At 44.6% G+C, this 60664-nt stretch overlaps 2 protein-coding genes across 7 annotated transcripts in view; both read right to left on the bottom strand.

Moving 5' to 3' along the window:
• LOC133459522 (transcription factor COE1-A-like) overlaps positions 1-20264 on the bottom strand; it is a 106247-nt gene extending 85983 nt beyond the window's left edge. For 5 of the 6 annotated variants that reach the window (XM_061739543.1, XM_061739544.1, XM_061739545.1 and 2 more), the window contains exons 1-6: positions 19529-20264; positions 18754-18910; positions 17907-17970; positions 16721-16776; positions 9617-9690; positions 3601-3669 (exon numbers count right to left, since the gene is read on the bottom strand). In XM_061739543.1, the coding sequence (XP_061595527.1) occupies positions 3601-3669; positions 9617-9690; positions 16721-16776; positions 17907-17970; positions 18754-18910; positions 19529-19656 (548 nt within the window). In that variant the 5' untranslated portion in view covers positions 19657-20264. Of the gene's footprint in view, positions 1-3600; positions 3670-9616; positions 9691-16720; positions 16777-17906; positions 17971-18753; positions 18911-19472 lie in introns of all 6 variants that reach the window. The other variant, XM_061739546.1, reaches the window with a different exon arrangement.
• A 3154-nt stretch (positions 20265-23418) lies between these two features.
• LOC133459521 (RING finger protein 145-like) lies at positions 23419-42780 on the bottom strand. Its single transcript, XM_061739539.1, has 12 exons — positions 42626-42780; positions 38061-38312; positions 33356-33464; positions 32954-33045; positions 31422-31657; positions 31069-31244; positions 30528-30668; positions 30261-30443; positions 29352-29499; positions 28983-29105; positions 27499-27732; positions 23419-27409 (listed from the first exon to the last, which is right to left on the bottom strand). The coding sequence occupies exons 2-12, from the start codon at positions 38242-38244 to the stop codon at positions 26753-26755; spliced, it is 2283 nt and encodes a 760-aa protein (XP_061595523.1). The 5' UTR covers positions 38245-38312; positions 42626-42780; the 3' UTR covers positions 23419-26752.
• Positions 42781-60664: the final 17884 nt, after the last annotated feature.

Genomic DNA, 60664 nt, shown 5'->3' with positions numbered 1-60664 from the left:
GTGCACCAATTGCATTAGTTTGTAGGGTTGAGAGCTACTTAGCAGCTCAGCTGCTGCAAATAAAACAGCGTAAGAGCTCCTCAATTACTGGTACACTTTGATGGGCTCAGATGCTGGGATGTTATTCCATCCTGCTGCTGCTACTAACAGTTCAGTGTTTGCCTGATAGCCTTTAAGAGGTGCCAAGTTGGTATGGTCTGCACCTCCTCCACTTGTCTGCCCGGTGCTGTTAGCTATTCTGACACCAATAAGAGTCAGTGTTTAAAAAAGTGTGGAAATGTCTTCATCCATACATGCAAAGCTTTTATAATTTTCATTGTTGTTTTATTCTTCTTAGAATATTGTGATGTTTGAGATAATATTGCCTAGCTGGCGTAAATCTGTACCATATGACCAGCATTTTGATATTTGGCATTTTGAATACCTCTAACAAGCACTTTGAGTTGGTTTAGAGGGGGGTGGGGATAAAACGTCTGTTACATTTTCCCAAATACCTTTATTACTTCCTATTAATCTTAAAAAGAAAGAAAGGAAATGTCATTTTTGACTGCAAAGGGAGGCCTGCGATTTAGCTGGACTCCACTTGTGTTTACAATCAGTGACACACTTAAAGCTCTTATTCTGTGTCTCTTTCCTTCCACATGTTTGGGTCCGACTGCAGAGTTCCAGATGTTACACCAAGAGGTTGTGAACCACTGCAAAGTGGTGGGGGGGCTACAGGAAGTATCCCACGGTATCCACGGTAACCTTGACATTCCATCTTGACCAAGTTCCCTGAAATCTCTCAGAATTCACTCTGCTTCTCCCCTCCAGCAATAAAAAAGACACACACACACACACACACACACACACACACACGCACACGCGCACGCGCACGCGCACGCGCACGCGCACACGCACACGCACACGCACACGCACACACACACACACACACACACACACACACACACACACACACACAGATTCACACATGCATACATGTGCATTTATAGTCATCAAGCATCGGCTTTCTAAACACTCCACTTTCCTACACATTGTGAATATGTAGCTATTATTCTCTCAGTTAGTGTCTGATACAGAATATCAGCTACTTTTCAGGGCCCTCTCTCTCTCTGTGTGTCTCTCTCCCTCCCTCTCTCTCGCACACACACTGATCTACACATCCACACAAAGACCTGCAGGCAGATATAGAATGGGTTGTAAGCTGAGATGTCTGAGATACCCGACAAAAACATAAGAATGAGGCGATCGTGTAGAGACTCATACACAGACACACACACACACACACACACACACACGTAAATGTGTGTATCCCTCTGTCTTGAGTCAGAGTCAAATTTTATGTTCCAATGCTATACAGCCCTTATAGAGAAGTTTATGACCTGACAAGACAAAAGAAAGGTCCTTATGCTGTAGCAATGTTTCATAATTTCGTACAAAGTAAGAAATTATAAGAGAGTAAAAGGTGGATAGTTACACCGTACAATGATACAGATTTGGTTTGAAGTAAATGCAGTACAGTAGGAGAACTGAATACTTGAACTTGTCTGGCAGCCTCCAGATCCAAAACTATGCAAAACCAGCAAGGTAAATGGAAACTGTGGCTTTTGCCAAGGCCAGTCGTCTGTTGAGCAATTTTCACAAAAGTGATCCATGTCCATATAAAAAGCTAATAAGAGCTTCATTTGCTCACGCTTCGATTCACGGAAAATCAGTCGGGAGATTTTTGGAGCAATTTTGCTGACAAACAAATGGTCAATTGGACATAAAACAGCACGGGAACTGTATGTCCGGGTGGCACAACCCTCCACATCCCTTCTAAAACGTCCAAAAATCAGAAATTTGAAAAATAAAAATGCATTTTTGGTTCCAAATATTCTGACTTTACACTGGTTGTGTTAACCTAAGCGGCCGAGCAAGTGTACGATATCTGCTTGAATGCCCAAACCAAATATTTCTGCTTACCGCTCTGTAAAGTGCACCAATTATGTTCTTGGAAATGTGCTCATACTGGATAAATACAAGTGTGTGCTGGCAGGTGCATCATTTGTAAATACTTGAGGTACAGTAACAACCAGTCAGCGATGGCTCTGACACAAATTCAGCGCAGAAAGAGGTGCCAAACACTTCCATGAAACCATCCAAATCTGGTCACAGTGCAAGAAATCCAGAGATAGATGAAAAAATAAATAAATAAAAGACTCATTTCCAACCAAATCTACATGAATGCGAGAGGCTGCACAGTTTGTTTTTTTAGGTGTGTTTTTTCTCCAGCTGCTTTCAACAAGAAAAATGTGTTTGATAGAAATGTGGCAACAGTAACGAGGATCCTTCACTCCTCTCCCTGTGTATTACTCGCACACACACACACACACACACACACACACACACATGCGTGCAGTCAGAACTGCTCACACAGGGTTAAAACAACTGCCAAGACAAAATCAGATTAAAATGAGACTGGATCTCATTTCAGTTTTTCTCTTTTTTTTCTTCTTTCTGTTACTTTTTTCTTTGCTTGTGACCCATTTTTCTGTGCTCCTGTAGGAGAGACAGAAAGAGGGGTGGGGTGGTTGTTAAGGGAGGGATAACTTCAGTCCTCCAGTGTGACAGACAGGAATAGAGGCAGAGTCATACAGAAAGATGCAGGAGGAGGCCGACAGACAGCTCCTGCTCGTAAACAGCTTTTTGTTCCACATGACGCGGCGGCAACACATGCAAGGGAGCGCCGTGCGTTAGCTTGAGCTGCGACTAAACTGCTGATGTGCAACATATGTATCTCCCCCTCGCACACCCCTCCCAGCACAGATCAATAACATTGCCGGAGCACACTTGCACGTGTGTTGTAAGTACGTTAAAGAAATGTATGTGTGTGTAGTTCTGAATGCAGCTGCGTCTCGCTCGTTTCACTCTATCTCGCTCTAGAAGCCATCGATTCCACCGGAGAAGCTTCTATTTCAGGAGGGACAGCCGCTCGTCTAAACACAGAAACATTTCGTCCCACGCCACCATTCACACAGGTCAGCGCCGTCCCTCTTCCACCAGGCTCTGTGTGAGTGTGTGAGTGCGTGAGTGCGTGAGTGCGTGAGTGCGTGAGTGCGTGAGTGCGTCAGTGTGTGAGTGTGTGAGTGTGTGAGTGTGTGAGTGTGTGAGTGTGTGAGTGCGTGAGTGCGTGAGTGCGTGAGTGCGTGTGTGCGAGTGTGCGAGTGTGCGAGTGTGCGAGTGTGCGAGTGCGCGAGTGCGCGAGTGCGCGAGTGCGCGAGTGCGCGAGTGTGAGTGTGTGAGTGCTTGAGTGCGCGAGTGCGCGAGTGCGCGAGTGCGCGAGTGCGCGAGTGCGCGAGTGCGCGAGTGCGCGAGTGTGAGTGTGAGTGTGCGAGTGCGCGAGTGCGAGTGCGCGAAGTGCGCGAGTGTGAGTGCGTGAGTGCATGAGTGCGTGAGTGCGTGAGTGCGTGAGTGCGTGAGTGCGTGAGTGCGTGAGTGCGCGAGTGAGTGCGTCAGTGTGTGAGTGTGTGAGTGTGTGAGTGTGTGAGTGTGTGAGTGTGTGAGTGTGTAAGTGTGTGAGTGGGAGGGGGAAGAAAGAGCCAGAGTGAGAGTCAGTACCTGTCGATGATGACGGGGTCTGAGGGCGTCTCATTACGGTTTCCACAGCTCTTCTTGTCACAGCACCGGCTGAAAGAAGAGAAAGGCATTAGAGAAGAAGACTCGGGGCAAACTGAGTTGGACAGAGAGAACACTCAGTACACCACATAACCGCTCCACGCTGGACCTTTAAAGGAGACAATTACAGCACATCACCTGCTTTGGCAGCACCAAAAAAGAACTTTTTACCAAATTTATTTTTGATCAAATCTGTGATAAACAGGCCGACAGCGGTTTCACTGAGCGTCCACTGAGCGGATCTAAACTGAGAACGGGGCTAAAAATAGACTTCTGTGACACAGAAAGTGAGCGCACAGCAGGACCTGAAAGAGATGCGGCAGGTTTTAGAGGAATCAGCCAGCTGGAGAACCGGACTGGGAAATTCTACGGTGTATCCCACGTCACCATGAACTACGTCCATGACAACGTGGGCTGAGTGTTGCCGGCTGTTTCAGCAGCGGAGCAGCAGAAAGCAGCCAGCAGGCCCATGCTGACCCACGTCCACCAACTAAACCCCCAACGGCATCAGAAGCCGGACATAGAGCAGTGAGAGAAAGGGAATCACTGAAACATCATGTGGACTGCCAGGGGGAAAGGCTCCACCATGGGAAGAAAGAAGCAGACAGAGATGGTTCTGTACAATGTTGAACTAGTGCATTCGTGTGGTTGTTAATTCAAGACCTACATAAACACTGTTGCAGACCACGCAAATGCCTTCAGGTAAACCAACCCCCCCCCACTCCAGACTGCTTTAACTACATTGGTCCACAGTGGAAACCAATCACACCCCTCCAGACACTTTTTAAAAGTTGGACGTGTTTACACTTTCTCACTACATCCAACTGCCAATTGTAACATCCACAAAATGAGGAGGATGGTGGTGATCACTGGACTGTATACAAAGTTTGTCCGGTCTGACCCAGCGTTTTTTTAAACTTTTTAGTGAGTCAGGTCTGTAGTCTTATCTTCTGTCTCTCTATCTCCTGGTTGGCTATCATAAAGAATCCTTCTCAGTGCAAGCATCTCCAAAAAATAATCTCAGGATGTCTCTGTGATAACACCAGGATTAACTGAAAAATAAAGGTGCAAGTTGAAGGAAGCCTGGAGAGAAAATTGTCAAATTTAAAGCAGTAACTGGAGTGGTACGTGATTGTACAGATGAACAGGTGAGATGGGGGGTGGAGAGCACAAAAGCTCAAAGGAGGTGTGGGTGGGGTGCACGCTACACCACAAGCAAAATAATAAAAAAAACTTTAAACAAATGGCATTATTACAGGAATTCACACATGTGCACTACATGTGTGTCAGAGAGGCGTTCTTTGCATGCATGAATTATGAATGAAAGGTGTAAGCAGGAGGGAGGAGGGTAAAGCCTGGGGGGGGCACAGAGTGAAAGGATGAACGTGGGAGGGAAATTATTGAGAGGGAGGGGGACGGAAGAAAAATGAGGGGTGGGGTTTGGGTGGGAGGAAGAGGAAGGGGCGACATCTCAGGTTTCTCACTGTCACAGATGGCAGGAGTGGAGAGAAAGACACTGACATGCTACACCTTCCTCATTGTCTCAGCTATCTGCCGCTCCGCCGCTCCTTCTGCTATCACTGGCAACCGCCGCGCTCTCTGAACTGGGTCACTGCTCGGGAACCCGGGGAGAGCTTCTCACCTTTAGGAGGCCAGCTAAACCCTCAGTGATGCATCAGGGAGAGGTCGGAGGTGAATGGAAGCAAAGAGAAAAGGGAAAAGAGGGAATGGGGCAAGGAGGAAAGCTAAGAGCAGAGAGGATGGGAGAGAGGGAAGGATTGGTGAGGAGGGGTGAGGGTGCGAGGGGTGAAGGGGATGGGGCTGATGAGGAAAGGTGATTAAGAGAGGACAGACGAGGAAGAGGAGAGGGAGCAGAGTGGAGGATGTTATAAATGAAGGGGTGATGGGAAGGAAAATGATGACTGGAATGGGGGTAGTGGACCACTTATTGCTTTAGATCATGGTGATCTAATCGTCTTCCCTCCGGCACACGCACGCACGCACGCACGCACGCACGCACGCACGCACGCACGCACGCACGCACGCACGCACGCACGCACGCACGCACGCACGCACACACACACACACACACACACACACACACACACACACACGCACGCACACACACACACACACACACACACACACACACAGAGGGAAACTTTCAGAATCTTAGCAGATTCATTTCTCCACTTTTTCCGGTTTGCTGTATTTCTGTGTTTGGTTAAAAGTGGGGAAAAAAAAACAGCAATCGAATGGATTTAATAAACTAACATCATTACAGTTTTTATTCCCCAAAATGGGCAGTACTAAACTGTTTCCAAATAACTGTGTAATATGCAAAGAAAAACAAAATGCTAATCATACTGACTCTATATTTAACTGAGGCCAAAACAACATATCAAATGTGTTTCTTTCTTTCTTTCCAACTTATCCTCATTTTGAATTTGTTGTCAGGAACACATTTTCAAAGAACTGCAATCGCTGTTTTGAATCACCTCCTTTTTCACAACACTCTGTGACAGTTTGGAAACTGGAGAGGACTATTGCTGTCATCAATACAGCTGTAGTTTAGAAAGACAAATATTTTCCTCCCTTTGCTGACACAGAATTTCAGCAGCTCACTGGCTCCACTGGCACCCGGGCCACGGCAGCCATCAGCTCTCTACGAGGCCAAGCTGTTGCAACACGTGCACAGTGTGGTTTGGCATTGTCTTGCTGAAACAAGCAAGGCCCTGAAAAATCATTGGGACTGACTGCTCCAAAACATGACCATGAACAAATCACTTACGCCATGTGTGCTGATATACTTCCATTACAGATGTCTGTATTTCAATAAGAATAATTCAACAATAGGACAGTTAGACCAGATAGTGCATAGTGCTGGATCCAGCAGAACAGCCCAGACCATCACACTTCCTCATCCATGTTTGATTGTCAATGTAAAATTCTGAGACGCACGTTATTGGATTACTTTACCTTTTTTTTTTTACTTCTGGTAGTTCAGCACTTACCTTTGTACCATTTGAAGCTGTTCATTGGACTTAAACAGCTTGAATCTCTAATAAAAAGAACTGTAGAAATTGTATATATTATTTATTTATATATTGTTTATGTTGTAAATAATTGTATTTATTCATTTTTTAATAATTTATTTAATAATTTTTTATGTTGTATATATATATATATATATATATATATATATATATATATATATATATATATATATATTATTACATATATATATATATATTATTACTATATATATATATATATATATATATATATATATATATATATATATATATATATATATATTATTATTATTATTACAACATAAAAAAATCTACCGGATGATTTTCTCATATTTTTTTCCTCCTCTCGTTCTTATGTTCCGCCTTTTGTATATGTTTTATTAACCTCAGTATGCAAATTAGCATGCATACCTTCCCCAGTATGAGGAGGATTTGATATGATGTCTGTGCACCCGGTCTCATCATAAAACATGTAACATGTAGCTCGTCCTCTCCAAAATGTCAAAATCCATATTTCTATAAGTCTAACCATTTGTTTTGAATTCCTGACCCTGACCAATCACGAGCTGGAGTGAAGTAGAAATCTGAAATCTGTAGGAAGTCAAAGACTCTAGGTCTGTTGCTGGGGGGTCTAGGGGGTCTGGGGGGTCCGGGGGGTCTGGGGGGTCTAGGGGGTCTGGCGGGTCTGGGGGGTCTGGGGGGTCTAGGGCGTCTAGGGCAGTGGTTCCCAACCTTTTTTCCTTGTTCCCCCTACTTGTGTCTAAGACCAGCCGCCCCCCCCGACCCGTACGTACTAGCACCAAAATAGTCTTTAATTGAAAAAATGAACATTAATTATGTTTTTTTGATACATTTCTCTTTGGTTTACTCTGTATACATATGACTTTGTTTTTCTCCAATGTCACCAATGTATAAAATATGCACAAAAGACATAAAAGGACATCAAAATATTTCTGAAAAATGTCTCTTTTTATATGAGACCAACATTTTTTTACATTTTTCCTTTAACAACCTGTCGGAGTAGATTAAATGTTGAGTAATTATATATAATAAGGAATTAAATCCTTTCCTGTGTTTGTCACCAGTGTATAAAAAACACAAAAAATATTCAAGACATTCATAAATTATTCCTAACAATGTCTTATGAATGACTCATTCATAAATGTAATTTTTACAACTGCATCATTTCAAAGCAGACAAAGTTCCGTGCCCCCCCAGAGATCTCTGGCGCCCCCCCAGGGGGGCCCGGACACCAGGGGGGGAGACACTGGTCTAGGGGATCCAGGGGGTCTAGGGGGTCTAGGGGGTCTGGGGGGTCTAAGGGGTCTAGGGGGTCTAAGGGGTCTAAGGGGTCTAGGGGGTCTGGGGGGTCTGGGGGGTCTGGGGGGTCTAGGGGGTCTGGGGGGTCTAGGGGGTCCCCCCTTCGTCCTGTCTCCTTGGAAGGAGTAAGACATATAAAGACGTAGAACAAGGTCATTGTTTGGCATCCAGATGTGAGTTGTGTCTCTGTCCCTGACATTGAAATCACAGCATTTTGCATTAAGACCAATACAGCTATTGCAGTGAGATTACAGAACTATTTTCAATTGAATACAAGGATTAAAGGATAAATAATTTCGGTAACAGGTTTGTGCTTTTAGATATATTGTGTTTGTTACAGAGAAATGTCCTTTTACACAAAACCTTTCACATGTGCGTCCCAGTGCTTGGACCGGTTTAGTGCGCTGGCAGATTGCCTGAGAGCATATGGCTAATAGCACCGGCACGGCCATAAGCCGCGCTGATGAACAGACGCCCCGAGCTCCTCGCATGTGCGTACATTAAATATTGCGAGCTCAGCTCCCGAGGCAGAATCAGCACAGGAGAAAATAAGTTTGACCTTGGCTATTGTTAAAGAGATCATACTTTCTGCCCTCTCATACCCCTGGAGAAAAGTTAAAAATAAAAACGGCTGCAGGACAGACGGTGACCAGTGTAGGTGTATTGTATAATGTCCGTGTGTACTGTGCAGGTGATGCAAACTGTTTCCCTAATAGTCACATTTCATTCCGTTCATGATGAACAACAATCAATTAATGTAAATCTGTCATCAAATTAAGTTTTGTTCTGTTTTTTTGTTGTTGTTTTTTTTATGAATTCCTCGTAACTCACTGCAGAATTTCCATGGATTTTCACGAGTCTGCAGCCGAGTAGCCTCAGGAATATTCAGTGAGCTATAGAATAAAATATTAGTGTGCCTGATTTCGCCCCTCAAGTCCCTGCTTGCGCATATAGATGAACTCCAATTTATATTGTTAAAGTTAAAGTTGTTCAGTGACAAGGTCAAGGAATAAGAACAACTTAATTCATGTGCTAAATTTGAATTTTTATAACTGCCGTGTGCAGGTCTGGTGCGTGCATATGCATACTTCATATATGGGTGTGTGTATTTATGCAAGTCCCGGCCTATATTTTATAGTCAGATTGTGGCGGAAGGCCCATTTGTTAGCCATGAAACAACAGAAGGGTTTGGATTGACTAATGAGTTTCTCTGTGTCCTAATTAACCAGGCGTCACACACAAACCATGCATGTTGCCGCACTCACACATCTTCTATTGTATAGGGTAGGTTGGTAAAATGCTTCTATAAATAGAAGTCTTTCTTCTCAACCTACTTCTGAAGAAATTCATCTTTAGATTATAATTAAAGCAACAACTATGAGAGCCCAAACTCATCTTCCTCAACAGATGTGGAATGTGTCTGTGTGTGTATGAGACCTGGAAAGACGGGTTAATGAGGGTGACAGAATCAGAAGAGGAGGAAGTTGTGATCTGTGAGTTATTTTGCAGATTTAGAAAGTGTGTTGGAGACCTGAAGAAGTACAGAGATGAGAGAAAAAGGCACATTCTGGGATGACAATGAGATGTGAGGAGTCTTGTCTCACCTGCACATGATCTCATGTGTCAGCAGCACTCTACACATCTCTGGATTCTTGTCTTGTCCTTCATACACAATCGGCTGAAAAAACAGACACAGACGGAGAATAAAAGAGATGAACAGTGACTTTCAAGGTTTGAGAGTGCATCTTTATACCAGCCTGGAATCCAGTTGTGATCACAAAAGTAAGCACCCCATTTAAAAGGTTTGTTTTATGTGATTGGCTCAAAATTACGCATTTAACTGCAAATGTTATTTCCTATCTGATCGATCAGCACAGTCTGGATACAAATGTTTATCATAATTTGGTCTTTGTATGGGAGAAAAAAAATATAGAACATTAGCCAACTATATCCTAGATTTATAAAGAAACAGTGAGGAAAAAATAAACTGACATATTGTTCAGATGTTGAAACGTGCCTGCACCAGTGCATGCATGCATGTAGAAAAATGTCTTTGCATTTGTTTTCAGTACACTGCACTCTACGTCTACCACACTAGTGAGAAGAGATGATAACCATTTGCAGCACATCTCTCCGTGAAAGCACAGTGGCAGTGTGAAACTGTTCAGTGCTGCAGCCGCGCTGCTGCAGTTATACTGCTCCATTACTTCAGTCAGAACACTGGAGGAGAGTTGTCGAGGGTAACCGGTGAGTTCCCGCTTCACCTCAGAGAACACAGAGTTAAGCGGTTTCACCCATTCTTTTGACACCTGCCGGGTGTCACCCCCTTCCTTCACACACACGCACGCACGCACGCACGCACGCACGCACTCACTCACTCACACACACACACACACACGCACACACACACACACACACACACGCACGCACACACACACACACACACACACACACACACACACACACGCACACACGCACACACACATACACACACACTCACACACACGCACACACACACACACACACACGCACACACACACACACACACACACACGCACGCACACACACACACACACACACACACACACACACACACGCACGCACACACACACACACACACACACACACGCACACACACATACACACACACTCACACACACGCACACACACACACACACACACACACACACACACGCACACACACACACACGCACACACACATACACACACACTCACACACACGCACACACACACACACACACACACACACGCACACACACACACATACACACACACGCACACACACACACACACACACACACACACACACACACACACATACACACACACACACATCAGCTGACATGTGAAACATTCTAATCTCTGAAGACAGAAACATAAAAATGAGTTGAATATTTATAATAGTCACACGTTTTGTTTCTGGAAACGTGTTCCAGCTGAGGTATCACTGCTTCCCTTTTACACCGAAGCTCAGAATGATGTCACACACCGAGCTATCCATCAATCAGCGCTCGCGCTCTGTCTGTCTTTTGTCTATTCCATTCTGCAATGAGTTTCAGTGAATGACAAATTCACTTTCACAGGGGACAACAAGGAAGTTTCTCTGTCCTTTGTGCTAACGTCCAGCTCTGGTTCAGATGTCTGCTGCCATTAAGTGAACTTTGGTAGATTAAGCTCTTGCAGAGAAATCCCAACAGCGCTAAACAATGCAACTGTGTACATGTATGCCAATGCAACACCAGGAAAACTAACTTCATTCAAATGCAACATATATTATGCATACACACTAGTCATTAAGAAAGGTCACGCTATGTTTACCATATAATGAACTCCCCCAAAACTTGGCAAATTATAAATCACCTATTTTAACCCGGTGATCATCTCCTCTAGCATTTACCAAAGTGGAATAGTAGGGTGGAATAGTAGGTGTTGTTCTGCTGATACCAATTATTCTGGCTCCAGTGTTTACGATTTTGGATGTGGAGAACATACCAAAAGGGAGTGATATTAACGGTGCATGAAGTTTTGTGCAGGCACAGGAATCCACCTTCACACCATACAACTTTAAGCCCAATGTACAAGTTGTGGTGATCAACAAAAATCTTGGATCATAAGTAAATGGATGAGTGATGAGCGCTCATCAGCCGGCTCATCAAAAGTTGTGTAAAGCGTGGATAGTTCTAACAGAGAAACAGGGGCTTTGACGTTGGTTGGTGAGTTACAAAGCTCCATGCTGCTCGTCATTAAGGTACGAAACACCACTTTCACACTACCTGATTTCAGCCGGGTTTGCCTGTGATCAATCTCAGGACAATCAGTGAGCGGTTTGCAGAAATCCAGCATGCAAATATCTGCAGCCTTTGTGTGAATGCTCTTTAACTTGAGCTACAGCCAGTGAGAGAGTAGGGAAAAAGGGATGACATCCCATGAAGCAAGGGAAGATGCTATAAACCCTGAAGGAGTCACAACACATTTGACCATTCACAACTTGTTCAGGTATGGGCATGCATGTATGTACACCTCACCAAAAGAAGGGGTTTGACAAAAAGGACCTTGAACAAATACATGACCCCTCTCTAAAAGATGTGACTCCGTGATGACCCCTAACTAGATGGAAAACACTCAAAGATGCATCAGAGAGCCTTGCTGACTCATCGCTAGACCGTATCATCCCAGACAGACATCTAGCACGCTGAATACCTGGAGCTGTAGGAGGATAAATGTCCAAGCAGCAGAATATAGGAGTAGGGTGTGGGTTGAAGAAGAGAAGCCCACAGAAGTAATGGCAAGATGCCTGCACAATATTTGAGACTCAACAAAGAAGAAGCAGCGACCTGGCAGCAAGTCATCACACAAACAGCTCCTTTCTTTCCTTGATCCATTTCAGATGTCTTGATAAAAAAACATGGTTTGGACTACAGATAGACATGTTGGGTGACTGGGCCATGCTCACATGCTGCAGTCGCTCACTGGGAACATTACCCTGATTACAAAACAGCAAGTCGTGTAGTCTGAACAAAGCAGCATTCTGCCAAAGCTGAACGTCATGAAGTCTGGAAGCACCTTAAGGGAGAGGCGTTTCACAGGTATACTGCAGGAATGGTGAGTTACACTGGACTGTCCTCCCAGGGGCCCCAGGGCCAGCATGGTCCTTACTGGGGTCTTAGCATATGCAAAGTCTGTAGACAAAGCTCTTAATTTGCAGAAACTACACCAGTGTGGCCGTCAGAAAGAGCTCGGAGCGCTGCAGCAGAACTGGAGAGCTGCAACAGTGGCTGCACAGTTTGGGGGTATCATCATTGTAGCCCAAAGCATTTCATACTAATAGCTACTTCTCTCAATGACTAGTTCTCTCCTGTGTTTCGGCACCTAGGGCGCTTGTCGTCAATTTACCATGCATGTGCATATCATTCATTTGAAACTCCCTGATGAGATGTATTGACACATAAACCTGCAGCCTGGAGAGGTTTTTGGTGGTCCACTACCTCAGGGATGTGCACAGCTAGGTAATGCAAGCAACATACAGGCTGGGCTGATACTCAGATATCATATTATGTCCAGAAAACAAAAGAAACAGCAATCCAGACTGAAAAACTGAGAAGAGTTTAAGCTCCTGTTGACACTGGGTTAAATCCAACACTCAAGTCGTTAGAACTGTGCTTATAAACCTGCTTCGTCAACACTAAACCACTAAACTCAACCTGATTAGAGTTTAATGAAAGAAAATCTGAGTATGGGAAATGCAGAAATGTACCATGGGAAAAGTTCTTTTCGCAGCTTCTCACTTTTTTGCAACTCGGCGAGATGTTTCTCTCCAACAACAATATTCAAAAACGATTATCTGCAGGGGACAGGTAGCCAACACAAATAGGATACGAACTGAGTGAGCAAGCTGGGTTTTTTTGCAGATAAACTGCACATGATATCCAGCTGACTCCTTTATTTGCATTGTATTGAATCAACTTGGTCTCCATTCATTATGAGAGATGAGATATTCTCAGTCTAAAAAGGGAAATTGCACTAAATTGAAGTCTTAATTTTCTTTTAAACTCCACCTTGCGTGGCAACTGGTGGCTCCAGGAGGAGAAACTGTCAAGACTTAAATTAATCAGCGTATAATACTTTACCCGCCCTTCCCCAGTCATCTGTGGCCCTGTCTTCAATCACATTCTTCCTCTCAGTCGTTCTGCCTACTCTTCCCCTCCCTTTCATCTGATTCTTTCCTCCTCCCTCTCCTCCTTCTCTCCGCCTCACCGGGCCTTTCTCACAGCGCCTTTGCTGCTCTGTGCCTCACCTTTAGAAGTGGCATGACATGCGTGGCATGTAAACAAGGCTCTGTTAGGCGAGGGGACGCACGATTCCTCCTGCTTCAGTTTCAGGACGAGCAGCGAGCGAGTGATCCGGCAGGGCCGCTGACAGATGCTTTATTCTCTGGGACTGACTGCTGATCAATGAGCGCCAAGAGATCCCTCTGAAGACTGGGAGGTGCTCGCTTCCTTCATTTAACATAATCAGCGCAGGCACTCGGCACATACGCAAAACAGGTAGGCATACCAAAATAGAAGGGTAACAGAAATAGGCGCCAGCTTTAAGTGCCAAATGTTCGAGTCAGCTTTACTTCCTTGGCAGTAAAGTCAGAAGCGTGTATTAAATAGAATCAACTGTACACATTACAGAGCTGCTGATGAGCAGAGCTGGACCTGAACAGCACACATTTTAATACAAAACAGCTCCGATCAACAACCAAAACCTCCAAAAGCCTTCACTTTAAATCATCTCCCAGGATTTAGACAGATGGGTCCAAGTGTTTGACGTAGAGACAGAAATTTGATTGTTACCGAGATAATGACGTTCCCTCTGGACTACCTGCTGTTGCACTAGCCTCTTTGACTGGCTGCCATCTTTCACTGAGGATCCTCGTCTTTAGACTCTCTGAGTGAGTGAATAACGCTCGAAGAATTCACTCTCCATATTCTGAGAGAAATATTTCCATCCCTTGCCTCTAGCATTTAAATCCCTTGTGATCCATACAGTTTATCCAGAATGGCAGCGGCACATTATACCTCATTGCAACTGTTTCACCCTTATCCTCTCTTATCTTCTTCTATTTCTAGACTTTTAACAGTCTTTAAAATATGTAAGAGGTATGCTACCGCTGCAGCCGCGGCGAGACCAGGGAGATTAACAGGTCCGCTCATAGATACAGCAGATTTGACTGTGCTCAGTGTGGAGATGGTCACGTTTAAGTGCTGATGCTTCTCTGGGGAGGCTGTTTGTCCGGCTGATAAGACTCAAATATTCAATGGTTTGTTTTTTTTTTTATATCTTTTTTGTTTGTTGTTGTTTTTTATCACAAATGCAGTGAGTCAACTAACTTGTAGCGGATTCCCTGTCCCTGTCTTCCTGTCTCCCTCTACTGTGAGAGGAAATAGCAGGATCCGGGCTCTTAGTTCTCATTTTTGCTTTCATCTTCAGTGATAAAATAAGACTGATGGACATCAATATGACTCTGTGTGACTTCATTTTTCCTGTTTGGCAAGACAACAACGACCCAGAACAAGTGTGTTTAAAGCGCGGCCATGACATCACTGATAGGCTAAGCCAACCACACGGCTGTTTTGATTTGACCACCTGTTAATGTTCCATTCCTCTACTGCCGGGAATGACACTCGGCCTCACACACGCTCACCAGCCATATCCAGACATTACATTGACCCCCCTTTCAGCCTGAATTTACCCGTTACCGGCTCATGCCTGACCCTAGCCGCAAACTAAAACCAATTCCCACTGCATCCCAACAGGGCAGAGGAAATATGCATCTTTCCCTGTGGTCCTGTAAAGCTGGAATAAAACCTGTTACGTACACAAATAAATTATCTTGATTCTCCTCTGTGGCCTTATTGCATATTGCAAGAATGTGATTCTCTTCCCTGCAAGCTCACTGCAGCACAAAGACAGATCTGCACAGGCTCAGGACAAGCACACCTTTACCAAAAAACAACAAAAAAAGGATTGTTCCTTTTCAAATTTGAAATAATGTTCTTATGTCGCATTCACACGATAAGTGACCTGATTTCTCAGACGCTGCTAAGCATGAGAATGTGTGTTTGTGTGTTTGGGGGCTTAAACTTCCAGAGGGTGCAAGACCTAACTGTATGCAGTCGCCCCGCCAAGCACAAGCTAAACAGTGTTATTGTGAAGCAGTGTGGTCTAGTGGCTCTGCCAGACACACACACACACACACACACACACACACACACACACACACACACACACACACACACACACACACACACACACACACACACACACACACACACACACACACACACACACAGTATGCGGTGCAGTGTAGCACAGTAATGTGAGACTGTCGGAGCCTGGAGTCACATTAGCAAGTATTCAGTGCAGAGTGGCTTGTTTGGCTCCTCATACCTTGCCACGCTGTGTTACACTGGAAAGATAACTCACACTCCGAGTTTGCCCATGAGCAAAATGTATATGTTTCAAAATAAATTAAAAATCTGCCCTAATTCTGTTTACCTGAGAGGGTATGAAACAAAAACTGTGACTTGTATCTGTCGTTCAGTCTCCGTCTCAACTCCTGCTGCTCCATACGTATAAACAAAAACATTAACAGCAAATTTGGAAGCGATCAGAAAATGCTTGCCACTCAGCAGACCAAATCCCAAAGGTGTTGTTACATCTTTCCACTTCCCACTGTGAGCTGCAGAATTACGCTCCTGTTCTTCAACACCCCTGCGCTGCATGCCTCCCCGCTCTAATCACAACAAGTGAGGCACAGGCAGAGAAACGCCTGGAGCCACGGTGTGTGTGTGTGTGTGTGTGTGTGTGTGTACGTGCGTGTGTGTGCACATGTGCACGTGTGTGAATAACTGTCTCCTCCGCCCATATACACACTGGAATCACCCACCGCTGAATCAGATACACACCAACACTCGTTGCTGGTGCAGTAGCTGCAGGTCGGGCCGGGCGGCGGATCAGTGGAGCGGCTCATTGTCAGGGAGGTAACAGGAGAGGTGACAGACTGCTGTGAGCGTGTGTGTGTGTGTGTGTGTGTGTGTGTGTGTGTGTGTGTGTGTGTGTGTGTGTGTGTGTGTGTGTGTGTGTGTGTGTGTGTGTGTGTGTGTGTGTGTGTGTGTGTGTGTGTGTGTGTGTGTATTCACCTGTTTAGTCATGGAGTCTATGAGTCGAACATAAAAGTCCTGCTCTGTTCTGATGCCTGTTGGAGTCCAGAAGAAGAGAGAACCTCAGAAACTTCATGTGCACTTGACATCCAGAAAAATATATCAGGCTGCATTCAAAACATGTTGGATTTAGAAGATATATAAGTAAACACTGCAAAAATAAATGGGCTCGACTTTTCTAAAACACTCAACAAAAGGTTCATACAAATTTCAGCAGTTGCTAAAAGGTAAAGACAAAAACAACACATCATTTTGACATGCACATTTTTTTTAAGTACTCATTTTTTTAGATATTTTTTTCAAACAATAAATATTTCTGAAACTTTATATTTAGGTCTCAAAAGGGAATAACATATGACAATTTAATTTAAAAACAAACAACATTTTTTTGCTCAGCTTGCTCACATGTGCAATATGATGCAAAGCTTCACTCAGACTGTGACAAGTCAAAAAGTTTGTTTGGCCAAATGTAAACATTTATGCACAACTCAGTTTCGTATTTATGAACATTTTGAAAATAAACATTATGAAGTCCCTGTGTCTTTTTGTTTAGAGTAAAACAGAACCAGAGAAAAGTATGTTTGATTCAGCCCAAGAATCACTCATTTGTCTCAAACTGTCATTTTTCGACAGTTGACAGCAGCATCTGTGGCAAATTAAAAATCCCACCATCCCTGTTTACCTGCCATTAATACATGCTGCAACACACTTGCAAAGGCTTTTCTGCACTTATACTATCAACAAGTGCAGGCCACACACTCGGAGTGCTGTTCTCCTCCACCCATGGCTGCAGTTGCAGTTACCTGCTGATGCAGACTGCAGCTCCATCATCAAGCTCTTTTCAGAGCAGACAGCCTCATTTTGGGACAGTGACAGCGATTAAGCCACAAAGCTGCGACAAATCGCCTTCAACAGCTGCGCTGAAATTTGACTAATAGATCTCACGAAACTCTGCACTGCCGTTTTCTGTGACATAAACAAACTCTGGCAGCCTGTTGGTCCTCTGCAACATTTCACCCCACTGCCGAAGAAAGGGGTTCTTTTTCTCCCCCAAATTAAATTAAATCTATTTAGATAAAAATTGCATTTTCTATTTGGTCAGGTAATCCAGGTGATTTTGGTTAAAGTGGTCGTGAAAAACGCCCACGCGAGTCGGGCCGCTCACCATTACTGTAGAGAAGCTGCAGTCGGTAATGAATCCCGTTATTGGTCTTCTCTCCGCTGGTCTCCTGCACACACACACACACACACACACACACACACACACACACACACACACACACACACACACACACACACACACACACACACACACACACACACACACACACACATACACACACACACACACACATACACCACAAACACCGAGCTGTTTATTAAAATTAGGACACATTTAAAAAAAAGAAAAAAACAACTCTCTGCACGTGCAGTAAGTCAAGTCGCTGAATTATTCACAGCAGTCATATATTAAATAAAACCGTGATTTATGTTTGCGTCTAACTAAGTGCAGCCCTGTAATTTCTTTTAGTGCAATCATTGTGTTATTGTGGATTTTTAATTCCCCTGTAATTACTAGTTATGTTTGGAGCCAATAAAACCAACAGTGTCTCCCGCTGCGCGCGATGTCATCATTGATGAGGAGGACGTTGTTTTTAAACTGGGGGCTCAGTGGAATACAGCTGAAAAGTCAACTATGTATACGTAAAAATCCTGTTTTGGTATTTTCCAAGTGCACAAATAGGCCCAAATAAAGATACGACCTTAGTTAGGCCTATGGCATGTTTTAATTTTAACACCTCTTAATGGGTCAGTAATAATAATAATAATAATAATAATAATAATAATAATAATAATAATAATAATAATAATAATAATAATAACAAAGATGTGAAATGTGACATTTAACTTTGACAGCCCACATGCCAGACTGGATTATTTGGGCCTGCAGAAAATCGAACCGTTATATTTCCAGAAAGAATAATCGCACCAGCCTGAGTTTGTGCACCGACCTTCTCTTTCTCGATGAAGTCCACGAAGTTGGTCCTCTCGATCTCCACCGGCTGGCCCTGGCGGTCGTACAGAGCCAGGACGAAGTGGAAGAAGTTGGACTTCCGCAGGTTGGAGGGCGGCTGCTTCTCGAAGTGCGCGCGGGCCAGACCGACTCCACTGCGGACACACAGGCGCACACCACCGGGGTGAGAGGGGCCCCAGGAGCTTTAGAGAAATTACTGGAAACAAATAGGCTATGCTGTGGCCTGAAAGCAGGGGCAAGTCCAGTTTGTGCGCATTGTATCCACTTAATTTGACTAATAAATTGAAGCTATAGTCTAAGTTAGGATCCTGACGGAAGACCCGTAAAAGAAAAATAAATCTGAACCCACTGATCCTTTGATCAAAATTCTTTTTAAAATAGTGCTTTTTTCCTGTACTATAAATGAGGCTATTATTCATTTATACATCTTACAGTTAATTAATTAAAAAATTAAAAAACGTTTAATAATAGACAAGCTGCTCCTTTACGCGCTGAGCAGCATATGGCCACATTTATTCATTTACCCTTTTGAATGCATGCTTGTTAAACACAAACAAACTACAAAGTGCACTTCGTGCACAAAATTATACAGCACAAACAAGAGTTGCCACCATATGCTGTGAAATCACACTGAATAAGATGTTTTATTTCCAAGAGTGTCCCTGCAGCGGTTAAATCCAGAAGCGCTCCCCGGACCTGCAGCGGTCTATCTGGCCGGTGTGCAGGGCTCTGCTGGCGGGTGGAGGTCTCACCTTTGGGCGGCCGTGTTGGCGTCCAGCACGCCGCCCCCCTGCATCCAGCTCCGGACGTTCATGCCTCCCAGCGGCTCCTCTTTCAGGCTGTTGCCGCTCCTCTGGATGCTCTCCTGGATCCCAAACATGAGCAGACCTCCCGAGCCCGGTACAGGCTCCTCTGGGGGTGTTCGGGGGAGGTCGGTACTGACTCGGTACTGAGTCGGTACTGGGTCGGTACTGACTGGGCTGCGTGCACTTGTTTCTGCGGTGGATCCGGCTCCTGCGGAGCAGCGTGGGTGCGCTCCTGCTGCGCGCCCCGCTACAAATCAATCACTGCTATCTTTATTCCCGACCCTACTCCACGCGAGGGAGTGGATGCTAAGCCGACAGAGGAATCATGCCAGATTAACGGGGTCCAGAATGTCCAAACATTTAAAATATGTTGGTGAAGTCGCAGAAAGGACTGATCGATGCAGAGAGGTGTTCAGAAGTGGCTCCTGACGCGCCGAGGTCCCCGCTTGGAGCTGTCAGGCAGCAAACTAGCCGGATCAGATGTCAGCACTATCTGACAGCCTGTGTCCCCCTGGCTGTCTCTGTGTCCCCCTGGCTGTCTCTGTGTCCCCGGTCTGCCGTGCTCCGGGACGTGATGTCCCGTGTTGCGGATGAGTCTGGAGCTGCGCCGCTGCGTGCGTCTCGGAGGAAAGCGCTTTGTGACTCTTCCCAGAGGACCCTCTGAGAACTAAAGACGGGCTTCTCCCGCCCCGGGGTGGGGGTGGGGGGTGGGGGAGAGGGAGAGGCAGAAAGAGGGAGTGGGATGGGAATGGAAAAAAGGGAGGGGACCGCCGGAGAGGAGGGGAAGGGACAGGACGGGAGGAGAGGTGACGAGAAAGAGAAGACACCCCCAAACAAAGGAGAGTGATGCGGGTCTGCTCATGCAGCTGCCTGAGATCCTCCGTCTGCCCCGGCTCTCCCTCCCCTGATCCCGGTCCGGGTCCCCCCCCCCCCCCCCTTCCCTCCCGCCCTCCCATGTTGTTTTCAGGCTCCTTGATTAGGACATAACTGGGGAGGGAAAGTCTCTGTAAATAGGGAGCGGAACTTTTGCGCGCACCGCATCACCGGAGAGATCGCTGAAACTTCTCTCTGCCGGCGCGGATGGCGGAGATAAGAAGTTCAAAAAATCCTGGAATAAACTCTTTTTTTTTTCTTTTTTTTTAGGTGGTAATTCAGCAGAGTGGAAATCTCTGGGGCGACCCTAACATTAATATCGGAAACATTTTACGCATGATTAAGGCTTTCCATAAATAAATAAAAAGAAAAACAGTCGAACTTTTCCCGTATATGTGATGAGGAATTTTGGACTCCGAGAACATTTCATCAAAGCAAAAACTTCAATCACAGAAACCAAATAAATTGCTAACTTTACTGCATCCGTGACAAGGAGAAGAGAAAACTAAATCTCTTTCAAGTCCAGGTTTAAATCCCCCTAATTAGAGTTACACCTAAGACATGTTGGTGAATCTGATGTAAAAACGCCGCCTTTAGGCTGCATGAGCCTTATTTACACCAGCCTGTTAGACTAAATTATAAAAGCCATTTTTCATCATCACAACATATTCCTGCTCTCCATTGTCTTTCAAGGGCCTCCTTTTTGCAGCCAAGCGCCGCAAGACACACAAACAAAAGTGACAATAACAATAATTAGCTCAAAATAACAATGAACATAATTGAGGATAATTGCTACCAGATTTCCCTGCATTGTCTCTCCCTCTGGCACCATCTGTTATTTGAAACTATTTATTACGCTGTTAAGGGGAAGCCAAAACAAAATATTAATAGATGATGGATTGAAGGTTTGTCTTTCTTTTTTCTTTGTCCTTTTTTCTTTTTTAATATTGATCTGATGAAGTGCAAAAGGTCAACAACTTCAGTATAATATATGTGGCCCTGAGAATGATTGACAGGGCGATCTGGCGCTGTTCCAGGATTAAATTCCCAAAGGTTGTTGAAAAGCGCTCTTGACCTTGATTAAGGAAAATAAGAATCTTTTATCCTCCGTTTTTTTCTCTTTCTTTTTTTTTGCTTACAGGGGGAGACGGAACGGGTAACATATTTTCTGGCGTTGAATTTACAAATTGTATAGAGTTGTGAGAGGCTCATTGGACAGAGATAAAACAAGAGTATTGACTGCCTTATCTCAAAATATCAAAGAAAGTATTCGTCTTTGAGATTCGTAGCGTGCTGTTGTGGTTAAACGTCCCCAAATCTGATAAAATTCAAAGAAAATGTAGTTTAATTTAATACATTTTGTAAAATGAATTACACCAAACTCAAAACATCAGTTATGACTTGTAACTGTAGATGTTGATCTTTAAAAACCCTGATAACTGTAATAATTTCATACAGACCTTGCACAAAAATATTTCCGATGTTTATTTGACTTCTAGAAAGGAAAACATGTAGCAAAGAAAAGGAAATAAAAAGGAAATTGAATTTACTATTGCAGGTGGGTTAAGTTTTTAGTGTTGAGATGTCAAACGCTGGATTAAATGTCTTATAAATGTCTATGATTAAATGTGTCATAATGATTAACAGGAACTCTTAAAATCATCGGGATAGATATAAAGTCTCCATCTTGCTCTCCCAATGCGAGTGAGCCGTTGCGGTTGTTGTCGACGTCTCAGTGTAAAAGCAGCACAACAGCACCATCGTGTGTCCGACTGGTGTAACTGCACCCCAAATCCCGCTACGGTGAGCATCACTTAAAAAGGACGATTTTATGAATGGTGAGAAAATTCTCTCCATCAAAAGTAAAACACTAAATAATGTCTTCGGATTAGTACAAAAGTTTTAACATATATTTTATTCCAATTTCTTTCATGCAATTTGTAAAGTCAGCAGTTGGACATCCAAGATATTTTTTGTTGTTGGTGTGATCAGTATAATCTCAGTTTAAGTCAAAAATGTCAACATAAAAACGGATTTGGGGTGTAACTTTTTTTTTTTTTTAACTCAGTGGCCAACATTTTACAGGATGGCTATTCTAAACGTGTATAAAACCTAATTTCTAGGTTAATAATTCAAATTAAAATAAAACAATAGTGAGGCTTATTGGAAAAAAGCCTTGCATTTTCTAGAGAGAATAAATATTAGACTCTGGAGCAATGGATCCTCCATCCATCACGTGGTTTTTTGAGTCCAGACTGACTGTTCCATCATGCAGGAAGCATCAGGGTAGAGGAGAGGTGGATGAAGTGATGTACCCATAGTGGGGAGACTAATGGAGTCTGGGGTTCCTGCAGTTGGTCTGGTGTAGGGTCAGAAACGTTAGGTCAGCTGAATACTGAATATACTGAATGTCCAGGTTATTCCATGAATTGATTTTCTTCCCCCCAATGGCACGGGCAGGATTTATCGGGCTCAAGTTGTGGAAGAGTGGTTCAAGGATCATTAGACATCCTGTTCAAGCAAGGACTGGACACCAGAGTCCAGAAATGATCAATCAATAGACTTCGAGATCTCTCTCTCTCTCAAAAGAAAGTTGGTAAGACTAAAACTGGGTTTAGTATTTTTTTTTATTTAAATGACCCCTCACTCCAAACTTGAAATTAAATGGCAATGACTGACCCAGCACTCCATATTTCACCTCTTCAGAACAGCTTTTAATGTGTGATTTGTTTCTTATCCTTTATCTCTTATCTTTTTTATCCTGTTGTTTTTAATTTTGATTTTCTTGATCTCAATGTTTTATCTTTGTGTCTGTGTCTTTGAGATCTTTTAAAAGCGCTCTATAAATACGATTATTATTATTATTATTATATTCCACGATACTGATTGTGTTTTATACACGTCTATTCAACATAAATAACATACATTTGACATGCTGCACGTCCAAAAAGTAACAACAAAAATTAAAGTTTGCAGAGTGGATGGTTCATTTTATTTGACATTCAGTTTTTGTAACATAATCAAGGCAATGCCAGGCATCCAGTCCATAACCCACTGTGGAACAGTTTGATAGAATACAACTCAGTCAGGTTTCACAGAGCAGGTCCTAAATATTTGTGTGCAAAACTAACCTAACAAAAGAAAGAAAAGAACCTGTCAGGAGTCTCGGTGAAAGCAGCCCTGAACACGATGCTCTTTCTGAGGTAAATCTCAATGCATGTGGCGGCTGTAGTAAAAATGCATTCAGCAAATGAATTACATCTGTTAGAGTCATCAATGCAAGCTATAGATTCCCTTACCATTTCTTCTATTCTAATGGTTCAAATTGCAAAAATTAAGACTGAAACAACTGGATTTTAGATAAAAGAACTTTGCTATGAAAGGATATCGGTATTCTCATTAATCTGTTACTTAAATTCAATAGAAAGAATTTTAAAATGAAAACATCCCTCTACCAGTGTTAATATTCTCGTAGCATATTATACTATTATTCCAATGAGGCATGCTGGCTTTTGTCTCATGTTCATTTGCAAGTCAGCCTGCAACATTTTATGATATGCATGAATGATATGTATATTGCAAAGGGTAATGGAAAATGCTGAATTCTTCTGGAAACTAAAGCTCCTGACAAGACAACGTGAAATGTAATGTGAGAATGGTTCAATATGAGAAACAGCACAGAAAATGTAATATTTTATAATCTAGTAAGGCTGCAACTTCTCCAACATGGAGTAAAAACAGGTATAATCAACATCTAATAAGCATCTGCCCAAATTATCATTTAATACTGCAATGCAAATTTACATACAGCTGCCAATGACAATTATTACCTTCACATTTTTATCTCAAACGATCTTTCTCTGTGCAACATGGTGTAAGAGCTCCGAAACGGGAAGAAAATCAAGCGAATGCTTACAAAGTCAGTCAATTCTCTGTATTCATTTCAGGTGCTGCATTTCAAAATCAAAGATTAAGGAATGGAGTTGTGAAGAAAAAAAAAAATTACAGATAGTTCTAAAGTTCACCTTTCAGAACCAAAATGTGCAAAAATACTTAAAATCCTACATTTCTGAACAAAAAGAAAAACAAAGAAAAAAGTCCAATCAGCATTGTCCAGGTTTAATCCTACACTGAGCGTGTATTCATGTCCAGACCTGCAGAACAATGCGTTCCTAAATGAAGACTAAAGTCATTGGGAGTAACAAGACTTTCATCAAAGGAATAATTAGTAATACTGTTAAGTACATCAAGTACATCTCCTGTCTGTCAGTGCCACGCTGATCCCACTCCTAACAGTAGAGGGCACCGGAGTGATCACACCAGCCTGAAGGCGCGTCATACAGACAGCAGAAGAAGCGACACCGACTGGTCACACTGGTCAAAGGAACTGGTTTCTCCTCAGCTCCTCGGCCTACACACGGGGAAGCTCGGCAGAAACCAAACCAGGACCGTACAAATGTATCAACACTCCTCTGGTTCAATACAGAACAAAATTTCTATACAGATTACACACAAACAGGTCGGGCTGTTTCCTTGTACACAAATATCAGAGGGTATTTGGTTGCCGACAGCCACAGAACAGCTTTGGAACATTGCTAGTATAAATGACATTAGTGCAAGTACAACCAAAACAAAAAGAAAAAGTAGAAAAAATTGGTAGCAAGGTTAGAGAGCATTGACAAAAATAAATCCTGTAGGAAGAGTGTCAGCGTGCAAGCTCTACATAATAATGCGTGCATCGGAACTCCGTATCCTCAAGTTTTAGTCTTTCAGTTAAATAACTAAACACACATTTCTTGACCATCGTGCCCCATTTTCAAAGCAAGGAGCCAACTTCGGTGTGTGCGTGTGAAAGAGGAGTTATGTGGGGCTTTGGGGGAAAAAGAAAAAAGAAAGAAGCTTTTAAATGGCTCAATTTGCTGGTAGGAACGTCTCATGGAGTGAGAGATGAGGAAACACAGAGCTCTGATGTGGTTGGATGGAGAGGGGCGATTGGCTTCTGCAGTAACAAGTTCCAACACTCACCGACATGGCAGGTGGGTTTTTGCTCGTGCATCAACTAAGCTCAGGGGCCGAGTGTGGATGAGGACATGAATGAAATCTGTGGACTTCTTTACACTCCACATTCTCACAATGTTGAAGCTACAAAAACAAACTGTAGCCACCAACTTCCTTATTCTTCCAGTCCAGCTGCACTCTGCCATGTCTGATAAAGTGGTGTAAAAATTACCTTAAAAAATAACATTTCTGTAACAGTAATACAAAACTTTGGCGATGAGTAATAGAGCAGTTTTTGCTGGGACCAGCCAAACAAGTTTGATCCAAATACTGAATTAATAGAAGAGAAAAAGCTTGACATATGACATTATTTATTGCGTGTGAACAAACTAATTTGTCCACACAGCAATGAATGACCGACCACAGCATGTGTCCTCTGCTTAGCACCAGGCTTCAGGTCATCTGATGACCCCAAGAAACAACATTCAGTCTAGTAATGAACTTATACTCTCTTAGAATCAACTTATACACAGAACAACTACCATTCAAGAGTTAAAAACAAAAATGTCTGTCAAACTCAAGAATCTGCAGATTTTATGAAATGTTACTTCTCTGTCACAGTTTAAAATGCAACCATTAATCATCTCTCGACCATCAAAGCTGTCTTAACTTCTGATCCTCAGTATGCCACGGCACATACGGGACAGCGGAGAAACTCAAAATGTACAGCGGGTAAAGTAAGGCTGCACAAACGAAGGCAGGAGGCTCCAACATTAAAAACCTGTCAGTCTTATGAGAAGGACAAACCAATGATTCTGGAAATGCTACTATCGTTGTAAAATTCAATGTAGAAAACTAGAAAACATCAACATTGAGTCATATTTTAAGATCGTGTATTTGTTTGACGTGTTGAACTCCCAATTAGAATATTACTGTGTCACTCCTGTTGCTTTGAGTTTGAATCAAAAAGACAAAACTAAGACACGAGGAAAAGTTGTGCCTGTGATGAAATCACTGCCAGCATGAGTTAAACGGGATAACTTTAGTTCATCTGTACCACGACAGCCACCTTAAAAGTACCAATGTTTTGTGAAGCTGTGAACCATTTTCATTTGATTTTTAACACCAAGTAATCAATATCTGCTTAGAAATTGTTTTGCCTCTCAAAAAGGATATGAAGGAGCTGGATTCCCCCCATGATGGGAGAGCTAAAGCTGGACAGGTACACTATAAGCACATGGAGGATGTTGATTGTGTTTCTATGTGCATGCATGTATGACGTGGGTGTGGGGAAGCGGCTCAGAGGTTTCCTGGAGGAGGTGAAGGCTCCGGGGGGCAGCCGAGCTGCTCACTATGTGATGAGGGTTCAGTGGACGACTCCTGTCCGTCCAGAGGGGAAACAGAGTTCAGCTGGGGGGCAGACTCGGGCTCAGCAGACCTTTCTGGGGGAGCTGGTACCTGGGAGGACGAGTCGTGGAGAATGGAGGGAGAAACGGAGTCAGGCGTGTACGATGTGTCGGAGGTAGAGGGGGAGGATGAGGACTGGGGATCTGCGGGCGACTGGTTCTGCTGAGAATCAGCCGCAAGCAGAGAAGGGGAACGAGAGGATGACGGAGGCCTGATGTGCAGGGGGGCAGAGTGCAAGCCAGAAGACGACGCCGTTTCTCCGGCTGGAGTAGCAAGTCCATTTCCTCCCTCCTCCTCCTGTACTGTTCCCTCCTCTGTCTCGTTTGGAGAAGCACCATCAGCTTCCTTACCGTCAGCTGGGGCTTCTCCTTGTCCTGCAGGGCTCTGATTGGCTGCAAGGACATCTTGGTTGGGTGCGCTGGGCGCTGGTGTTTGGCTTTTGAGTTGTGAATGACAAAGAGGACACGTCTCCTGGACATACAGCCATTTCTTCAGACAGCCAGCGTGGAAGAAATGACTGCATGGAGTGATCACAGCACTGTTCATGTCCTGAAAGAAATGACATTTAAAGTAAGCCTAACTTCATATTGGTCCATATTCATGCAGCAATGTAGAAAAACAGCCAAGCTTCTGCGTACCTGGAAGCAGATAGCACAGATGTCGTTGTACTGCTCCAGCTGTGCGTCGCTGGCTGTGGGAAGGCTCTTGATCTTGTTTACAGCGTCTCTTCTGAGCAGGAAACTCTGCCAGCCCAGCTGGGCTCTCAGCCAGACGTTATAGTACGAGTGGACCAGGATGATGGTGCTGCCCATCACACTCCATTCACCAAACACAGTCTCCGATACGCCGTAGCACACCACACACACAGCCACCTGGCGGGGGGAGAGGTCAGTAACGCTAGTGGAGATATGATCACATGTTTCTGTTTGCTGACATGAACAAGGGCCAATCCCAATACACCCCCTACTCACTACCACTACCCCTAAAAATCAAGCCACAAATTTTAGGGCCCTTGTAATCTTCCCAGGGCCCTGTCCCAATACACCCACTACCCAATTTTGCTTGCTACGTCACTGCGTGGTTTACGTTCGGGTACGTAAGCGACTGCGTAGTTACGTTTGCACATACGTCACACCATATCAGGAAGCCCAGAGCTAAAAGCTGTTTTAATTTCAGCTGTAGCGCTGTTAATATGCCACTTTATTAAGTTTTAATATTGTTTCAGGCGTAAAAGTAACCGTTAAGATCCCCAACCTGGGCTCAGTTTATCCAAATAACGCCTGTTAAGAAATTTGATCCGATATTTTCGGAGAAGAGCTGCGGGCTTGGAGCGGCAGCAGCAGCTCACGGCCGGGTCAACCTGCACCGTCGTCCCGGGGAGAAACCTGCAGCTCTGTGGAGAATTACCGCTGGCTGAAATAAATCATTTAGGAAGATAAATGTTGGTTTAATAGATGAAATCTAACAGTTGTAGCTACGCCTGTTAAGAAATTTGCTCCGAAAATTTCGGGATGATGATGCCTGCTGGCTCGCGAGCTGATTGATGGTTCCGCGATAAATCGACGCAGAGCCTACGGCGTACGGCGTGCGTCGCCGCGTAACCTACGCCGTAGGCTCTGCGTTGGTGTAACGCGGAACCATCAATCAGCCTTTATTCTGGCGAGGTTTGAAAAAGACTTCGACACAACGGGCAAACGAGTGATTATGTACATTCACTGAGTGAAAATTATGAAAGTAAAATATATATTTCTCACTAGAGATGTAATCAAAACGCATTTTTATGCAGAAACTAACTCAAAATATTGATTTTATTCACACATAAGAAATGTCCGCCATGGTTTTTTTTTTTTGATTCAGTGCAAATGACGACGAAAAGCATTCTGGGAATTTTTCTGGCCCTCGGTCAGCTAGTCAGCATCTGAAAACCCTCAATCCGTAGGGCTAGATTGATGTCCCCTAACCCTCGTTTAAGCCACTACCCGTAGATGCAAAGAGGAATTGGGACACCACTACCCTCACGGGAACGTGCAAAATTTAGGGGTAGGACTGAAAAGTAGGGCTGGGGGGGGATTGGGACTGGGCCCAAGGAAACCCTGTGTGTCTGTGTGCACAGGAGACTTACCAGAAACTCCAGCAATCTGTAGGTCCCATTAACATAGTAGATAACCTCATCCATGTTCTCTACCGGAGCCTTACGGAACTCTTCAACCATGAAAAGAACATAGATGAGCAAAGTACCAAGAACCTGGAGGTGAGGAGGGAAGAGAAGAGGTTGCAAAGGATGGCTGTGAAGTCGAGTGGATTTAGCTCCATCTCCATGTGATAAATTACAGATTTCCACCAAATATGTCAGTCAGTCTGTGGCTGCTTTACAATATAAAGCACTGTTGAATGTAATTTAAGCGAATAAAGAAATGCAGTGTGAAAACACCAAGCAGTGGAGAATACCAAGTCAAAAGCAGTCCAATGATTTATCTGGAGAGTGCCTTACCTGCAGGGAGGTGAGGATTGATGACGAGATAATGATGAGCAGCCAGAAGTCCATGTGGAAAAACTGGCAGATCATATAGGCCATGTAGGCTGGGAAGATCAGCAGGAAGAGGCATAGAGACACTGCTCGGAAGTGTTTCCACAAACTTCTACAGGACCAGCAGAGCCATCGAAACAGACAGAAAATACGTTAAACTGTGTTAACATGGACATTCTGATCAGGTCTGATCTGATTAGGTTGCAATTCCTGTTTCTAAAATGATTCCCTCGTTTTTGGTTTACAAGCACGTCAACTGGTTTTGACTTTAAAGGGGACCTATTATGGATCTAATACCTATTTTAAACAGGCCTTGAATGTCTTAAAAACAAGCTTTTGATTGTTTTTGCTAAACAAATTAGAAATTCAGCCTCTGAGCCATGTCTCTATCTTCCCAGTCTCTAACCTCATTATCTATGCAGGATTCTGAGTGGGCGGGGCTATGATAATGAGGCTCTGTGCTGATTGGCTGCCTGAATGACGCGATACACCGCTACGAAAAAATGGCGGAATCTCCGGCCGGTGGAGTTAGTTATTAGTGGTTTCACGCATCGGAGGCTAACCGATGTAAATCACATTTTGGTTACGTAACGATGGGAGCAGAATCTTATTGGCTCGTAGATCCACATCACACTGGACGGCTCATCCGGCGGCTGTACAGACACCGCAGAATCTGGTTGTTTCCACCTTCTGTGAGTTGGCAGGCTGAGGGAAGACCACTTTATATATGTAAAGCAAGAAAAAACCTGTTTTTCATAATAGGTCCCCTTTAACATGCACTGCCAATATTCCCGAAATATAGAGTTAATATTCTTGAATGGCAGGTGGCACTCTTAATGTACAAGTTGTAATAAGTTGCTGGGTTTCTCTTACTTGTCTCTAGAGGCTCCCAATGCCAGAACTATGGGATCAGCTATTTCCAGCATGGACTGCAGAATGGAAGCAACAACAATGAAGAGGATGATGGAGAGGAGGAAGGCTCGATGGATGACCTGTAGTTCTATCAGGCCAGTTTGAACAGCAAGGATCAGCAGGGTGATGCCTTCTGTCATCCCTCTGTGTACACACAAAAAACAACCTAATAAAAAAGTAGCGTTATGTGCCTATAGAAACCCTCAACAAAAATACTCTTTAGCTAACCTGTGCATGGTGTTGTCATTCATAAAGGCTCTGTAACCTTGTAAGTAGAACTTGCACAGAGTGAGGACTCCCAGGGCGATGAAGGAGACGGTGAAAACCAAACCCAGCAGGGAGTACGGTGTGCTACAACATTCTGCAATACTGAGATTATGGAGGGACAGGAGAAGGAGACAAACAGAAAAGGTGGAAAGAGAACAGTGGTTGTAAGAAAAGGCAACAAAGTCCAATAAACAAGACACAAAAACACAAATGTTGATTTTTGCTCCATGTATACTCTTTGAATTGTGATAATTGTGTTTAAACATCTTGACTCTATCCTCACAAGTAAAAGAGCTCTAGCTGTGAAGGAAATGTCTACGTTGGTTAAGACATTCAACAATAAGATATTCTTTATGCCAATTCATAAGAATGTACAATATTTTCCAAAATTAAATGTATTACATTTAATTTACACTTTTATTTAATGTAGTTTGTAGTAAATAAACATGCCACTTCATATGTAATACAACAGGCAGTTGTTGGACATCCTTGATCTTCTCACCTGGTAAGAAAGAGGAAAAGCAGCCTTTCCCTTGAGGTAGGTTGGTCTCTGGTGCTGAAGTAGGAGTAAATCTGCAGAGCAAAGAGCAGGAGCCAAAAACACATGAAGAGAACTGGAAGGACCAGCTGGTTCCAGAGAGACATCCCTAAAGCGAGCAGGCCGTAGACCTCCACCACCTTGGGGAAAGAGAAGGACAAAAGGTACAGAATTGTTGAAGGAAAAATGAAGTCATTTTAACAAAACACCAAACAATATTGATATTACGTGTAAGGAAATATCTCAGAACTGTAGCTGTAAGGCGGTAATAAAACGTGAGAGGCTTGCAACATATGGCCTCATTAGTGGTTCATTACCTGAGCCAGCTCTCTGTAGGCCGTCTTGGCCAGGTTATATGGGACCAGTAAGTTAGACGCTAGGAAGTAAATAACCTCCAGGCCTGTGAAGATCATGGAGAACTTGTTGATGAAGACAATGGTCTCCAGTGGAACCAGACACAATCTGGCCACCAGGGGGAGAAGGTGAGCAGAAAAAAGCCAAATCCTCTTGGTCTGCATCACACAGGAACACAAGGTGCACACCACCAGCTGACCTGAAACGCAACGCGAAGAATGCACACACTGCTGACTGTGTCATTTTAGAACATTTTAAAACATTTTAGAAAACCTCTGCTTCGCTGGGAATTAGTCTTTTCATCAGAATATTTTCCCTCAAGTAATTATAAATGAAGCACAAAAAATTGTGCCACATGTGTGCCACATACAGTACCATTCACACCTCAGTGTGATGGCGGTTGTATTTAAATGATAATGAACGACCACGCACTAAAAAATAAATGATTAAATGGGATTTTGGAATAAAGAATGAATAAAAATCTGATTTGAGCATTAAGACCTGCCGTGTGAAGGTAGTCCAGATACTTTAGAATCCTGGTTTCACCAAAAAAGCTAATTATAGGAGGATTGAAGAGAAAGGCAATAACTTCTGGATCACATGTTTAATTAGCCATTCATTCTCCATTACTTATAAGGATTCCCAAAAAAACATATCACGCAAATTTAAAAAGAAAAACTTTGCACATTTTTCTCAGGGCTTATTAGCTGGATAATGATTTTGTAAATATAGTGTATGACAGTATTAAGAAAAATCTACATCTACATGTTTAACTGAATAATCTTTACAAAACGTGCTCTCCCAAGACAGCAAAAAGTTTAACAACAATTTAATATTGAGTACTGAGTTTCAGTTACTAGCGGGTGCAATAATTCAACGCTAAATCTTTTTTCTTTTGTTTTTAGTTCACCTGAAATTTCATAATGATATTTGAGGTTGTTTTTTTTTTTCAAATTACATGGCCCCACCCCACTCTACATTACATTAACGTAAACACTCCACTTCTGACCTTATGCATCACATTAATGCACATCCTGGGTCACCTCTGTACAGACTCATTACTCCGGCACTTTAAAACCAACATGTTGTACATTTTTTCCTTTAATATTATTTGCTCTTTTGTATTACACCAATCATCACAACAAATCCCTTGTGTGTGTTAAACTACTTCCACTCCATGACAATGAGATCCATTGATGCTGCAAGTTACTAGAATTAGTACACAGTAACTATTGTTTTGTCTTAAAACCTGCCAAAGATATAATTTAATATACACATTTTGGCAAAAAGGGCTTTAGGACCAACAGATTTTAGGTCAAGAGTTACAGCAGCATACAATGTCATTGTGGTCATAAATGGGAAAAGAAAAAGGGGAGGAAAAAAAAAAAAAACTTGGTGTAAAGGTGTAATAAATGCCCATCTCAAGGATGAGTGAACTTAAAATAAGAGCAAGTGAGTGAAAAAGGTTTGAATGCATGAATGTGTAAAAGTATACCTATGAGTGCAGTGGTGAATCTGTTCATGGAGAGAGGTTCCAGATACACAGGTCCTTCATGGCCAGAGTCCAGTTCACTGCGAACATAATCCCTGAAAAAGAAGTCACAAATGCAGAGCATACACACAAATATGTCATGAGCTGTTATGTAACGGATACACAGTAAAGCGTCACATGAACTACCACAGGAAAAACTCAAAGTAGGTGAAGTATCTTGTAGGTTTTGCCTAACAGAAAATAGATAACATTGTACTGCCCTGCCACCACTTGCTAAATGCAAATCTAAAAACTGTAACAGAGTGGCATTGGTGAGGCTGTCGTTATCAGACAATAGAGCCACCTAAATCTGAAAAATTCAAAGTTAAATTAAAGTTTGGGAAATAGATGTGTGTATGTGTGTACCTGGAGACTTGGTGACCAGCAAACAGCAGCAGGGCCGTCAGGACATACAGGTAGAGTTTAACCAGATGCTGCCGAGGCAGAGTCAGGAGCACCAAGCTCAAGATGTAACCTGACAGGAAGTCACATGAAATTCAGAAAGAAACCAAATGCATTTTACAATCCTCTCTACCATTTCCTGTTAGTAGACACTGCTGTTTTTTCAGTCCCAGAAAATTCATGTATTCATTTTGCATTTTTGACATGGTTTTCTGCAATTGGATCAAGCTACTTTAACATATTCTACACGTGACTGCTATAAAAACAGCCTTAGCAAAGCAGTGCAACACATAAAAAAAACAACTTTCCAGAAAGGTTTCCATGCAGAGCAACAATTGCTTCAGTTTTACTGCCTTGTTCCCTCTTTCCTCTCCTGGTCGACCCACAGACCTCATCAGCACATACCAGGCCTATTGGCTCATGGACCAGCTGCAGCCAAGTAGGAAACTAAACTCAACGCTGAGCTTATTGCTACTTTTTGAGCTATGCAGAGAAAAAGAATGGGAGTACGGCTTTTCTGTGCAAACTGTGATGTTGTTCTAACCTTATTTTATGTCTTCACGGTTGGATTTGTGATGAACAGCAAACCTACTCAAAAACCAATATTTATGGTGAATAAAGTCTACTCATATTTTAATCCTGAGACACCATTAGGAATGTTTTTAAGATATGCATGACTGTACTAACACACTAATTTAATTATATCACTGTCATCATTACCATAATAATAAAATATATTTAAGCGCCTTTCATGAAGCACACTTTATAACAAACAGATAAAACAATGGATAAAATCCGCATAGAATGAAAGAAATGAAGGACAATGTAGTTGGATAGGTGAGTCTTGAGTCTGGATATGAGGATGGGAAGAGAGTGAATATTGCGGGTGTCAGGTGGTAAGAACTTCCAGAGTTTGGGAGCAGAGCTGAAGGGCTGAAGGCGGGCAGAGGGGACGGAGGTGGATGGAGGAGGAGGAACTGAGAGAGGGTTGGAGTGGGGAGTTGGACCAGCTCAGAGAGATATGGTGGGCTGAGGTTATGGATGGCCCTGAAGGGGAACAGGAGGAGTTTGTAATTAATTCTCTGGCAGACTGGGAGCCCGTGGAGCTGCTGCAGGATGGGGAAATGTGATGGAATGATGGGGTTCTGGTTATGTTGCAGGCAGCAGAGTTAACGACCAGTTGGCGCTTGTGGAGGGACTTCTGGGGGAGACCAAAGAGGAGAGAGTTGCAGTGATCCATGTGGGAAGGGACGGGACGCTGGACGAGGATTGAGGCAGTGTGGATGGTGAGGGAGGGCTGGAGTCGGTTTATGTTACAGTAAGCAGGCCGGGGATTGATATGGGAAGTGAATGACAGTGTGCTATCGAGGATGACACCCAGACTCTTAACCTGAGGGGAGGGGGAGACTGAGGAGCTGGCAGTGGTAAGGGCTAGGAATGGGAATTGATAAGATTTTTATGATTGTAATTCCATTTTTCGATTCTGCTTAACGATTCATTTCTTTATTGATTCTCATTTGGAAAAAAAGCACATCAATGAGGCAAATGGTGCTAATATGATCGGCAGTGCTCCTTAGTTAATTAGTTACCTGCAGTATTATTAGTCAAAGACATGCTAATGTTGCTGGCACGGATCGAAAACACGACATTCATTGATTGTTATTGCTGCTTACATGTTGGTAGTATTTCCTCCCTTTGACGAAATATTCACTTGGCAAGTATTGCAAGTTGCCCTGTCTTTTTTACTGAAATGTGACCAGACTTTCGAGCGTCTGTATCGCTTGGGCGCCATGTTTACTGTTGACTGCTGGCTTACGAACGACTGGAATTGAAAAGGGAATCGTTTGTAAAACTTCCAAGGAATTAAAACACTGGGAACCGGTTCTGAACGAGAACCGGTCCTCGATTCCCATCCCTAGTAAGGGGGGAGCTGTCAACTTTGGATAATGATGATTTTGTGCCAATGAGATGAAGCTCAGTTTTTTAAGTGTTTAATGAAGTTAATTGAAGTGAACCATGATTTGATCTCAAATAAGCAGGAGGTGAAGGAGGAGGGTGAGGGCAGAGCTAGGGGTCATCAGCGAGGCAGTAGAAACGGACATTGAATTGGCAAAACATATTTATGAGGTGAAGGCAATAAACCCTTTTTGTGTTTGTAAACAATGATGACGTAGAACGTATGCGCGCGCATTTTGGCAACGGAAGTACGGCAGAGATGAACAGCGTGTCAAGCTCTGCAAGGGGATTATCAACTAAAGATCGAGAATTTTACCTTAACAAGTTGACTTTGACAAATAGTGTCCGACTTCCAGATCCGTGTTCTATTAATGAGTGGGTTGAAGACGTTAGCAAGTGGCCAAATGGGTTGTCGTACCCGGGTGGTCTCTCTCCCCTCACCGCGGAGCCTCCAACCCGGACTGAGAGGGTCATGAGCGGCCAGCGGATCCCCGAGCTCCCGGAGCGGCCCCAGAGGTTCTGGAGGATCCGGAGCGGCTACCGGAGGTTCTGGATGATCCGGAGCGGCCCCGGAGGTTCTGGAGTGGCCCCCGGAGGATCCGGAGCGGCTCCCGGAGGATCCGGAGCGGCTCTGGCCGGTCCTGGAGAGTCTGCGGCGGCGGGCGGAGCGGGTGTGCGGGGTCCCCGGGGCCGGAGGGGTCCCCCCCAGGTCCGGGAACCCCGCCGGCTTCTCCGACCGCTTCCTCCTCAAGTTCCTGCGGGCCAGAGACTTCGATGTCCCGCTGTCCCTGAAGGTACGAGGCGCCGCAGGAGTACCGGTTGTTCTGAAATGGTCGCGATCATGTCGGAATCCTATAAAACTTTAGTCCGCCGGTGGAATAGCGATTCGTACAACCGTATACGCAACAACCAGACATGTTGATGCTGGGAACAGTTTGTTAAATGCTTGCTTTCAGTCAGAACTGCTGGAGAACAACGCCACTTCTGTTGCCAAGATGCGCGCGCAACATTATGTGACGTAGGCTGAAAAAGGGTCTATAGGTGGCGAAGAGAAGGGGCCCCAGGGCTCCTGTGGTGACTGGGGAGGGGTTGGATCTGAAAGATTTAAGCTGTTTGAACTGAGCGGGGCCTGTGAGATAAGAATGAAACCAGTGGAGGGGGGTGTGGGTGATGCCCACACCCCCCTCTTTTGAGGATGGTGAGTCTTTTGAGGATGGATGGAGTGTGAAATGGTGTCAAAAGCCAGACTGAGGTCAAGGAGAATGAGGCTGGAGAGTAAACGAGGGTCAGGTGCAGTGAGGAGATTGTTAGTGATGTCGAGGAGGGCGGTTTTCGCTGGTATGACAGAAAACCAGACCGGAAAGGCTCATAAAGGGAGTTCTGAGCTAGGTGAAAGTGTAATTGGGAGGCGACAATTTTGGAAGATTTTGGAGATTAAGGTTAGGTGAGAGATGAGGCAGAGTTTAGAGCAGTTGTTGGGATCTGAACCAGGTTTTTCCAATATTGGTGTGACAGCTGCAGTTGAAAAGTGATGGAACATTCCAGTGGTAAGTGAAGAGTGGAAGATGGCAGAAAGGCGGGGTAGCAGAGAGGGGGTTCAGGGTTTGACCAGAGTTGTGGGGACCGGATCGAGCTGGCATGTGGAGGGCTTGGAATTGCTATGAAGTTGGAGATTTCGGTCACGTCAGGAAGTAGAAAAGCTGGAAAAAAGGCTGGCAATATAGTAGAGGTTTAAGTGGAGAGAGAGGCAGGGGATTTAAGGACAGCTGCTGGTGGATGTTGTGAATTTTGTTATTGAGAAACATTATTAACCTCGTGAGATCTGGTGGGTTTTTTTTCTTGTCACTTTGGGCCCACATTAAGAAATAATATCATGACATAGACAACAAAACATGTGATGTCCACATGTGTGTAGGACAGGTCTCAGGAGGTTAAAGAATTACAGGAGTCAGTTGAGTACAGATGAGGGGGGCAGGGAGTCAGGTGGCTGGAGAATATCAATAAGCAATGAAAATATGTTATTGTCAACTTGTTTAACATGTTACGGATTTCTTTTTTAAGAAATGCAAAGATGGGTTTTTGAGTATTATAACAAGGATTTTAACACTTTTTTTCCTACATGAAGAATTATTAACTAGCAGGTGGAAAAACAAATTGCTTAATGGCAGTCACAATAGGAAAGTTACTGTGGTTCTGCAGAGCTGCAAATATACTTAACCTTATTATAGTAATTCTGACTAGGATAGATGCCCCGCACCTCCCGAACTGCTAAATTATTTGCGCAAATATGGATTGAGGCGTAGTTTTTTCATACAATTATTTGCCAAATATTGGGAAATCAGGTGGTTCTGTCACACCTCCCCATCAGTACAAAGCAGCATCCCAGCTTGGTGTCAACAGCCACATCTGAGTATTTTGACAAAGTTGAGTACAGAACACTGACATGGCTTAAAGTGTAAAAAGAAATCACACATCTCCAATCAAAAGGATTGTTGGGAATACGTTGGCCATAAAATAAAGTACGGATTTCGATAACTTGGTAAATGGTGTGCTCTTTATACGCAAAAGGCAATCAAATATGAAATACAGTACCTGCTGCAAAAAGTAGAAAAAATTTGTAATGCGTCCTCTATACAAATGACCAAAGATATACATGTAATGTAAAACCCTACATATTTGCATGCGTGTGTGACAGCGATACATCAGTACTTACCTACATAGTGTAGGTAGAGTGCCAGATATTTGTACTGAAACAGAGGGTTGTTGGAAAGGCTGGAGCGCTGGATCTTCTGGAAGAATGAACTAACATCCCAGCGATACAGGACGTCCAGCAGCATGATGCTGGGAACACGCAGGCCCACGTTGAGCACCGCCTCCACACGGTCCTTCACTGCCATGGTCTCAGATTATCCTCTGATCTACAGGCAGAACTGACCACAAAGACGGCACGTTGATTGTGGGTGCTCTGTTGGAAAAAAGTCAAATTGATATTAGGTAGTTACAGAAGATGTCAGACAAGAAATTAGGTAAAACGATGATGGACCGATTAGGAACAGAAAAGGGGGATTAATGAAGGTCAAAGGAAGGCATTGTTACAAGTGAAGTCCAGATGTAATAAAAAAACGAGAGCAAATAAACTAACTCATCATGTAAAAAAATTTAAAAAAAGATTTTTTTTCTTCTTTTTTTACAGGAAAGATTCTATACCAGAACAATAGCTTTTTTGTCTGTGGACTTAAGTGAGACCGGAATACAACACTCACTATCTGCCACAGAATAAGTGCAAATTAAATTAGCAATTAACTTTTATTTTGACTCATTGTACACCTGAGCGTGTATAGTTGCATGTGATTTCAATGAAAACAATATTTGATAAAGAAATGTGAATATTAGCATAATGACAGAAATACATGGATTTTCTTACCAACATTGAGGGGTTAAAAATAAACGTACAACAAAAAAAACCTGTTCAAAATGTTTATTTTTAAACATAATGCAGTGGAAATGTGTTAAAATCTGAGTACAACTATACTGCTGTCACAGGAAATAAAAGGGTATATCAGTCAGGTGCTGCGTATCAAATGCACTTGATTTACTGATCATCAGCAAGTGGAAGCCAAATCTATAATCATGTAGATTCTGGTTTCCAGTCCTGTTGAATTAGTTTTATGGATGTGAAATCTAGTAATGGAGACCAAAACTGTTTTTTGAACCAGTATTTAAATATGTTTATTTATTAAACTGTTGATATGAAAATGTCTCTTTGGGAGTGACAAGGACGGATAGGATCAGGAATGATCAGCGGGACGGCACATGTTTTCATCCACTTATATTGTTAAAACCACACAGCTGGATGTGCTACCGACATTGCCTCAATCTATCAATTACTGTATAATAAATAAATTGTGGAGTATTTAAAAAAAATAGATAATTAAAGTTCTTCTGAAAAAAATCCAAACCAGCAAAATCGATAGGCAGGTCACACTCTAGATCTGTAATGGGGATTGGCCAAGAAAATTGCAAGCACAGCATCTCTATGTATAGCTTTTATATTATCATTATAGAAACAAAGGCTATAAAACTTGACTTTAGAACTTGCTTTGGAGCAATGAATGTGGCCTGACTAATCTGTAGCTTCTCCTTTGTGTAGCTGAACCTTCTCTGAACCTCCAGGACTGTGGTTTTAGCTTTACATAGGAGTCAAAAACTGAGTTGGATCAAAACATTTGATCAAAGTTGTTCTAAGACTAGAAGGATACTGCTACACAACTCTGTTGGTGACACAGTCATTTGTATCAGGGTCTGCAGGGAAACATTTAAAACATACAGGACAGTGGCTCTTGAGGACCTGGAATAAAGAACACACTGATCTAAAGTGTGCTCATATGTAGTAGTAGTAGTAGTAGTAAACCTTTATTTTACCAGGCAAGAATTGCTAAGAATACATTCTTATTTAAGGCAATGGCCTGGTAGGAGGTGAAAAGACCTCCTACCTCCCATATAGGCAACAGACTCTAAAATCTACCTCAAAGATCATGTACAACAATATAAGAAGCCAACAGCTTCATTACAGTCTATGACCAAGTTCAAGTTCAAGTTTATTTGAGATACATCATTGCATAACAATATGAATAATGATGTTTCTTACACTTTGACACAAGAGGACCGCTCTTATTGAGAAAAAAATAAAAAATAAATATCAACTGTAAGACAATGCTAAAAAAGTTCATTTTACTTCTGATAAAGCTTGTACGCTCTCGGGAGGAACGACATCTGGTGCCTTTTTGTGTGACTCATAGGTTGTGTGAGTGTCCTTCCATTGCGTAGTGTGTAGCGACTTGTATTTGCAGACAAAATGTCTCTCTCCCTACATTTGTGTTCATTTTAAATCTATAGGAAAAATAATAATAATAATAATAATAATAATAATAATAATAATAATAATAATACTTACGTAAAATAGTCAGATATGGATTTGCGTGAACCATGAATTTTGGTTTTAAGAAAGATGAAATAGCCACCATGAATCTATATTATTGCGCTGTCTGAAAGTTAACATGATGCAAAGATAGAAATGATAAATGTATAAAACAAATAAGTCAAATACAAGGTTTCATCAATTCACAAAATAGAAAAAAATTTCAGCTGCAACCCACATGAGTCTTGACAAAATTCAATTTATGTTATCACTGATCAAATCAAGGGCTCTACCAACACACACCTCAAATAAATCATAAACAAAACTCACTTTTATCGTCATGTCAACGAAACGCAGCTACTCTCTTCAATCTCTTAATATACTGAAAACCTTTTCATGTTAATCATCTGTTGCTCCAAGGCAATGTCATTAAAATGCATTGTCTGCTTAAACAATCCTGCTGACTATGAAAAACCGCCAAAGACATCCTGTTTGAAAACACAACGACCTCCAACAAATCAGTTATTGTTGATTAAAAAAACACTTGAACTAAATAAGAAAAAAAACAATTGCAAGCCTCCAGGTTATCGTGATGCATAAATGATGGCAATAAAACTTTGACTCCAAAAAGAAATCCCCTGCTCTCTTCTAAAATCATTTGTTTACAATGCTGCAATTTAAATACAGCAAAGATGTTTTTTTCATACATGTGCATTTTTCATATTGCTGTAACTTAAGTAAAAATATTGACCTCAGATAGCTTCTTTTTTTCAAATAAAAAAAAGTCCTTAAACTAGTGAATGATGCTCAATGTGATCCATTTACAAGAAAATTGCCCAACCTAAACTTTCAGCGTGTCACTTAAAATACAACTTTCTATTCTTGAAATTCGTGTAAATCTCCAGGCTAAAACCCCTGAAAAAGTTTCCATCTGTTATTATCCTTTCAGCCTTGGGACAGGATCCTGGTAACTTACATAACTGTGAATTCACTGGACAGAGGTGGCTCTGCCGAATCCAACATTATGTAACATGGCCATCTACCACTGTATTTTTATCCGTCTTAATCCATTCAGGCTATAGGGTATGATGTGTTGGTACTTGAGCTTGCAAGGTATATCCTTACCATTACTGATTCAGCTGAATCATAGGTGGAAGATTGAAGTCAGAGGCCCATACAAATATGTGACCTAAATATTTAAGAATGTCAGATGCAAAAATGTCTAATACTTTCCCCTATTATTGTATGTTCCTGGCTTATATTAAAAGGATACTTCAATGCATTTTAAATGCATTTTCAAGGGATTGAAGTACATGCAATGTATTATATAGGGTCACAAATGTGACCAACAGCCATTTACCAAAAACGGTATAATCTAGCAACAACTCACTTGACAAGGCTTGATCAACAGTTTGATAAAATGACAGACTGTGACATTTGTTTCACAAACACCAATGTTTGTCGCTGTATTGTGTTGAGAAACAGTGAGCACAATAAATGCAAAGTATGGTCAAATAAATGTAAGAAATTTTTGCAGTAGAAAAAAAGCTAAAGAATATGACAGTTCTGCACAATTTAGTGTTAGAGCCTGAATTATGGTTACGCGTTAAACTTACGGCGTAGGCTCTGCGTCGTTTTAACGCAGAACCATAAATCAGCCTTTAAACCTACGGCGTAGGCTCTGCTTTGGTTTAACGCAGAACCATAAATCAGCTTTAGTCTGGTGGATGAGCGAGTGCTGCATCGGCTGTTGTACGTGCCATGAACTCTAGTAACCCCTCTGTCTCGACGGGAGGATCTGCAAAAACACACCGCGACAATTTACGATCCAGACAAATCAGTACGCTGCATGTGAAAACGACATGTTGCATGAAGCCCAAGAGGCAGCCAGAGACGTGTTGTTGTTGACACGGCCGGTCTCCCATGACAGTCCCTGCTCCGAGGGGATGAGCTGCATCAGTGGAGCTAAAGGCTGATTTATGGTACCGCGTTACACCGACGCGGAGAAAACGGCGTAAGGTACGCGGAGACGCGCACCGTACGGCGTGCCCTACGCCGTAGACTCTGCGTCGATTTAACGCACACTATAATTCAGGCTTAATGTAGCACTGATGTCAACTCACATCGAACACACTTCAACACGACGGGGAGGACAAAAGCCGTCCCCGAAATATTCACCTGGCTCTGGTACTGATAATAACGCTCATAAATGTTCATGTTACTGCTTATAAGTCCAAGCATTTGGTGATTATCCAGACTGTCGTCGCCCATCAGGTCCACCTGAAGCGCAGCTAAATAGCACTAGTTCCAGCTTCAGCTGCACGTCTGGGGGTTACTTTCATCTTTATTGAAGAACTTACGTTTCAAGGACGATGTTCGCACAATGAACAACGGTTTGGAAGTCCTTCTCGGGTCGTGTATCGATCATCTTAACTCGGCACCGCCCGAGCTAACGGTCCTCCGGCGGGGAGCGCTTCACAGCAGAGAGACGCGGCCCGTCCGCTCATGTTCCCGGCAGCCATTACCGCGGCCCGGGGAGGCTCTGCGCCTGCGCACTAAGCCCGCCCGCTTAAGCCTCAATTATGGTTCCGCGTTAAATGGACGCAGAGCCTACGTAGACTACGGCGTAGAACCGCGGTACCCTACGCCGTAGGCTCTGCGTTGGTGTAACGCGGAACCATAAATCAGCTTTTCCACGGTTCCTACATGTCTAATACATAAGTATTTTTCATCTTTAAAGTGTATGGAGAAGAAGAATACGGTGAAACTTTGCAATTTAGTAGAGGAACTTAATCTCGCAAAGTACCCCGAGCTGTCATGTCTTTTCTTTTAATGTATTTATATGACTTTTCACTCTCTATCTTACTTTGTGTACTGCCAGCTGCCTACCTACGTGCTTTCTGCATTATTGTACCATGCCATTACTGTTTGTAACTTGTTAAATTTTGCTTATATATTAAAACAACTTTAATACGAGTGTAAACGGCATTCTTACATGAAGCTGTTTTTCTTTTACTTCTGAGAGCTCAAATAGCAATCGGAGAAAATAAGGTTGAATTGCTAAACTGTTGATAGTTTTGTTGAAGGAGCAGGTACTTCTGGGGTTGTTTTACTGTGTCCATAAGATAATAATAATAATGATAATAAAAAATAATAAGCGATTTTCTCAGAGAAGATGAGAATAAATCTTTCTGCTGTAATAGAGTATCAAAATAAGTAGACATGGGTTGAACAAGCTTAAACTTAAAGTGCTTGTGAGACTAGTTATTTACAGTTACCGTGAATACAGTATTTTTTCTTTCTTTCTTTCTTTCTTTCTTTCTTTCTTTCTTTCTTTCTTTCTTTCTTTCTTTCTTTCTTTCTTTCTTTCTTTCTTTCTTTCTTTCTTTCTTTCTGGGTTTTGAGTAGCTAAATGTCTGACAGACAATAGTGGACAGACTGAATGTGTAGTCGTCCAACATATGAGCTGTAGAGCTCATTTACTGAATAACTTCTTACTGTGGCTGAAATCATTCAAACCAACGTTTGCTTCCTTTGACTACCGTTACATTTAATTTAAAAAAAAAATACAAGTTTACCAATTATAAAACTTTCACCTTGGAAAACATCTCTTTCTAGGTTTTGAATATCATGTCTTAATAAGTCTGTTAAGATCATTTCATCCAGGTGACAGCAAGACATGGAGATGGATCCACTGGTGGAGCTGCAGAGCTGCAGAGCTGAAGTCACTACGTCTTTATTGGAGCAGCAGCATGATGTCATGAATATTGATGAATCTCTTTTTCACTGGTTCTGTTGGACTGTTGGAACCTGCATCCTGGTGGTTCAGCTCACATCTTTTATTCTTCATTCAGGTTGGAGGACTGCAGGTTGTCAGAGATCAGCTGTTCTTCTCTGGTCTCAGCTCTGAAGTCCAACCCCTCCCATCTGAAACATCTGAAACATCTGGACCTGAGCAGGAACCAGCTGCAGGCTGCAGATGTGGAGCAGCTTTCTGATCTGGTGAAGAGTCCAGACTACCAGCTGCAGACTCTCAGGTCAGTGGAGGTTGGAGTCAGTCCTGCTGCTTCCAGCAGTTTTGTACTAAAACCAGTTGCTATCAAAGATCCAGTGTTTCCAGTGAAGCTGCAGCTTCTCAGCGGCTACTTTCCCCAGTAAAGCTGTGAGAGGAGGATGATGATGACAGGCTGCAGGATCAGAGGATCCAGATGTGTGTTGTAGACCAGTGTTGTTAAATTGACCTGACTTCCTCGAATAAATGTCCTTAGCGTCAAACTGTCCAAAAGCTACTTGACTGAAGAAGAAGAATCCAGGCTTTCATCCATCAGCCGTCCTGGACAAATAGCTGTTTCATGTACCAGCTGAGATCACTGTGGTCCAGCAGCCTCGTAGAGCTTCATAAGTCAAACTGTCATCTTCCTGGTCCAGTTGTGGGTTCTCTGCAAGTTCTTCTCTCATACAGACGTTTGGGGTTGAATGGTGCCGACAGTTCCCAGAATGACAGAGAGACTTGACTGAATGTTCCAAGTATTGACTGATCTTGTTCAGGAGGAGATTCAGTCATTCTTGATCAGATCTCTGTCGGTGACTGACGGTGGACCAGGTGGACTCTTCTCAGAGGAGACGTCCTCCTATAATCTCTCAACACCAGCAAAGGTTGGTGAAGCTTGTGGCTCCACCAACCTCCACCTCTCCCTCATCCAACACCCTGGTCTGCTCCCACCGCACCTTCCTGCTCTCAGACTAACATTCCTTCTGTCCCTGCTCCTAAATCTGCTGAAAGCAGCAGTGAAGAGACACAACAGCATGAAGAAGAAGACTCCAACCTGGGAGAAGGATGTGAGCCTTTTATCAGAATGAAGCCAATCACAGCGAGGCGAGCAACGCTCCGCCTTCCTCTGGTTCTCTAAAACTCTCCACCACAGGTTCCTGTGAGAGGAAGGAAAAGTCCTGCAGCAGGTCCCGTTCAAGCAGCTTTCCCTCGCCCACTCATCAACCTTCTGCAGAAAGCAGAAACCTAAAAAGATCTGGAAGTTTACCTGATATGAACTTATGACATGAACTAGTCCAAAATATGAGGAAACGTGACAATAAGTTCACGACCACACATGAAGGACACGAAGGACACCAAATAAGTTACACACGAGTCGAACTGCAGCAATTTCACAATCAACCACATGGTCTGAACACACAGGTGAGTGATGGATGATGATACCTCAAGGAGTGATTTGACACTGTGTTGGTCACTCAATAGTGAGTGACCCCTGCATTAGTCCTACAATCAATGCAGGTAAACAAAATGGAAAAAAAGATGAGAAATCATATGAAGGAAAATACAAAAAATGTATGGATTTATGCATTTTTATTGAGGAACAAACATTTTTGAAGCATCTTTGCTCCAAGGCAATTTCTCCTCTTAGACACCAAACGGTCTTTCACAGGGTACAGATGAAAATGGTGAGCAAAAAAATTTAAGTGCCAGTTGATAAAGGTGCGGATATGTTTACTGGTTATTTTTCCAATGTTGTAACGGGTCTTTGAACGATCCATGAAGTCAGTGGAACAAGGTGAGGGCAAGCAAACATCCAACAAATCCCCAACATGTCCATACAGTTTGTTTCCTCATAAACATAATTTGGCGCGTTACATCCGAACGACACACCTCCTGTATCGCTCACAAGATTTTTTTTCTTAAAGCGATACAGGCACCAATACGGGGTTACCCCGACCGTTTGCCCGTCCACGACAATCCTCCTGTCTGCTCCCTCTGGACTTTGTTTTCCCCGGTTCTGATACTGCTTCTGGCTCCATCGCGGTTCCAGCTAAAAACCCTTCCTCTAGATATTTCAAAGACTTTAACACTCTACCTGTCGTTGTCTTGAACTTGGTCCTAAAAGTCCATGTAGGTGTGAAAAAGTGGGTGATGTACTTTACTCACCACTTCATCCCTCACATTACATTTCTAGCCGTATTCTTTCATTTGTTATTGTTTGGAGTGCTTCATTCACTATCCCAGGTTTGTTTGTGGCAGCATTAAACACAATATCCAAAACATTAGGACAATGTTAGTTTAATATTAGTTTATTTAGTTACAGGTTTCATATTGGGTTTATTATACTTACCATGTGTCCATCTCCTTTCTCTGACTCACCATTCAGGTTCAGTGTTTAGGAAGGGCCGGCCGAGCATTTCCTGTCTTTTTTAACATCATGGGTTGAATTATTGGGTGATACCAAGCAGGAGGATTTTTCGTTTTTCAGGAGTTATTTGTGTTTGTCCATTTGATTTTTCTTTTGAGACATTCTAAGAGAATTTCTGCTCTTTAGGTAACTAAAATGCAAATGCAGGCAGGTGGAAGCAGCAGCGGGACGACCAGAGGTGTGGGGGGGTTTGCAGGCCAGCACGCAGCTCCCGAAGCTCCGGCCTGCAAACATGCACAAAAGAGAAAAAAAAAGGGGGCCAGCACAAGAAACTACAGGAACGATGGACAAAAATGATAGCTATGAGATACTTACTGTAAAGGAGACCTATTATGAAAAACATGTTTTTTCTTGCTTTAACATATATAAAGTGGGGGGAAGGCTTCATGCTCTTGAGCGGCTTTTGGTGCCCATTTATGAAGTATGTCTTCAATACTCTCAGTTGCTAAGGCCATAGAGATTTTAGTTTTGATGCTGTCAGGTGACTGCTCCGACTTCTCTGTATTATTTTTTAAAGTAGTCTTTGTGGAAGTGGCTTTCACCCTGGCCATGCACGATCCCAAACATCTGGCGGTAAGAAACACCATGTGGCCAAGGCGTTTCACATTTGATGTGAAGCCGCTGACATAAACAGAAGAGCCTGGTGGTAAAAGCAGGGTTTCCGTTACTACATTTATGAGAGAATTTACTTTCTCTTCAATTTCCTCCTCGGCCAATTTCGTCAGTTCTTCAGAGTTGCCGTTGTTTTCCAGTGCGACATTGAGAGCTTGGGAGAAGGACCTGAAAAAGGCATCTCCAAATTCAGTTTTTATCGCCACTCTAGCTGAGGCGGCTCATATTTTTTGCCAGGTGCTGCTGAAACAGCGGTAGAAATAATCTTAAAATGTCTGCTGAGTCTGACACGGCTTGTATTATCTCCGTGATCATGTCCAAGATAATGGCCCGCGTGTCCAAATCAATGATTCCTGCAGCCAGCAGCTGTCACTGTGCAAACTATCCTAGAAACGTCATTTTACTAATCTTAATGCTGCTTAATATGAGACTTTCAAGGAGATCGGCGTATTAGCACCTTTCATTCGGACGATGCATGATGTTAAAGTAAAATAAAGACATTGTTGTCTTCAAGTCTTAATTCTAATGACACTTGTCAAAATATCAAAATGTTATGTGGTATCTGTTGCTGTATTTTGTACAATGAGTGAACCTTGTAACGATATATAACGAGAAAATGTCCAGTGATTTATCCATCCCATGTTAAATAATACACCATCATGATAGTTTAATCCTTGTTACTGTAGTTTATTTTGAATGTTAAGTTTGAATTTGAGCTGTAGATTCACAACCCACCCCCCCTACACACACACAAACGTTTTAGTTTACAAAAACCTGTATAGAAAATGGATGGATGTATTTCTGCCACCCTGTTTATTATCTTGCTGCCTGTCAAAAGAACACACTTTTGAAATATTAATATTACATTTGTTTCTGTCAAAATAACAAACATTGTGGAAAATGTTTATGTAAATTATAAAAAATAGACACAGAAATTATCTGAACAAATCATTTCAGTATACAATGTGTTAATGTAAATAACCAATAAAATGTATTTGATAGTTATTTTAATTCTCATGTTGTTGTAGATTTCATGAATGCTTTTCTAAAATATTTCAAGGGTTTAGTCTCTGAAAATTAGGATAATTTAAACTTGTCAGCAAGTCCCAGTTTGGGTGAAAATCACCTGGATCACCTGAACATCTGTCTGGAGAATCCTGAACATCTGTCTGGAGCATCAGGAGCATCAGGAACATCAGGAGCATCAGGAACATCAGGAACATCAGGAGCATCAGGAGCATCAGGTCAACAGTGTTCCTCTGTTTACAAGATGGTTTCTTTCTGTCCTCTAGTGGTGACACGTGGTATGTTCACTCAGTGTAAAGTTGGAAGAGTTACATCAATTCCCATATCATGTTATTTAATTCAAAATAAAAGGCTAAACAAACAGCATGAATGACTGATAGTCGTGACTGGATGGATGGATTGAACACATTAAGTTACAGAATCTGTTTGGGAGGTCTAATTGAGGAGTACAAAATATTTACATTTGTTATTATTATGTCTGTAGTAATTTTTAAAAATTTGATATGTTATTTCGAACATAAGCACAAAAAATAATAGCAGAACAATAAATCAACAACTTAAAAAATAACAATAATAATCAATAAATAAACGTACCATTATAAACAAAGTAGACGAGAATTAATAAATATAAAAAAAGAAAAAGGAGTAGGAAGGGGTAAAAGCTTAAAGTGTAAAGTTAAAGTGCAAACAGAAATCAAGAGTGACTAATGTTAGTCATGCCAATATTATTTAATCCTTTCTTAAAATGTATTACTTAATTCTGGACAACTGTTTTACAGAACTATGAATAATAATAATAATTAAAGCTGCAAGCAGCAATGAACGGGCCCTTGTGCGTGCAATTTTCACCAATAAAGGTCAAGTACTCAAAACCGAGTCCGATGACACCACCCATGACTCTCTATGTCAAACCATTCAAAAGTTATGGCAGAAAATAGGAACTATCACATATCGACCAATCAGAAGAAGGGGCGGGGCTAATTCGCACCAATTATGGCCAAGTACTCAAAACCGAGTCCGATGACCTCACCCACGACTCTTTATGTCAAACCATTCAAAACTTAGTCATCTATCGTCGCCATAGTAACACTTTTGACTGAGAAAAGTGATGCCCATTGTCGCAGGATCTAGACGCACATTTTGATGTATAACACACCTGGGTGCACGTTACGGTTCGGGCCGTATTAACGGCCGAAGGAATGGCATAAATTGCGCCAAAATTACACGATTAATTCAAAATGGCCTACTTCCTGTTCGGTTTGGGCCATGGCACCAGGAGACTTTTCTTTAAGTTGCGACACGATACAGGTGTGTACCGATTTTCGTGCATGTACATTAAACTGTATTGTGGGGCTTGAGGCACGAAGTTTTCTAGGGGGCGCTGTTGAGCCATTAGGCCACGCCCATTAATGCAAACCATTAAATATCAAATTTTTCGCCAGGCCTGGCTTGGTGCAAAATTTGGCATGTATCCCTGACTGCAGACCCGCAGACCTCAATGTGGGCGGAGTTCAACATTTGACCCCGCCCACTCCCCAACGTTTCACAAATAGGCTAATGGAAGTAAGTGTGATTTTTATAATATTGTTCATATAATTGTAGGTGTAACTGCTGTCTGCGAGCACGACGCCTCTGACTGGAAAATACTTTGGGTGGGGAGATAAATTTTGTCCCCAGCGAGGTTAAAAATAATTCTGCAGAATAGAGGGTAGGACGTGTACCGGCAAATAGCACCCTGGTTATATTTAAACTAACGTAATACTAACGTAATACTAATATAGAATGCATTTGGTGGTATATGCACTGTAATCATAGTACAAGAAATTTTTTTTATGCATAGTCAGTATTTTGAGACTTTGTAATCATGTTTCTTTTTTATGTATAGAGACATATTACAGTGATCCATAAAAAGATGTCACTCACTCACTCACTCATCTCATCTTCTCCCGCTTTATCCGTTCCCGGGTCGCGGGGGCAGCAGCCTCAGCAGGGATGCCCAGACTTCCCTCACCCCAGACACTTCCTCCAGCTCTTCCGGGGGGAGTCCAAGGCGTTCCCAGGCCAGCCGAGAGACATAGTCCCCAGCGTGTCCTGGGTCTTCCCCGGGGTCTTCTCCCGGTGGGACATGCCTGGAGCACCTCCCTAGGGAAGCGTCCAGGAGGCATCCAGTACAGATGCCCAAGCCACCTCAGCTGACTCCTCTCAATGTGAAGGAGCAGCGGCTCGACTCCGAGCTCCTCCCGGGTGACCGAACTCCTCACCCTATCTCTAAGGGAGCGTCCAGCCACCCTGCGGAGGAAACTCATCTCGGCCGCTTGTATCCGCGATCTTGTCCTTTCGGTCACTACCCAAAGTTCATGACCATAGGTGAGGGTAGGGGCGTAGATTGACCGGTAAATCGAGAGCTTCGCCTTTCGACTCGGCTCCCTCTTCACCACGATGGTCCAGTACATCGACCGCATAACTGCGGACGCTGCACCGATCCGTCTGTCCATCTCACGCTCCATTGTTCCCTCACTCGTGAACAAGATCCCGAGATACTTGAACTCCTCCACCTGAGGCAGGACTTCTCCACCCACCCGGAGAAGGCATGCCACCCTTTTCCGATGGAGAACCATGGCCTCGGTCTTGGAGGTGCTGATTCTCATCCCTGCCGCGTCGCACTCGGCCGCAAACCGCCCCAGCACATGCTGGAGGTCCCGGTCTGATGAAGCCAACAGGACAACATCATCTGCAAAAAGCAGAGATGAAATCCTGAGGTCCCCAAACCGGATCCCCTCCAGCCCCTGGCTGCGCCTAGAAATCCTGTCCATAAAAATTATGAACAGGACCGGTGACAAAGGGCAGCCCTGCCGGAGTCCAACATGCACTGGGAACAAGTCTGACTTACTGCCGGCAATGCGAACCGGACTCCTGCTTCGATCATACAGAGACCGGACAGCCCTTAGTAGAGGGCCCCGGACTCCATACTTACTCAGCACCCCCCACAGAATGGCATGAGGAACACGGTCAAATGCCTTCTCCAGATCTACAAAGCACATGTAGACTGGTTGGGCAAATTCCCATGAACCCTCGAGCACCCTGCGGAGGGTATAGAGCTGGTCCAGTGTTCCACGACCGGGACGAAAACCGCATTGTTCCTCCTGAATCCGAGGTTCGACTATCGGCCGTAATCTCCTCTCCAGTACCCTGGCGTAGACTTTCCCGGGGAGGCTGAGAAGTGTGATCCCCCTGTAGTTGGAACACACTCTCCGGTCCCCCTTTTTAAACAGAGGGACCACCACCCCGGTTCGCCACCCCAGCGGTACTGTCCCCTTCCTCCATGCAATGTCGCAGAGGCGTGTCAACCAAGACAGCCCTACGACATCCAGAGACTTGAGGTACTCAGGGCGAATCTCATCCACCCCCGGTGCCCTGCCACCGAGGAGCTTACGAACCACCTCGGTGACCTCGGCTTGGGTGATGGATGAGCACACCTCCGAGCCCCAACCCTCTGCTTCCTCAGTGGAAGGCATGTCAGTCGGGTTGAGGAGATCCTCGAAGTATTCCTTCCACCGTCCAACAATGTCCCCAGTCGAGGTCAACAGCTCCCCACCCGCACCATAAACGGTGCCGGCAGAGTACTGCTTCCCCCTTCTGAGGCGCCGAACGGTCCTCCAGAATTTCCTCGAGGCCGACCAAAAGTCTTCCTCCATGGCCTCCCTGAACTCCTCCCAGACCCGAGTTTTTGCCTCCAAGACTGCCCGAGCCGTGGCTCGCTTGGCCTGCCGGTACCCATCTACTGCGTCAGGAGTCCCACCGGCCAACATAGCCCGGTAAGACTCCTTCTTCAGTCTGACGGCATCTTGTACTTCCGGTGTCCACCACCGGGTTCTAGGATTGCCGCCACGACAGGCACCGGAGACCTTGCGTCCACAGCTTCGAGCCGCCGCGTCGACAATGGAGGCAGAGAACATGGTCCACTCGGACTCGATGTCCCCCGCCTCCCCCGGGATCCGAGAGAAGCTCTCTCGGAGGTGGGAGTTGAAGATGTCCCTGACAGAGGGCTCGGCCAGACGTTCCCAACAGACCCTCACAATCCGTTTGGGTCTGCCCGGTCTGTCCAACCTCCTCCTCCGCCAGCGCATCCAACTCACCACCAGGTGGTGATCAGTTGACAGCTCAGCCCCTCTCTTCACCCGAGTGTCCAAGACATGCGGCCGAAGGCCAGATGAAACGACAACAAAGTCGATCATTGACCTCCGGCCTAGGGTCTCCTGGTGCCACGTGCAATGATGGACACCCTTATGCTTGAACATGGTGTTCATGATGGACAAACTGTGACTAGCACAGAAGTCCAACAACAAAACACCGCTCGGGTTCAGATCGGGGAGGCCGTTCCTCCCAATCACGCCTCTCCAGGTATCACTGTCATTACCCACGTGAGCGTTGAAGTCCCCCAGTAGAACAATGGAGTCCCCAGTTGGAGCACCATCAAGTACTGCTCCCAGGGACTCCAAGAAGGCCGGGTACTCCCCACTGCTGTTCGGCCTGTAGGCACAAACAACAGTGAGAGACCTTTCCCCGACCCGAAGGCGCAGGGAAGCGACCCTCTCATTCACCGGGGTGAACTCCAACACATGGCGACTGAGCTGAGGGGCTATAACCAAGCCCACACCAGCCCGCCGCCTCTCACCCCGGGGTAACTCCAGAGTAGTGTCCAGCCCCTTTCAAGGAGCTGGGTTCCAGAGCCCAAGCTATGTGTGGAGGTGAGCCCGACTATCTCTAGCCGGTATCTCTCAACCTCACGCACAAGCTCCGGCTCCTTCCCCCCCAGCGAGGTGACATTCCATGTCCCCACTGTGAGGGTTTTGGTCCAGGGATTGGGTCGTCGAGGCACCCCGCCACGACTGCTACCCAGCCCACATTGCACCGGCCTTTCATGGACCTTCCTGCGGGTGGTGGGCCTACAGGAAGGCGGGCCCACGTCGCCGTTTCGGGCTGAGCCCGGCCAGGTCCCACGGGCAAAGACCCGGCCACCAGGCACTCGCCAACGAGCCCCGACCCCAGGCCTGGCTCCAGGGCGGGGCCCCGGTGACGCCGATCCGGGCGACGTAACGGTCCTTGGTGTATTCCTCCTCATGATTGGCGTTTGTGAACCGCTCTTAGTCTGGCCCGTCACCCAGGACCTGTTTGCCATGGGAGTCCCTACCAGGGGGAAAGTGCCCCCGACAACATAGCTCCTAGGATCACTCGGGCACACAAACCCCTCCACCACAGTAAGGAGGGATAAAAGATAAATATAAGATAAAAGATAAATATAAGATAAATAAAAAGATGTCCGTTCTGCAAAATACAGTGGATCTGGCAAATATCAAGTGGACAACCACATTAAGGGCCATGCCTCAGTGAGGCACAAAGGTATTACTTTTGAAATGTAGTTATTAAATACACTGTATTTAAAGGTTCCACGATATGACCCCTACTGCCCTCATCGTTCATACTTTATATTAACTTACAGTAAATATGCTCTATGAATATAAGAGTGACATTTTTTGTTGTTATTAAGAGCATATCTTGTCTTTTTGATTTTAAAATCACTTGTATACAACTCAGAGATAGGATGCCTTCTCTGGTCATATTATGTATATATATAAAATTGTATTATAATATTTTTACTTTACTGTTATGCCTCTTTCAGAGTTCACAATCATCAAATGTGGATTGGGTAGTCGAAAGAAAACTCACTTTCACTGCCTATATTGCCAAGCAACAATAATTCACAGGGCTTAATTTTTGAAGCATCTAATGGACCACGATCATGGACCTCCAGATTGTCCAGTGGCTGCTAATCAGGCCACCATGACCCCTCCAGATCCTCCACAGGCCACTGTCACCCCTATTTATTTTATTTATTTATTCCCCCCCCACCCCCCCTTTTTTTTAAGAGAATGAGAGAGATGGGGTCCCACTTTCAAAAATTGTTATTATGATGGTTGTTGTTGTTGTTGTTGTTGTGGTTGTTGTTGTTGTTGCTGTTGTTGTTGTTCTTCTTCTTCTTCTTATCGTTCCTGTAGTTTCTTGTGCCGGCACCTCCCTAGGGAAGCGTCCAGGAGGCATCCAGTACAGATGCCCAAGCCACCTCAGCTGACTCCTCTCAATGTGAAGGAGCAGCGGCTCGACTCCGAGCTCCTCCCGGGTGACCGAACTCCTCACCCTATCTCTAAGGGAGCGTCCAGCCACCCTGCGGAGGAAACTCATCTCGGCCGCTTGTATCCGCGATCTTGTCCTTTCGGTCACTACCCAAAGTTCATGACCATAGGTGAGGGTAGGGGCGTAGATTGACCGGTAAATCGAGAGCTTCGCCTTTCGACTCGGCTCCCTCTTCACCACGATGGTCCAGTACATCGACCACATAACTGCGGACGCTGCACCGATCCGTCTGTCCATCTCACGCTCCATTGTTCCCTCACTCGTGAACAAGATCCCGAGATACTTGAACTCCTCCACCTGAGGCAGGACTTCTCCACCCACCCGGAGAAGGCATGCCACCCTTTTCCGATGGAGAACCATGGCCTCGGTCTTGGAGGTGCTGATTCTCATCCCTGCCGCGTCGCACTCGGCCGCAAACCGCCCCAGCACATGCTGGAGGTCCCGGTCTGATGAAGCCAACAGGACAACATCATCTGCAAAAAGCAGAGATGAAATCCTGAGGTCCCCAAACCGGATCCCCTCCAGCCCCTGGCTGCGCCTAGAAATCCTGTCCATAAAAATTATGAACAGGACCGGTGACAAAGGGCAGCCCTGCCGGAGTCCAACATGCACTGGGAACAAGTCTGACTTACTGCCGGCAATGCGAACCGGACTCCTGCTTCGATCATACAGAGACCGGACAGCCCTTAGTAGAGGGCCCCGGACTCCATACTTACTCAGCACCCCCCACAGAATGGCATGAGGAACACGGTCAAATGCCTTCTCCAGATCTACAAAGCACATGTAGACTGGTTGGGCAAATTCCCATGAACCCTCGAGCACCCTGCGGAGGGTATAGAGCTGGTCCAGTGTTCCACGACCGGGACGAAAACCGCATTGTTCCTCCTGAATCCGAGGTTCGACTATCGGCCGTAATCTCCTCTCCAGTACCCTGGCGTAGACTTTCCCGGGGAGGCTGAGAAGTGTGATCCCCCTGTAGTTGGAACACACTCTCCGGTCCCCCTTTTTAAACAGAGGGACCACCACCCCGGTTCGCCACCCCAGCGGTACTGTCCCCTTCCTCCATGCAATGTCGCAGAGGCGTGTCAACCAAGACAGCCCTACGACATCCAGAGACTTGAGGTACTCAGGGCGAATCTCATCCACCCCCGGTGCCCTGCCACCGAGGAGCTTACGAACCACCTCGGTGACCTCGGCTTGGGTGATGGATGAGCACACCTCCGAGCCCCAACCCTCTGCTTCCTCAGTGGAAGGCATGTCAGTCGGGTTGAGGAGATCCTCGAAGTATTCCTTCCACCGTCCAACAATGTCCCCAGTCGAGGTCAACAGCTCCCCACCCGCACCATAAACGGTGCCGGCAGAGTACTGCTTCCCCCTTCTGAGGCGCCGAACGGTCCTCCAGAATTTCCTCGAGGCCGACCAAAAGTCTTCCTCCATGGCCTCCCTGAACTCCTCCCAGACCCGAGTTTTTGCCTCCAAGACTGCCCGAGCCGTGGCTCGCTTGGCCTGCCGGTACCCATCTACTGCGTCAGGAGTCCCACCGGCCAACATAGCCCGGTAAGACTCCTTCTTCAGTCTGACGGCATCTTGTACTTCCGGTGTCCACCACCGGGTTCTAGGATTGCCGCCACGACAGGCACCGGAGACCTTGCGTCCACAGCTTCGAGCCGCCGCGTCGACAATGGAGGCAGAGAACATGGTCCACTCGGACTCGATGTCCCCCGCCTCCCCCGGGATCCGAGAGAAGCTCTCTCGGAGGTGGGAGTTGAAGATGTCCCTGACAGAGGGCTCGGCCAGACGTTCCCAACAGACCCTCACAATCCGTTTGGGTCTGCCCGGTCTGTCCAACCTCCTCCTCCGCCAGCGCATCCAACTCACCACCAGGTGGTGATCAGTTGACAGCTCAGCCCCTCTCTTCACCCGAGTGTCCAAGACATGCGGCCGAAGGCCAGATGAAACGACAACAAAGTCGATCATTGACCTCCGGCCTAGGGTCTCCTGGTGCCACGTGCAATGATGGACACCCTTATGCTTGAACATGGTGTTCATGATGGACAAACTGTGACTAGCACAGAAGTCCAACAACAAAACACCGCTCGGGTTCAGATCGGGGAGGCCGTTCCTCCCAATCACGCCTCTCCAGGTATCACTGTCATTACCCACGTGAGCGTTGAAGTCCCCCAGTAGAACAATGGAGTCCCCAGTTGGAGCACCATCAAGTACTGCTCCCAGGGACTCCAAGAAGGCCGGGTACTCCCCACTGCTGTTCGGCCTGTAGGCACAAACAACAGTGAGAGACCTTTCCCCGACCCGAAGGCGCAGGGAAGCGACCCTCTCATTCACCGGGGTGAACTCCAACACATGGCGACTGAGCTGAGGGGCTATAACCAAGCCCACACCAGCCCGCCGCCTCTCACCCCGGGGTAACTCCAGAGTAGTGTCCAGCCCCTTTCAAGGAGCTGGGTTCCAGAGCCCAAGCTATGTGTGGAGGTGAGCCCGACTATCTCTAGCCGGTATCTCTCAACCTCACGCACAAGCTCCGGCTCCTTCCCCCCCAGCGAGGTGACATTCCATGTCCCCACTGTGAGGGTTTTGGTCCAGGGATTGGGTCGTCGAGGCACCCCGCCACGACTGCTACCCAGCCCACATTGCACCGGCCTTTCATGGACCTTCCTGCGGGTGGTGGGCCTACAGGAAGGCGGGCCCACGTCGCCGTTTCGGGCTGAGCCCGGCCAGGTCCCACGGGCAAAGACCCGGCCACCAGGCACTCGCCAACGAGCCCCGACCCCAGGCCTGGCTCCAGGGCGGGGCCCCGGTGACGCCGATCCGGGCGACGTAACGGTCCTTGGTGTATTCCTCCTCATGATTGGCGTTTGTGAACCGCTCTTAGTCTGGCCCGTCACCCAGGACCTGTTTGCCATGGGAGTCCCTACCAGGGGGAAAGTGCCCCCGACAACATAGCTCCTAGGATCACTCGGGCACACAAACCCCTCCACCACAGTAAGGAGGGATAAAAGATAAATATAAGATAAAAGATAAATATAAGATAAATAAAAAGATGTCCGTTCTGCAAAATACAGTGGATCTGGCAAATATCAAGTGGACAACCACATTAAGGGCCATGCCTCAGTGAGGCACAAAGGTATTACTTTTGAAATGTAGTTATTAAATACACTGTATTTAAAGGTTCCACGATATGACCCCTACTGCCCTCATCGTTCATACTTTATATTAACTTACAGTAAATATGCTCTATGAATATAAGAGTGACATTTTTTGTTGTTATTAAGAGCATATCTTGTCTTTTTGATTTTAAAATCACTTGTATACAACTCAGAGATAGGATGCCTTCTCTGGTCATATTATGTATATATATAAAATTGTATTATAATATTTTTACTTTACTGTTATGCCTCTTTCAGAGTTCACAATCATCAAATGTGGATTGGGTAGTCGAAAGAAAACTCACTTTCACTGCCTATATTGCCAAGCAACAATAATTCACAGGGCTTAATTTTTGAAGCATCTAATGGACCACGATCATGGACCTCCAGATTGTCCAGTGGCTGCTAATCAGGCCACCATGACCCCTCCAGATCCTCCACAGGCCACTGTCACCCCTATTTATTTTATTTATTTATTCCCCCCCCACCCCCCCTTTTTTTTAAGAGAATGAGAGAGATGGGGTCCCACTTTCAAAAATTGTTATTATGATGGTTGTTGTTGTTGTTGTTGTTGTGGTTGTTGTTGTTGTTGCTGTTGTTGTTGTTCTTCTTCTTCTTCTTATCGTTCCTGTAGTTTCTTGTGCCGGCCCCCCTTTTTTCTCTTTTGTGCATGTTTGCAGGCCGGAGCCTCGGGAGCTGCGTTCTGGCCTGCGGTCCTACATGTACATGTGCAGTCAGGGATACATGTACAGTCAGACATACATGTGCAGTCAGGGCTACATGTGCAGTAAGGAATACATGTGCAGTCAGGGATACATGTGTAGTCAGGGATACATGTGCAGTCAGGGATACATGTGCAGTCAGGGATACGTGTGCAGTCAGGGATACATGTGCAGCCAGGGATACATGTGCAGTCAGGGATACATGTGCAGTCAGGGATACATGTGCAGTCAGGGATAGATGTGCAGTCAGTGATACATGTGCAGTAAGTGATACATGTGCAGCCAGGGATACATGTGCAGCCAGGGATACATGTGCAGTCAGGGATACATGTGCAGTCAGGGATACATGTGCAGTCAGTCAGTGATACATGTGCAGTCAGTCAGGGATACATGTGTAGTCAGGGATACATGTGCAGTCAGTCAGGGATACATGTGCAGTCAGGGATATATGTGCAGTCAGGGATACATGTGCAGCCAGGGATACATGTGCAGTCAGTCAGGGATACATGTGCAGTCAGTCAGGGATACATGTGTAGTCAGGGATACATGTGCAGTCAGGGATACATGTGCAGTCAGGGATACATGTGCAGTCAGGGATACATGTGCAGTCAGGGATACATGTGCAGTCAGGGATACATGTGCAGTCAGTCAGGGATACATGTGCAGTCAGGGATACATGTGCAGTCAGGGATACATGTGCCGTCAGCCAGGGATACATGTGCAGTCAGGGATACATGTGCATTCAGGGATACATGTGCAGTCAGGGATACATGTGCAGTCAGTCAGGGATACATGTGCAGTCAGGGATACATGTGCAGTCAGGGATATATGTGCAGTCAGTCAGGGATACATGTGCAGTCAATCAGGGATACATGTGCAGTCAGGGATACATGTGCAGTCAGGGATACATGTGCAGTCAGTCAGGGATACATGTGCAGTCAAGGATACATGTGCAGTCGGGGATACATGTGCAGTCAGGGATAGATGTGCAGTCAGTGATACATGTGCAGTAAGTGATACATGTGCAGCCAGGGATACATGTGCAGTCAGGGATACATGTGCAGTCAGGGATACATGTGCAGCCAGGGATACATGTGCAGTCAGTCAGGGATACATGTGCAGTCAGTCAGGGATACATGTGTAGTCAGGGATACATGTGCAGTCAGGGATACATGCGCAGTCAGGGATACATGTGCAGTCAGGGATACATGTGCAGTCAGGGATACATGTGCAGCCAGGGATACATGTGCAGCCAGGGATACATGTGCAGTCAGTGATACATGTGCAGTCAGGGATACATGTGCAGTCAGGGATACATGTGCAGTCAGTCAGGGATACATGTGCAGTCAGGGATACATGTGCAGTCAGCCAGGGATACATGTGCAGTCAGGGATACATGTGCAGTCAGGGATACATGTGCAGTCAGTCAGGGATACATGTGCAGTCAGGGATACATGTGCAGTCAGGGATACATGTGCAGTCAGGGATACATGTGCAGTCAGTCAGGGATACATGTGCAGTCAGGGATACATGTGCAGTCAGGGATACATGTGCAGCCAGGGATACATGTGCAGTCAGTCAGGGATACATGTGCAGTCAGGGATACATGTGCAGTCAGGGATACATGTGCAGTCAGGGATACATGTGCAGTCAGTCAGGGATACATGTGCAGTCAGGGATACATGTGCAGTCAGGGATACATGTGCAGCCAGGGATACATGTGCAGTCAGTCAGGGATACATGTGCAGTCAGGGATACATGTGCAGTCAGGGATACATGTGCAGTCAGGGATACATGTGCAGTCAGGGATACATGTGCAGTCAGGGATACATGTGCAGTCAGTCAGGGATACATGTGCAGTCAGGGATACATGTGCAGTCAGGGATACATGTGCAGCCAGGGATACATGTGCAGTCAGTCAGGGATACATGTGCAGTCAGGGATACATGTGCAGTCAGGGATACATGTGCAGTCAGTCAGGGATACATGTGCAGTCAGGGATACATGTGCAGTCAGGGATACATGTGCAGTCAGGGATACATGTGCAGTCAGGGATACATGTGCAGTCAGGGATACATGTGCAGTCAGTCAGGGATACATGTGCAGTCAGGGATACATGTGCAGTCAGGGATACATGTGCAGCCAGGGATACATGTGCAGTCAGTCAGGGATACATGTGCAGTCAGGGATACATGTGCAGTCAGGGATACATGTGCAGTCAGGGATACATGTGCAGTCAGTCGGGGATACATGTGCAGTCAGGGATACATGTGCAGTCAGGGATACATGTGCAGCCAGGGATACATGTGCAGTCAGTCAGGGATACATGTGCAGTCAGGGATACATGTGCAGTCAGGGATACATGTGCAGTCAGGGATACATGTGCAGTCAGGGATACATGTGCAGTCAGGGATACATGTGCAGTTGGGGATACATGTGCAGTCAGGGGTACATGTGCACTCAGTCAGGGATACATGTGCAGT

Source organism: Cololabis saira, chromosome 14 (assembly GCF_033807715.1).
Source record: "Cololabis saira isolate AMF1-May2022 chromosome 14, fColSai1.1, whole genome shotgun sequence".
Lineage (NCBI taxonomy): Eukaryota > Metazoa > Chordata > Actinopteri > Beloniformes > Belonidae > Cololabis > Cololabis saira.
Note: the sequence above shows the minus strand (reverse complement) of the source record. Positions and strands in the feature narration are given on the sequence as shown.

Excerpts from the sequence above, each read along its gene's own strand:
- LOC133459521 (XM_061739539.1), bottom strand. The coding sequence starts at position 38,244 with ATGGCAGTGAAGGACCGTGTGGAGGCGGTGCTCAACGTGGGCCTGCGT. Across the intron at positions 33,465-38,060 it reads ACTCTACCTACACTATGTAG|GTTACATCTTGAGCTTGGTG; the intron begins GTAAGTACTGAT and ends ACTTCCTGTCAG. Across the intron at positions 31,245-31,421 it reads CCTACAGAGAGCTGGCTCAG|GTGGTGGAGGTCTACGGCCT; the intron begins GTAATGAACCAC and ends TCTTTCCCCAAG.